This window comes from Lygodium microphyllum, chromosome 4, assembly GCF_053477565.2.
Source record: "Lygodium microphyllum isolate KBCC chromosome 4, Lygodium_microphyllum_v1.1.10, whole genome shotgun sequence".
NCBI classification, from domain to species: Eukaryota; Viridiplantae; Streptophyta; class Polypodiopsida; order Schizaeales; family Lygodiaceae; genus Lygodium; species Lygodium microphyllum.
In genome coordinates, this window is record NC_141138.1 from 103,951,912 (window position 1) to 104,024,000 (window position 72,089).

Sequence of the window (72,089 nt, forward strand, 5' to 3'; positions counted from 1 at the left end):
CCATCTATACTAAATACAAGGATGCTACCTATATTCACTTTACCTCTTTTAGGCTCAAAGTCCTAAATGGACTAGGACTTTTGTTCCTGATCAAAGATCATATCATAGGTACTCTAATGCAACTGCACTAAATAAATAAGTTGAAGACACCATTAGATCTAATCCTAATCTACCCTTGCATTCTAAACACCCCCACCCAATCCCAAAGGTTAGGTTGTGTTGATTAGTCACATTCTACAAGGAAATAAACCCCTCTCACTTCTAACCTATAGCTAAAACACATCTCATTGCTTAACTTCTATAAAGTTCATGGATGGTAGACAAAGAGAGCCCCCTCTTGCTGGGTGATTGGTCTCTTAGAAAATAAAATGCTTTTGATGTATTACAAAATTTTTTGAAAGGGGATCTATTTTAATTGTTGTTATTTGATATTCTTATTTGGTTTCCTAGGGCTCGAGTATTGCACTCTTTGCTTTTGATTTTTATGGACTTTTGTCCCTTTGGTTGCTCTCACCTTGTCGATTGACATTTTGTTCCACATATCTTATTGTGCTTGGTGGTTTCAGAGTTTTCCTTGGGATTTTGCTCCTAGCTCGGGCTTGGTACATTGTCTCAAGCTTTATGTTTGTGCCAAGTCTTCAAGCCTCCTTTGGTTGGAGATTTCTCATTGATGTTGCTCTTCTTTGTGGACTTCATGTTGGTCTTCTAGGTTTTCATCTTTGCATGGGGTTGAGCTTGCTAGCACTTGGAAAGTAGACATCACATACTCTTTTCCCTTAGGAACAATAGACATTATTGGAAGCATGAGATATACATAGATTTGGGGAGAGACAATGCCTTGGCTTAGTGACTTCTTGGGATACATTTGCTTTATGGACATTACAATGATGCTTTCTAGATGCCATGACTTTGGCAAACACAACATGTTTAGGGGGTTTCAAAATATGGATCTTGGGATTGATATTGGCTCTTTGCCTCATTAAAAATCATGATTTTGGGCTTGATACATGGTTTTTTGTTTACCAATGCATAGATGAGAGCATGACAAGGTATTTCCATATGTAGCAACCATGTCATGATAAGGTGTATGTGCTTGATAGACTTGATGCCTTTGTTTGAGATGACAATTGGCCCCAAAAAGAAATGCATTGAATGCTTTTACATGCATACATCCACATTAAGCTCCATACTCAAAATGAGTTCTTTAGTCTCGTTGACTGTGTTACAATGACGAGTTTATCTTGGAAAGAGACGAAGTTGTTAATATTTGACTTATAGAAAAATATAAGATTCTTAATCAAATCATAACCACAAGAATCCTAAGATTTGTGAGTTTTGAATATGGAGTTTTTGTTTCTATCTGAACAACTATCAATTGAGGGTGGATTATTGCTATTGTAGTCCTTCTCTATCCTTCAAATCTTGTGAGAAGATCCCCCAACTCAGGGAGCTAAACACTTGCTACAAGGGCATACCAAAATTTGTAATATTGATTATGTATTGTTGTATGACTTGCAACTTCACTATTGCACCATCTTTGGAAATTCAATCATTTGGTATGACTATCCATTTGCTCCTTAGGTTTTTAAGTGCCTATGTCAGAGCTTCAAAAAGAGCTATATGTATTGCTAAAAAATCATGTGTGTGAGGAGTTATGTATGATTTCTCAAATTTCACTATCAATTGGCTATGGTTTCCATTGATCTTGAACTAAATGGAAGGTATATTAGATAAACCTAACTAGATAAGTTTTGATTTGAGCACAAAAATATTGAGTATGATAGCAACCATGTGTGTTTCTCATATTGCTATGCATCTAGCAAGGAGTAAGAAGGTTTGGCATACTCCTCTTATCCACACCATTTTGGAAGGTACTTTGCTCCTCCAAGCAAGGATGTAAGGGACAATCTTCGTAAGATTCCTAACATCTATATCTTGCATCTTGATGATAATAGATCTTCCAATCCCAAGACCTTGCTCCATCTTTCCACATCTTTGTAGAAAATTTCACCATTTTCCCTAACCTTGCTTTTATCACAATTGTCAACTAGACTTATTGCTCTATTCTTCAACATTAATGCTATATAGACTCATGAGCCATGGTGAGGCTTCATTTTTGTGCTACACTTCTTCCCACATATTACATCTAACTACTTGACCATATCAATGGGTGCAGGCTCATCGCATGTAAAAACTCCCTCTTGCCCACTATCTGTATTTTAGGTTACCTCCCAGGCAATAGATCTAGTTTCACCACTCTACAATGTCTTCCTAGTAGCAATCATGTGTATCGTTTGGTCACCTCTTGCCTATGAGCCTTAGTTTAAGTTAGATAATGGCATTAGGATCTTTGTACCAACAAACACTTTAGGTGGAGATCTTTCCATGCATTTATCACTTGTCAACCTATTTCTCTCATGTCTAGATAGGCATTTATTTCCAAGGGTAAGGTGTATTTTATCGAGTAAGCAAGCATCATTGTGGGAGCTCACGCTCAACCGCCAAGACCCACAAACCGCTTATTGTTTCAAGCGTTCCAAGCGAGCTCTAATGGCTATCTCTCACCTAGCCGACGCGCCGTTGATCTTACGAGTGTAGTGAGCTTACCTTAATGCTTGATCGAGTTCCCTCCTCTCTCTTGCACTCCGGTAGCTCCACGATTCTTGATGCTAGCTCAAGCATCCTTAGGCCTCCTCCATCTCCAAGCTCCATTCTCCATAGCCGCGCGTGCGAGAGAAGAGAAGAGAAGAGAAGAAGAGAAGAGGAGATGGTGAAGAGCTTCACCCTCTTGATCCCTCACTCCCACACACACTCACTCCCTCACACTCTCACACTCCCTCTCTCAAGAGCACACACAAGCAAGAAGGAGAGAAGAAGAGAGGAAGAAGAAGAATCTTTTTGCCACACACCAAAGAATGAGCTTCTCATTCACTTTTCAACTTTATATACAAAGCCCTAAATTCTTTTTGGGCGGTCATCCCCTTTTCCCTTTTTTACATGGCCGGCCATAGCCTAGGCCCTTTTTCCAATTTCCCACCATTCTAATTTATCCTATTCCCAACTAATACGTACACTTTGCATAGAAGCGAGCCTGGCGCTCTTTTACAAGGATTCGAGGGCGCTCCCACATTTTAATGGTGCGCCCTTTTACTCTTTTGTTGTCTCGGGGCGACACCGAGGCTTTCTGAGGGTCGTGCTCGAACATTCAAAATTTTTAGGGTCTGGTTACCGGTCAAGGCGCCTTTTTCTGCTTTTATCCTGCGTCTTTTTTGCTATTTCCCTTTTTTTCCATTTTCCGCTCCTCTGTGCTGCGGGAAACATGGTAACATTGGGCAATCATCCCCTTTTCCATGTTTTACATGGCCGGGCGTAGCCTAGGCCCTTTTTCCCATTTCCCACCATTCTAATTTATCCTATTCCCAACTAATGCATATACTTTGCACATAAGCGAGCCTGGCGCTCTTTTACAAGGATTCAGGGACGCTCCCACATTTTAATGGTGCACCCTTTTACTCTTTTGTTGTCTCGAGGTGACACTGAGGCTTTCTGAGGGTCATGCCCGAACATTTAAATTTTTCAGGGTCTGGTTACCGATCAAGGCGCCTTTTTCTACTTTTATCCTACGCCTTTTTTGCTATTTTCCTTTTTTTCCATTTTTCGCTCCTCTGTGCTGCGAGAAACACGGTAACATTACCCCCCTCCTAGCCAAGTGCCAGTCCCATGGCACTGCGGTGGGACGTAGTGGCTAGTTAGGTCGGCTGCTAGGCGGAACAGGTAGGTGGATGACATTGCTTTCAAGGTGGTTGGGCGAATGGCCAGTGATGGAGTTTAAGGACGATGACCATGAGAGATTCCTGCGTGCTTTAGGCTTCATGAAGATACTCGACATCTTTCACACAGTTGTGGCGCCCTTTATGTAGTCGGTCGTCCCTCAAGTATCAGAAACACTTGAAGCAATAAGCAATCCCTTAGGAGGATGGTATTGGAGGGATTTATTCTAGAGAAGCCCCCCCAAACTTTGTCTGCATTGAAAATCTGTATCTTTGATTTGAAGATCTTTGTCTTTGAGTTGAAGGTCTTCAATACCGTGTTGAAGATCTTCAGGCTTGTGGAATCAATAAGCGATTCGTAGATCTTGAGGCGTTGGACATGCATCTTTGGAAGATGAGGTTCCAAGATCTATGCCAATGGCAGATCTATCTTGACTTGGTTCAATCATGGTAGCCATCAGCAGGCAGATGGCTGGACACCAGTACAGGGAAAAAGTTTTGGTCATTAAAGGATGCCGTGGATGATCCTCTTCAACAGAGTAGCCAGTTCTTGAGACTTGAACATAACCTGCAAGAAAAGTTGTGCACTCCCTAGGGGGTGTCTGCTTTGCCATGCAGTGCGTGGTGGCCATGGCAGTGGAACTGGGAGATGGGTCTAACCTTGGGTAAGCCCTTGGTAATGTCCCACACTTGAGGACCCAGTTCGTGTGTCGTTGGAAGTGCAGTGCAAGTCTTGGGGTGACAGGTCTGAAAGTCCTGCCCTTGATGTGCCCTAAGTGTGAAGTGGGGAAGGGGCTAGGGAGAACCCTAGGTGCAGTGATGGCAGTGCACGACGAGGCGAAGGGGAATTGCAAGCGGATCTTGCGAAGGGCTCACCGCTTATCTTTTCTTAATGGTAGATGCATCCCTTGGCTTTGCTATGCTTCGTTGTCATCTCTTCTTTCCAGTTCACCCTTTTTTGTTGTCTTGTGGCTTGCTTCTTCTTCATCCTCTTCTTCTTCTTCTTCTTCTTCTTCTTCTTCTTCTTTTTAAAAAATAATAAATATAAAGAGGCTTATACATGGATACATGTGATATAAGGGCATGATGGGAGTTTACTCCTCGTCATCTGAATGGCGGGTAGGGGATGGCGGAGGGCGAGGGGCCTTGTTAAGGAATCTACAACTCAACAAGTAGCCCTTGAGGTTGAGGCGGGTTTTAAGAGTGGTGGTGGAAAGGAAGGGATGGTTGCATTGGGTGAATTTGCTATCGCTCATATCTTCGAGCAGTGCAACACAAAAGGATGTCAAAAGAGAAGCGCACATCATGAGGCGAGTCATGGTGCTTCTATCTATGGCATTGGGGTCGAAGTAGAGGGGTGGGAGGTGGCGTTCTTGAGGTGCGGGCTCTTGGTGGACTAGGACCCTAATTAGTCTAAGATAATTACAAGTGGTTATGAAGGCAGGGTCAGGACAGGAGGTGAAATAGAGCTGTACAAATCAGGGAGAGTAAAGAGAAGGGCGTCCCTATGTGAGGTGCTATTAACGTTATAGATAATGGGAAAGTTGAACCTGCCGTGGATGGACGGATTAAAGTCGACCCCTACCCTTCGAGGATACGGCATGAAAGTGGGGTCGTTTCTCACAGAAGGGAGGGTGTTACAAAATACCATCCACGCGTCAAGGTTGACGTCAAAAATGCGTCTTCTCTAGGTGGGTTGGCAATTATAGCCTTCCACCGATCTAGGCACCTAGAGGACTTTATCCTGTCAAAATTCGCAGTCCTCGGCTCCCCAAGCAATTGGGTTGGCCTCTCACTCCGCTAGCCACTTGGCCTTGAGCCTTGCGCCCCTAGCGATGACATCATTTACAAGTTGAATGGGCATTACTCTGTTTAATGTAGCGGGAAACTCAAAGCTCAAGTCAAAGGGGTCGCGGTTACATTCCTACTGTTCCCAGATAATCAACTCGGCATGGAATTCAGCAGGGGGATCTTGAGGGCGCGGTAGGAGAGGGGCAGGCTGTCTTGGAACAGGTCTAACATTCAACTTTTTCCTTGCCTTCTCTACCATTTCTTTCATGCGGTTAGCCTGGGCTGCTTTCCTCTCAGCAGATGTGTCTGGGGGCTGCACTTCCTCTTGTTGTGGCTGAGGGGGTGGTGGGATGTATTCCTCCTCCTGAGATCCCAGATCAAACTCCGGTTCACCCCCTTCTGCTTGCACGTCTTCTTGTGCCTTCGCCTCTGTGAAGCCGAGTCTATTTCCTGCACCGTCATGCCTACCTATGCAAGATATCTTCTTTGCTCCTCCAGGCTCTGCGGCGGGTCTCCTAGCTGCAGTGGCACATGCAAGCCTGCTGTTAGGGCTCTGCGTGCAATGGCTAGCTTCTTCTGCAGAGCTGATCATTGGCTTCGTTTCCTTTCGGTTTGGTGGAGTGGAGCAGTGTATTGAGAAAGGTGTGCTGCTGGACTATCATGGAGAGTTGGGCCGCCTCTGCCTGATTCTCAGCCAACACCCTATCTCCTTCGGCTTTGGCCAGCCAGCGTGCCAAGTCCCGTATTCTCCCCTCATTGTGATCAGCCCATTCTTTTGCTCTTTTCTCCATATCTTCTAGGCTCTCCCCCTAATGGAGGGTCATACCCATGAGTTGTTGCTACTGGGCCTCGAGCTCGTGGTGCAGGCGGGACTGCTCCTGGCGTTCATTGGCGATCTGTGCATTGAGCTGGTCCAGCTTCACCTGCATCCTTCGCACCTGCTCTTCTCTTAACTGGTCCAGCTCTACAGCCTCCTGTCTGATCTTGTCAAGCTGGCTTTGTGCTTCCAGGTTGACTGCAAAGAGCTAATCATTCTTGCGCCGCAGGTGAGCATTGGTCTCCCTTTCCCCGTTGAGACGCTCCATCAAGATTTTTCTCCTTCCTTCCCAGACAGCGTCACGTTCCTTCAGGGCCTTTGATTCCTCTGCATCCTTATTGCTGGCTTTCTCCTTGAGCGCAGCGATCTTCCTTTGGTATTGTGTTATCTGCTTTGTTTTCTCCAGCCGGAGAGCGGCTCATGATTCTCGTTCTGTTGCCAGCTCCTCTACGGCTATTCTCCTTTCTTCCCTGGCCCTTTCTAGCTGCGAGAGCAGCTCCTTAACATATTAGTCGTATTGGCCTGCTGGAGATGGGGGATGGGACATGATGGTGGTGGGGACAGCGGCTTCTGTTTTCTGCCTCTTTAGCTCCGACTTTGACTCCAGATCAGCCGTGGTGGCCACGCCCACTTCTCTTGCCAACTCCCATTCCACAAGGAATTGTAGCCAAGTGAGCACGTTTCTCTCATTGACTTTTGGGGTGGGGCCTTGGGTGGCAGTGGCAGTGGGTGTTGTCATGATAGGAGTGGCTGGCATGGACGGTATGAAGAGGGGGGGAGTTGGCATCATCAGTTATTTTCCTTTTCCTTCTGCTAGGGGCGGGGGTGTGATCTCCAGCACACTGGTACTGGAACCAGGTGCCTCTATTTGGTGCGGGCTCTCTGTGTCTTCCTCGTCTCTTTTGTGCTGCTCCTCAATGGATCGACGGGTGGCCAGCACTATTTCTTCCTCTTCCTTCCTTCTCAGCTCCTCTTCAGTCTTCTTTTTTCTCTCCTCCTCATCCATGACTGCTGACTCCCTTCTAGCCCTCTCCAGATCTTCCTTTTCTTTCTTCTTGTGCTCCTCTTCCCTCTTTCCATGTAGGGCTTTGGTTCGTTGTTCTGCGTGCCTCTGTAGGCTACCTTGGGACTCTCCCTCTTCGTCTTCGTTTTCATCTGTTGACCTTCGCTGCTCTTCTGTGTGAGGTGGGGATTGTGACGGTGACTCGTCACTTCCTTCGTCGCCTCCCTTCTTGTCTTCTTCTTCTCGTCCTTGCCCTAGTGCTTCTTGGATGATGGCCGTAAGGACACCTCCAAACCCTATGGTTGCGGCTTTGGAGGATGATGCCTTGTGGGTTGATCAGGACGATGGGGATTCCCCTCCAATAGCTCTTCCTCCTGTTGCTAGGGCCTTAGCCGAAGCCTCTATGGTTCTCCTCACAAACCCATTAAGGTTCACCTCGTCTAGTGATTGTGCCGCAATGCTGTCGAGCAGAGGTACGTTGATTCGGCTCATTATGCTATTGTACCTCTAGCTTGAGAACAAGGCATACACCATTTTTGCCTGCAGCTGGATTTCTGGGTTTGGGATGTCTGCCAGGCTAATCCCATCATTGGTATGGACCTTCACCTTGTCCATTCCCAACATGGCGTAGATGTCCCTCTTCGGCTTTCTTTCCACCTTATTCGGTAGCTCTAGTGCCCTTTCCACCAACTCCAGAGTCAGCTCGATTTGCACTTGCATGGTGGCTTCATTCTCGCGCACCGTGATGGTGCCTCTGTTCCCCTTAAAGGTGCGCAAGAAGTCAGCGCACTGGGTGTAGTCCACCCTCCGGCCCACTGCGTCTAGGTACTTCTGCAGGTGGCACTGATCTATGATTTGGCGCACTGCCGGCTCTTCGATGGCCACGTCTTCAAGGTTGAAGATGTGGCGAAAATTCAACTGGTTGAAGGCTCTTGTCTCCACCGTGAGGCCGTACTTCGCTTGCTCCTCCTCCGAGAAGGGGAGCTTGCCTGCTTTGTCCTGGCTTGCCATGATTGTTACCTGCAAGTTCAGCCATTTCCACTCTTAGTGCTTTTTGACAAATAACTTGCTGAAAGAATGAAAGCGTAGCAGATTTTATTGATCATAGCCTTAACTTTTCTTTTCAGACCTTTACCATTACATCTTACCCTTGCATTTCAAATTTAATTGATGTTTCATACTTGGCTTACTTTTTAGATTCCACCTTATTATCCCTTCCCCCTTTGGAACGAGAAGAATCTGTCCATGGATTGGAGGTTGAGAGGCCAAGGGCATTCAGCATAAAGGGCGTCGGTCTATTTGTGCAGGAGCCATGCATAGAAGTTGGGGTTATACTCTAGCTGAGCTTCCCTGTCTAATTCGAATGGGCGGATACCGACATGCGTGATGTATGTCAAAACATCGGTTAGGAGATCGCCAAAATCGACCCGACTTGCAATGTGGAGCTCTTCCTCTGTTAAGAGGCGGTCAAGGTAGGGATGCCCCTTGATGTGCTCTTCCATGGGTTGGCCACAGAGAGTGGTTAATACTCGATACGAGGCTGGCGTGACATAGGTGGGGTTGTACTCTATTGTTTTGATTGTGCGGTGCTGCTCAGCATTGGTCATTATGCGGCACCCCTCGACTTCCCATTGCAGCCTAAGAGTGTACCAACGCTTCAAAAACGTGGAGTTCGTATCAGGAGCTTGGATAACTCAGTGATTTCCTGATCAGTGATAGCAGAAGTGGTTCGCTGATCGTAAGATGTGATGAGATGTTGTTTAATGGCTTGCTCTTTGGAGATCTCGTTGCTGAGCAACTCAGCGCAAAGTGAGAGGCTTTTGCAAATGCGAATTCAAAAGTCTCCCAAGAGCAAGGCATATTGCGCACTTCCGTTGCAAAGGGGCTTCTAATAGGCCCAAGTCCAAGCAGTCATAGCTGAGGGCGAGCGACACGAAGGTGGCATCGAGTCATTTAATGCAGTCCACCACATCATCAGCAGTGTCCTCGGCAAGGTCAGCACCCAATGCTAGAAATGATTTCCGTTCATAGGAGGGCATAAGGCCGACGGGCGATCGAGGTTTGCTAGAACTAGAGGCCTTGACAATACATAGTTGTGGTTGGGAGCTTTCTTGAGCCTGCAGTTGGGCTGTTTGGACTATGGGTAGATTAGTGTCAGCCACAACGTATGGGCTGCTGCAGTCAGCTTTGCCGTGGGGAGTCGGCTTGACTTGGTCGGGTGATGCTACCTGTGACAGTGGCTATTGCTTGGGCCGATAGGTTTGTGCGACTCTCTTGGGCTGAAGCGTAGATGAGCCAGATGGCTAGGGTTCTAAAGAGCGCTGCGGCCTATGGTTTTGAGGCATTGGGGGACGTGGATTGATCAATCTTGAGGGTGGTGTATGAATAGTGCCCTTGACCGTGGGGACCTTTGGGATCCACAGCTAGGTATTTCCCTCGTAGTAGCCTTGTGCATGCAAGATGGCTTTAGGGACCCATCTTTGCTTGATTACGCGGCGCTTTATGTGATTGTGTCTTGGCCTCCTAGGTTTAGAGTTCTGGGTCTTATGAGGATAGTCGCGTCGACTCCTAAGCGGTTGTTGCAGCTATTTAGGCACCCATTGGAAGCGAGGCTGTTGGGTCTTCACTTTGATCGTTGCGGGCTGCGGTTTATGGAAGTCGGGGAGTGGCAGCCGCGCACCACCCCCCTCCTTAGTCGTGCCTACGGATGTTTCTATCGGTGGCTTTGTGGACGGTGATAGTGTCGCACCGCCCTTGCTGAAAGCTGTGACAATGCGCACGTTGCCTATTGCTAGGTGGATGCACTGCGACTCATAATCAATATTGCAATGAATCTGCTTTTTGAAGGTTCGCCCCGGCAGTGACTCCATACTTGTATCTGTAGCGCTTGGCAACACGTAAAAAAGCATTGGAACAGTCTCAGACTCGATAGAAACGGCAACTCTGCACTTGCTAAGAAGTGCGTATGATTGAGCCCCATATGGGTTTAGCTTGGCAGTTGTGGGTTGAAGTAGTGGTTTGCCAAGTTGGATCCAATGATTATGGGTTAAGACATTGAAGTCTGCTCCCTCGTCGATCAAGGCGTTGAAAGCGCATGTTTGTTTGACAGTGACCGTGACACGGAGATAAGCGGGTTCCACGGCTTCCTCATCATCTTCGTTGATTTCAGTGATTGTAGCTGCTCGTATTTTGATTGGCGGTTCTAACATTGGTGGCTCATGCAAAGGATGAGTGGGAGGGAAGTACTTCTTGACATGACTACCATTAAAGAAGCCTATTCCTTCACCGTCTATGGTCTCAAGCTCGACATTGCCGGTTCGGCTGATTGCCCGAACCTTGAAGGGTCCGAGACCTCTGAATTTCATTTTTTGCTTATGCCCTTTGACTGAGTAAAGGAGCACTAAGTCACCCTGTTCGAATTCGCGCTGCTTGACATGCTTGTTGAACCAGCTTTTGCATCGAGCTTTCTCACAAATCAACGTGTGGGTGGCTAGAAGACGAGTTTCTGATAGGCGTTCCAGCCCGACCAGGCATTGCGTCCATGCCTCCTTCCCTTCCCATCGTTCTTGAAGTGCTGTTCTCAAGCTAGGAACGAAGAATTCTAATGGTAGAATTGCCTCAGTCCCATAGGTCAACCTAAAGGGGGTTTGGTCGACAACCGTTTTATAAGCTGTGCGGTAGGCCCACAAGGCTGCCATCAACTTGTTATCCCAGTCACTTCGTGAGGCTGAGACTACTTTAGTCAAGACGTTGATAAGAATCTTAGTTGATTCTGCCTAGCCATTAGCCTGAGGGTAGTATGGTGAGGATTTGCGATGGATGATGAGAAAGGTGGATAGGAGATGTGCTATCACTTCGTTGATGAAGTGTGTGCCTTGGTCGCTAACCAGTTCGATGGGGCAACCAAAGCGTGAGATCACTTGCTCCCATAAGAACTTGGCAGTCGTCCTAGCGTCGTTTTTTCATGTGGCTCTTGCCTTTGCCCATTTCGTGAGGTAATCCGTGGCCGCCACGATGTACTTGGCTTGTGAGTACTGCGCTGCAGGGCTGATGGGTCCTATGAAGTCAATTCCCCATTTTTCGAAGGGTTGGAGAGCAATAATTGGGATTAACTCCATTTGATCTTTACGAATCAGGACTTTTGTCCGTTGGCACTCGTTACAATGCTTGACGAATCGCTTGGCGTTGTGAAAAAGTGTGGGCCACCATAATTGAGACTGCAGCACCTTCTATGATGTCATGTCTCTGCTAAAGTGTCCTCCCGCAATGCCACTATGCACCTCCGAGAGCACATCGTGCATCTCAAGCTCACACACGCACCTACGCAGCAATCCGTCTTGCCCCAACCTATAGAGTTCAGATGGTAGGGCTAGATCTTCAGGATCAAGCGCCTAAGTCGGGCCTTTTCTATTGGTCGCTTAGGTAGTCCGTGCTCAAGCACTTGGACTATATCGTCTGCCCAATACGGTGTTAGATCAGCCTTAAATAAGTCTCTCTCGCTGGACAGGTGGAATAAGTGGGCGTCAGGTAACTCGTCAGCGATGCCTTGTCCAACGGCTTCTCCTGTGGGGTACGTGACATGTGATCAGCCATGTAATGCTGTTTTCCCTTTTGTACTACCATAGAGAAATCGAACTCTAGGAGCAGGAGGAGCCATCAAGCTATGCGCCCTGTAGCACAAGGTTTGTTTACTAAATAGAGCAGGGCTTGATGGTCCACAAAGAAGATGAAGGGTGTGGCCAATAGATAATGCCGAAATTTCTTCACAGCGAACACCATGGCTTGTCCCTCTCTTTCTGTTGTCGAGTAGTTTATCTCCATCTCAGTGAGTTGTCTGCTAGCAAAGCTCACTGGATAATCTAAGTTGTGCTCACCAGGTTGGCACAACACTGCGCCCACAGCAAACTTAGAAGCATCAATGTGCACGTGGAAGGTAATGGTCCAATCTGGGGCTCGTAGAATTGGTGCTATTGTTAGAGCCTTTTTCAATTCTTCGTATGCCCGTTGGCATGCCTTGGTCCACTCGAAGACAATCAGCAGCTTGTACAATGGTCTGGTGATCAGCACGTAGTTTAGTACAAACCGCCGATAGTATCCTGTATGGCCTAAGAAGCATTGAACTCCATTGTAATTAGTTGGGGGTGGAAGGTCCACACACCACGTGTCCTAAGATGCATCCGTGCTTTACCCAAAATTGACACTTCAAGGGGTTCAAGGAGAGATGATATAAGCGGCACCGTTCAAAGACTGCGCGGAGTTTGTCTAAGTGTTCGATCCACGTCAAATGAACACACAGGTCATCGACAAAGACCTCTAACCCCTTGCGAAGCATGTCCTTAAAGATGGTGCACATGAGGCATTGGAAAGTGGCAGGGGCATTGGTCAACCCAAAGGGCATGACTATGTATGCAAAGACGCCTCACTCAGTGGCAAAGGCGGTCTTGTGCTTGTCGGTCGGATGCACTTGCACCTGGTTGTACCCTGAGAAGCCATCCAAAAAACTGTAGGCTTCCTTACCTGCCACCCTTTCAAGCATGTGCTCGGTGTATGGCAATGGATAGTTGTCTCTCTTCATAGCAGCATTCACCTTCTTGTAATTGACGCACACTCGGATTTTTCCGTTCTTCTTCATCACAATGACTATGGGTGATACCCAGTCTGTATGCTCAATTTCGTAAATGAATCCCTCTTTCATCAGCTTCTCAATTTCCTCTTTGACAGCATGAGCGTGTTTTGGATTCATAGGGTATGGTCGCTGCTTGACCGGCATTGCGTCCGTCGTCATGGGTATGTTGTGAGTCACAACACTCGGATCTACCCCCCGTAGCTCTTCTAAGGACCAGGCAAACACGTCTATGTACTCCCGCAAGAGAGCGACAAGACTCATTTCTTCTTTACCAGTCAAGTCGTCGGCAATGAATACTGGTCGGGGTGTTTCCCCTTCCTGGGCTAGGTCTACTTCCTTGACCTTGGCTGGTCCTTCGATTGGTTCGCTCGTCTGACCTTGCTGTTTGGCACCTAATAGAACTACTACCCTATCCCATTTTTTGAATTTCGTGAAGCGTTTAGGGAGATCCTGTGGCTTTCGTTGTTCTTCTGATTGTGTATCCCTGGGTTGCTTTGCCTTTTCTTGCCTTAGCCATCTGCACCTCAGGTGGACGAGTAGGTCTCCCTTGGTGCGTCTGGTCATGGGCGGCCTAGGGATCTCTGGATCACTATCCGAAGTAACTTCCGATTCAGAGTCAAACCCTCCATCTTCGCTAGAAGAGGTGGTCTCCCCTGGTGGCCGCAGTTCAGATGGCGATTCGGTCCTAAGTATTGATGTCGTTCCTGGCTAGGCTAGGCCTGCTTGCTCAAGGTCTATGGCTCCTATGCATTCCAACCAAGCACGATCACATTCCCTGCGCATGACTCCTCGCTCTATTCTAAGGGCATGCCTTCCCTGCGGCTTGGCGTCTGCTCGTATCTGCTCAATTTCTCGTCCTTCTGTGTCGTATTCTATGGTATCTACTTCACCCTCGCTCTCATCACTGAAGGATTGACAGTCTTCGTATTCGTTGCTGGAATCTTTGCCATCCGACTGCTCGTCGTCTCCTAGGGCTTGGTATGCCTCGTGTTGTTGGTCAGGAACTAGTGCCCAGTTATACATGAGGTTTAACTTGTGCACCCTGGTCCATTGCCACTTGGAATCCTCTAAGAGATCCTGGAGTGGTTTGAAATTTGCAGCTGGGTTGCCAGCTAGCTGGTCCGTTAGGTATTCCAATACCCCCTGGAGTTCCCTTTTGTTGGATGGTACTAGGAAGGTGATGGGCTTAGGCTTTCCATGGAGGCTTGCTGCCATCATGCAGATTGGTGCAGAGAGTGCTTCATTAGACTTACCGATCGTTTTGATGGCTTGCTCGTACGCCTCCTGATCTGAGAATGGCAGGTCGATTGTAGCAAGAATGTGCATCCAATCCCGCTCATTCTCTGGGCATGGGATATACTTGGTCAAGGACCCATAGGGCTTCTTGACCTGAGTGTTCCCTTTCAGCATAGCAGAGATGGCGTCTAGGTCGACTGGTGAGGTCTTCCAAGTGTCCATCTCTATCCTTACTGCGTCCGTTCTATTGCCAAGGAAGATCAAGCCGTTACCCCAATCTTCGATGACTCTAGCATTGCGCATCCAGGGTCGGCCTAATAGGACATCGTAGTCCACTCCCTTCATGACTATAAAGTCGACAGAGAACTGGACACCTGCGATCTTCACTGGCCAATTCTTCAGTACCCCGAATGGCTTCACTCTCATGTCGTTTGCTAGCGTGACATTAAACCTAGCAGCCTCGACAGGTGGGTTTCCCCAAGTCTGAAGCACTGCGTGGCTAAGCACACTAACCCCTGCTCCCGTGTCTATGATTCCCTTTCTTGTTGTGTCACCCAGGGCTAGGACCGACAGGACCGCGTGCATCTCAGAGCCTTCCCAAAAGGCATTGACGTGCAAGGATTTAGGCACTGGGTGCAGCGTCAAACTTGGCAATTGCGTTTCTGCATCCTGGTCTCGAGGGTCTGCCGTGACCTGCTCTTGTGATCCTTCAACCCATTGCTTAAGGTCTTGCCATAGGGTAGGGTGCTACTTAAGCAGATTTCCCAGGCTAAGTGTTACAGGGGTGGTCACTAGCGTGGTCAGGAGGTCATTAGACACTCGTCCTCCCCCTAACCTAGACTGTCCGGGCCAATGGCCGCGGCTGATCTGCGACTCTGTTGCGTCTAGGCTTGGTCTTAGCGGCACTGCTTGTGGCACAGTTGCTCCTGTCGACTTAGGTTGCGACAGTGATATTGGCGTGCTTATGCTGGAGAGGTCATCGATCTCGTCCTCTATGATAGGCTCAGCGTCTTTGAGGTGCTGTTGGGCCTCCTTCACCCATTCCTTCACCTTTTCTATGGCCTCTAATTGTCGCTTCGGATGCGGGTACTCCCCTACCTTAGCGCTTTTCTTTTCGGCCGTCTTAGGGGCTGAAGTCTCTGCCTCTGCATGTCTGAAATCTTCTTTTCTGCAGGTAGGGTCGTAGCACTCTCGGTCTTTAGTGCGACCTTAGCTTCCGATCTCTTCTTTTTCTGCCTGCTGCTTTTCTTTCCTATCGAGGTTGCGTCAAGATTGCTAGGTCCTGGTAGAGAGATGACGGCCTGCTTCGTTTGGGCTCGGGTCATAACCCGCAATGGAATAGGTGTGGCCTCCCCATTGGGATTTTCGACACCAAACAACCCCAATGGGACGGATCACAAGTTGGCTGAGCTAGAGAACGGCTTTCGCTTTGGGCAGTCTATGAAAAGATGGGTGATTTCGCACTCTGTGCACCTTTGGTCAGCCTTGTCCCTATTTTGCTACTCTCTTTCAGGGCAGCGCGATGAGACATGACCGGGGTGTCCGCAAGTCCAACAAGTGACCAGATCCTGTGGCTGCCCTCCTAGGCCCCCACCTCGTCCTCGTCCTAATGCCATCACTGGCACGGGTCGATAATCCATGAGGACCGTGTTGCCCTCATCGTCGTGCGAAACGTAAGGGTATATGTAGGTCTCTTCATCAGTCGGCTCCTCCACGTAGTGTACGGGAGCATCGCTCGGTGGGTGGGTCACGTAAGGACCGGGCAGTCTAGGAATGCCTGTAGAATTTATGTCCATTCTAGGGGCGGCTGGTTTCATATCGTTAGGCACAGGAAGAGCCAATGGGGCTCCCCTTCCGAAGAATGGCTGTGGCCTGTTTGCTAGATAAGGCTAGCCATAGGGTTGCGAGTATGGAAGTCTTCTTGGTAATCTACAATGCGCGACATCATGGCCGAACCTACCGCAGTTAGCACAAGGTCTTGACCTAGGGTTTTGACACTCGACTGGCAACTGGTTTCCGCCACAGTACACGCATCGGACGTGTGGGCGCATTGGTTGTCTTAACATGTCTTGTAGCTTGGCTAATTCCATCTTGACCTCAACCAAGCCTTGGTCTGTCTTGGTGGCCTTCCCCTTATCTTGGGATGATGGGATTGACCACTCACTAGAGACTGACGTTCTCTCTGAGCTTCGCGAGTTGGTCTCTTCTAGATTTGAGCTCCTAGAGCTCCGCTCTTTCAGCTGGCCATTGACTCTGATGGCTTTCTCAAACACTCTAGCCACCATGTCCCGCTGCGGGCTTGAATTGCCTACCAATGCCTTATATAACTCCTCGTCTCAAATTCTGCTGATGAATATAGTCGAAACTGTTCTGTCGGTCAGTCGCTCGCCTAGAGGGATTCTCTTAAAGAGACTCCTCACATGGGTCACATAGTCGCAGATGTCCTCCTTCTCTTTCTGCTTGACGTTCATCAAGCGCACCAGTAGGTTATCGGAGTATCCGGGCTCGGCAAATCTCTTGACGATGAGGTCCTTGAGATTATTGAAGTTGGCTCGCTCTACGGCATCCAGGCTTGTATACCACATCCTACCCTTGTCGCCTAGGCAAAGCCCGAATGCTTGCAAACATTGAGTCTGGTCGTTGAGGCCATTCGCTTTGCAAACTTACTCAAACTGCTCAACAAAGCTGTATAGGTCGTCATGAGGTTGGTACTTATCGAGTTGCTTGGCAACCATGGGTGTTTTGGCTTGGCTCTTTGAGCCTTGGTTTGCCCCTAATCCTGCAAGCAGAGACGTTGATAGTGCGGTGGCACTCTGCTCTACTGCGGTGTTATCGAGTAGCCGTTTCATGAGGAGCTCGCTCAATGTCAAGTCTCCCTCTAGTGCTCTCTCATGGTCCATTTGGTTTCGGCCAGCCAAGTTCAGTACTCATTGCAACTCCAGGCTTTGCCTTTGGCTCCTAGCCTGCTGATCCCTATTATAATCAGCTATTTCCTGCAATGCCTTGCGGGCTAGCCTTCTCTCCTCCTCTAGGTCTGCAATGATTGCGTCTGCTGTCCTATCGCGATGCTCGTACCGGGCATGCGCGTCGTAACTGCTCACTGTTGAATAGCATCTGGGAACATGTTCAAATCAAGCTCCTCACTAGACCGATGGTCAGAGCTCTCTTCCATCATGGTTGAGTTCTTGTGCTCCACTACGCTATCGATCAGGGTGAATAGACTTGACAGATCCTCGTCGTTGGCGCTCCCTGCTTGGTCCTACCCTGCGCTTCAATTATTTGTCTATGTCTTGGGTTCTCTCCTATTGGTGGGTTCCTTGAGTGGTTTATCTGAGTGAGTTCCTTTGATTATTGAATACAAACCTCAATTTATGGTCATTCAGTGAGTGTGTTGTTTCTCGTGCACTTGTGCCCAATCAGGCTTTCAGCTTTCTTAAGTGTACTTCAAGTGCGGACATTCAATGTGAGTGCCGCAAGCAATTTCTCATCGTCTTACACACTCTTGCTTGTTTCGGGCCTGATAAGGTTCGTTGCTCAAGTCCCGGCCGCTCTAGCGGGTTCTAGGGTCTGCGTTGCTTCTTGCCGTTCACTAGAGGGTCGATCACGGGTCCTCCGATTGGATTTCCATTCTCAACACATTAGGTCGCTGGGGAGTGCTCCAGCACTGTCCCCCTGTCCCTTGGTCTTGACTCCTACTTCGAGAACTGCCTACAAGGCGTTCGCCATGTTGTCCTGGAGCGGGTTGCGCTTCCAGTCGATCGTGGGGGTCAATTTTTTATGTTTCCCCCTTCTTCTTCTTCTTTTTTGAACCTAAGGGTATGTCCGATTCTGAGAATCGGACGTCCGATTCTAGAAATCGGACCAGGTGGGTCTGAGTTTGAGTTGTCCGAGTCTCAGAATGGGACAGGGGTTAGGTGTCCGATTTTTGAAAATCGGACAAGTGGTCCGATCAGACCAGGCGTGTGGTCCGATTGCTGACGTGTTCTAATTCATGAGTCCGATTTCCTCGATCGGACGATCGGGCTTAAAGTCCGATCGGACGGGGTTGGTCCAAGTGTCCGAGTCAGAGTGGTCCGAGTGCCCAAATCGAACGGGTTGGTCCGATCGGATGATTGTTCGAGCATCCGATTATCAAAATCTGACGTTTGATTCTGAGAATCGGACACTAAATCGAGTGTCCGATTTCGTCGGCCCGAACGCACTTTCGAGCACAAATTTGTCCAAAATCTCAAGACATCGATGATTATAGACTACAAGACTCACCAGGAATGATGTTGGAGTGATGGGGGAGAGATCTGTATACCTAGGGATTGTCGATAGCAACGTCACTCCTTGCCCTGATCGATCAAATGGTTCGCCCAAGCTCTCTCTCTCTCTCTCTCTCTCTCTCTCTCTCTCTCTCTCTCTCTCTCTCTCTCTCAGTTGGTTGCAAATGAGGATTCCCTTGCCCTTCAAGAACTTATAACCCTGTTGGACATTCCCCGGATGTTACCGATCACTCTCCTTGCGATTCCTACACATTCAAATGCGCATTTCCTCCATTTTCTCCCTGTTTTCCCTAATTTTCTCCCTGTTTTACAGCAGCAAACCCTATGCCTCTCAGGTGTGATTTCCTACTATTGACCTACTCTAAACGCAACACAAATCGAAAGCAAAAAACTGAACTAATTTCTCCATGTTTTCCAATCATCAAACAACCAGAATATCCCAAAATTCTTACCTGTTTTGAAGATAAAAAACACCCACACTTCCTACCTATCTCAAGCTCCGTTTCGGAGATGAATACCCTACTTCGATGCTCGATATGAGGCGCGCAAGTGCTCAAACTTGAATCCGTTTGTCCTGGCAACGGAACCAAAATGTGGGAGCTCACGCTCAACCGCCAAGACCCACGGACCGCTTATTGTTTCAAGCGTTCCAAGCGAGCTCTAATGGCTATCTCTCACCTAGCCGACGCACCGTCGATCCTACGAGTGTAGTGAGCTTACCTTGATGCTTGATCGAGTTCCCTCCTCTCTCTTGAACTCCGGTAGCTCCACGATTCTTGATGCTAGCTCAAGCATCCTCAGGCCTCCTCCATCTCCAAGCTCCATCCTCCATAGCCGCGCGTGCGAGAGAAGAGAAGAGAAGAGAAGAGAAGAAGAGAAGAGGAGATTGTGAAGAGCTTCACCCTCTTGATCCCTCACTCCCACACACACTCACTCCCTCACACTCTCACACTCCCTCTCTCAAGAGCACACACAAGCAAGAAGGAGAGAAAAAGAGAGGAAGAAGAAGACTCTTTTTGCCACACACCAAAGAATGAGCTTCTCATTCACTTTTCAACTTTATATACAAAGCCCTAAATTCTTTTTGGGCGGTCATCCCCTTTTCCCTTTTTTACATGGTCGGCCGTAGCCTAGGCCCTTTTTCCCATTTTCCACCATTCTAATTTATCCTATTCCCAACTAATGCGTACACTTTGCACAGGAGCGAGCCTGGCACTCTTGTACAAGGATTCAAGGGCGCTCCCACATTTTAATGGTACGCCCTTTTACTCTTTTGTTGTCTCGGGGTGACACCGAGGCTTTTTGAGGGTCGTGCCCGAACATTTAAATTTTTCAGGGTCTGGTTACCAGTCAAGGCGCCTTTTTCTGCTTTTATCATGTGCCTTTTTTGCTATTTCCCTTTTTTTCCATTTTTCGCTCCTCTGTGCTGCAGGAAACACGGTAACAATCATGGAAGAGGAGCATCTCTCCATGTTAATCTAATTGGTGATATCATACAATTGTTGAACAACTGTGTTTCCAAGTAAGGCAACCCCTTTTTTGGCTATGATGATCAAATATAGCCTTCCAAAGGCTACATTTTGCTATCCTTGTTGGGGGTAAAGGCGCCTATGCCTACACCGATCGTGTATTCATTACACTTTACTACACTTATAGTATCCACATACCTATACACTGCAAGTGGCAGGCACCCATCACTGTTACTTCATTCTTTATTCTTTCAGTGACTAATGAATAATAGAAGGCTGATCACACGTTGTGATTGTTGAAGTTCCCACATCTTAAGTCTCTCTCTCTCTTGCTCCATCCTCCATAGCTTGCACCTCTCTTACTTTTTCTTGCTCGTGCTCCCACTCGGGCTTCTTCCTTCAACTAGTATCAAAGCCTTGATGAAGGAGCTTTCTCATCACTCAATTCAACTTGGATTCGAATATCTACAACTCTCCACTGCCATGGCTTCTTCCATTGAAGGTAAACATTGATGCTCCCCTTCTTACCAACCTTCTTGGACTTGGTTTAGGGCTTCATTGGGCTTCTTTAAGCACCTTAATGTACCCCTTGTGCCCCATCTATAGCAGCCATGGCATATAAGAAGCCCTACTGCACTAGCATGATTTGTGCCAACCCAAACCCTTTTCTTCATAGTAGTCATGGATATCATCTCGAGCTCATGTGGCCTCTTGGAAACTTTAGCAAGGCTTGGCATTACTCCCATTGGATTCTTGGATTTTGGCATTGATTTGGGCCTCTACACCTCTATCATTTGTTGCATTATACAATAGACTTGTTGTTATAGACTTGGAATAATGTATTCTCAGAGATTGTGGCTCCTGTATTGTTCATATTCATGCTCATTTGATGTTGATCTTTGGCACATGATTGGTAATGTTTTGAGATGCCTTGTGGGTTGCTTTGAGCTTCTATTACTTAGTATATGCAATCATTTTCATTGCTATCATAACAGGGTAGCAAGAATTTACACACGAAAAATATATGCCTATTGCTCTTTGATGCCATTTCGATACTTCATTGGATGTATTGATGTATGACGTTGATGCTATACCTGGACATGCTCTTTAGAGCTTTCGAGTTTCGAATTTGAGCTTAGTGTCATGTGTATTGGTTGTGGTTACATACTTTGGTTGCTACAATGATTGCTACATATGGGCTTGAAGATTTTTCAGGATTTTATGCTCCTAGCTATGTACTTGATGTATCTTGGATGCTTGGATGTCACGCACATGGTATATTGAGCTTGTCTTGCTCAGTTGGCATTTGGTTTTGTTCCAGTGCGAGTTACTTATGACACTTGGCTATTGACATTGAGATTTGGATTCATTATGTAACTGTTGAGCTTGAGCTTCTTTCATTGAGACAGTAGGACTCATTGAGTTATGTATGTCCTCTCTTGATGCATCTTGGATGTAGTTACTTGCTTAGTGGCCTGATTTGATTCATATTTTGGACCCGACACCTATTTCTGTTAGAGTGATGTCAATGATGTATATACCTTGCTTGGCTATGTATTGAGCTTTGTTACCCTTGCTCGGTCATTTGTGCATTTGGCAATTCATTTTTGTTACTCCTAAGACCTACTATATGCATGATATCTATGCCCATTGGATGTATCTATCTTGACACATTGAGGTGTGACAGATCTCGGTATTGGTTGCATATCCAATCACTGCTAGTTGCTCTTACATATCCTGTTTGTGCAAGATATAACAAGTAGTGTAAGCTTGGATTTTCTTGATTGACTATCCAGAATTGATCTTGGATTCATTGTTGCATTTATTACAATAGTATTGTAATTGCAAGTTTATGCATTCTTTATGAAATTAGATGCTTTGATTTGGCAATTCATTATTGGTAGTTGGTGGATAGCCCTAAAATTTGGTGTTTTCTTCTGTTTAAACCTTGTCTTGGCTATGATTTGGGGCTGATTTGCAATTATTTATAGTAGCCTATTTTCTTGTATTGTGCTTTCATTTGTTGACATGATGACTAGTCGATCAAATGACAATGCTATCTTTAACATTCACAAATTGGATGGCACTAATTACAACTACTAGAAGGCACAGATTGTTGAGAAACATGAATCTTGAGCAAGGTTAGCTATGGAGGTCAGAGAATCAGAGACAAGAAACATGATGGCTAAGACTCTTACTCAAGTGAACTAGGTTCCAAGATTAATTAACTTGGACTCATAAACACAATCTCGAGTAGACGAAGACATAGACTAAAAGTACAAAGTACAATAGCATTGCATTCAAATGATTGCCAAGTACACTCTTTTATAGTTGCAAGATGATCCCACTTTTCCTTCATTAGGCCTATGGGATACAAGGCAGCTCTTCTAGACTATTGCATGTTCCTTGCCTTACTGCTCCATACAAAGAGGCTATCATAGAAGTGTGATTGCATATTTCTCAACACCCCTCCTCAATCACAACCATAAAAAACACTGAGTATATAGAGGTTGTCATCATGAGTAGAATCTTGCTAAGTGTAGACATGGAAAAACCAACCATATAAAGCTAGAGGCTATCATAAGGCCCCACTAAATGTGCTGAGGTTGTAGTGCATAGGTTACATGAGGGTTACAAGGCTTATGATTGGAGCATTAATGCAAGTACATACAAGGCTTAAAAAAGTTGGTCTGAATAGTGGGAATAGAAGGACCGATGAGGCTTGTCCTTCTACTCTTCTTCTTCTTCTTCTTCTTCTTCTTTGTGATAGTTGCAAGGTAGGGCTTCTATGATCTTTTCCTGGCGTGACAAAATTTTTCAATGTGTCCAGTTCTTTTGCAGAACTCACAAAGAATATATTTCTTCCCTTTATACTTGTGTTGATATAGAGCAACTATTCTTCCTTTGAAGTGCTTGCGTCCTCTTTACCTTTGAGCTTATTCTCTTCTTCAAGGAGTGATACTTTGATATCTACTAGCTTTGGATTTGGCATAATAATTAGTGTGGTGGAGGCATTATCAAATTTTGGAGGAAGACTCTTGAGCAAAACTCCAATGCATATGTCTTCTTCCATTTGTAAGTTAATCCTTGTAAGTTGAGTTAGCTGACTTTCCATATAATTAAGGTGAGTTTCAAGGGATGTATTAGCCTTCATATCCAACCTGAAAAACTCAATCAACAATCCATGTCCAACCATTCCCAACAAGTAGCATGAGATGTACCACATGTGTCTACATGGTGGATATAACTATCATCAAGCTCAAGCTTTGGGCTTTGTCATCACTCTTTTGCCATACTACTACAAGAGCAACATCTCTGGGCTTCTTCTCCTGGTCATTGGTAATTGACCATAGACTTCTTCATAAGGATCAATTTGATCCTTGATTGCAATTTGTGGAAGCCAACTCCTTTAAAGCGGTTAGAGGGTGAATCCTTGCCCATTCTGGAGGTTTAAGAAATAACAAATAACTAGCAAGTGAGTTGAATTTGATGTGTCAAGAGAGACACAAGAAGTACTAGTGCCAAAAAACACTAAATGAGTATCAAAAGATACTATGCTTGTTGAGCTTGATATTGCACTTTGATGCTTGACCTTCGAATTGAATCCCCTCCTTGTTGATCGCTTGAGTATTACAGTAGATCAGAATGTCAATGACGTGTTTGAGTTGAGAGGAGTGAGAAAATGAAGAGATTTATGAGCTTGAGGTCAAATGGCTATGGCTTTCCCTTTATGGTTTTTCAACTCGACTGATCTTTTGCTCATAGTAGCATGTAGAGGTGACCATTTCTTGAAATTTCTAGTAGGGAGGTAGCTTAAGACATAAACTTTGAATGCCCTATTGTCACAGGCGATGTCGGAGTACATGTTGTTGGCAAGAGTTGTACAACCAATAGCATGCCAAAAATAGGTAGTGAAAAGAGAAACACACAATATTGAGTTGGTTGTAGCCTAATATTAGGCTATGACATGATAGAAAGTTATGTAAGGAGCAAAGGAGGAGATCTCTAGAGGGAAGTTTAGTAAGATATGCTTTATATGAAGAGATCTAGATGCTCTAAGTGAGCAGGGTGCTACTAGCTATGGAGGTCAAGAAGAGTAGAGTGAAGATGGAGTGAAGAGATGAAGACTTCTTTTGGAATTGAGCTATGCTGAGGTTGAGGGGAGTCGGAAAAGTAGTGTGCAAAGCTAAACCAAGCTCATTGTGGCTCTGATACCATGTTGAGAAATATGGATCTTGAGCAAGGTTAGCTATGGAGGTTGAAAATCATAGACAAGAAGCATGATGACTAAGACTCTTACTCAAGTGAACTCCAAGATTAATTAACTTGGACTCATAAACACAATCTTGAGTAGAAAGAGACATAGATTGAAAGTAAAAAGTACAATAGCATTCCATTCAAATGATTATCAAGTACACTCTTCTATGCCTATGGGATACAAGGCAGCTCTTCTAGTTTGTTGCATGTTCCTTGCCTTATTGCTCCATACAAAAAGGCTATCATAGGAGTGTGATTGCATATTTCTCAACACAGATATGGTAAGTTTTGGTGCAAATATTGCAAATTAAGCCATTGAGACACAAGGGTGTAAAGCCTAAAAACTTTGATGAGGAGGATTAGGCTGAATTGGATGAGTTATATAAATCTACAATCATTTTATCACTCTCTAAGCAGGTATTCTACAATGTCGTCTCTAAAGGGCAGACTGCATGGTAGTTATGGGAGAAGATCCATGATGTCTATAATAAGGAGAGTCGTGCCTCTTATATGTGTTGGCTGAAGCAACTCATGGACCTTTGTATGAAGGAGAGGGCTTCCATGTCCTCCCATTTAAATGAGTTTCATTCTATTTTCAATCACTTATCTTCATGTGGGGGATTAACTTTAAGGAAAATCTTTCATAATTGTTCTTACTAGTTACATTGTTTGAATCATGGGACACATTCTATGCTACTATGTGTGCAAAAATGGTTGCTAAAGGGTTGAAATTTTAGTGCGTAGAAGGTGCATTATTGAATGGAGAAGTTAATAGAAAGAATGTTGACGCTTCCCAAATAGTCAGAAGCAGTGTTGCTAAGAGCAATAATGACCACCATGGGAGAGACTCTTAGAAGTCTCATTATCAATCACGTGGATAGTCTCGCAGTAAGTTCCATGGCCATCAGTCCACATTGACTTGTCATTATTGTCGGAAGCCATGTTATATTCAGCCACAATGCCATAAAATGCATGATGACAAGCATAAGGAAAAGAAAAAGGGAAAATTGTAGGAAAAGAATGATGATCACAACATTGTCCTCAATAAGTCCAGTGTCAAGATTGAAGAGATTAATGTAGTGCAAACTAATTCGGATGATGATTACATACTTGTAGCTTCCTCTCTTGATATTTCATAGTTGACTAATGCCTTGTCTACACATACTTGTGTTGGTAGCTGATTAATTTAGGAGCTTCATTTCATGTTACCTCTCATCAAGAGGCACTCCTATCATAGCATGCTAGGATCTGTCTGATTGGGTAATGATTTGACATTAGATATTGTTGGTATTGGAGATGTACAACTGTATTTTGCCTCATGAAACATCTTTACTTTTCATTATGTATACTATGTTTGGGCTTTGAACAAAAGCCTACTCGATGTTGGATAGTTGGATTATGTAAATTGCTTTGTACCTTTTGGTGATTCCTAATGGAAGATTACTGTTAGGGCTCGGATTCTACCATATATTTGCTATTTTATACCTTAGTACTAGTACACATTTAGAACCATCATATGTAAAGTCACTTAAAATATCATATGAAGTTTTTACTTGGCATTCAGGTGCCTTCCTGACGTTCAAGAGATTGTATCTTGTGAGATCCTATGTGATGAGTAATGCAATCTTCTTCAAGATATCGCCAGATTTTGGTCGCTCATATCTATTACTGTGTATTTGTGTCTTGAATATTTACGATGTCTAATTCAAGTTATTTGATCAGGAGTGGTCGTGATGACAGAGAACTATGTGATAGTTTCTAGGACAGTAGTTCTACGTTGATGAATGTAATATGTAATTCGTGTTTGCATAGTGTTCCTGAAGAATAAATGTATCGAATGGCTGTAAATCATGTCAGAGAGTTTCTTGTAGTAACATAGTTGTTTTAGGCAGTTTGATGTTTCCTGTATTTTCTGTTATGGCCTTGGTAGGCCACAACAATTACCCATGGGAATCTTGTCCTTGCACAAGGTGCCAAGTTTAGCACTCTTTATCTCTTACTTGTATTTGGGTATATTGACCATGTTTTGGCCATGGGTGCAATACCACATGTACCGTTATGGCATCATCACCTTAGGCACATGTCATTAAAGGGATGAAAGTACTTATTTTTTTGCAATATCTTCCACCCCTTGACTATAAATGTTTTGATTCTTATGATCATTATCTTTATGGCAATCACACACATAGTTCGCATGCATAATAAGGCAAACATTATGTACATGGATGAGCCTCTAACTCTTATTCATTGTAATGTTTTTAGACCTATGCCCTATCAATTGTTAGGTGGTGCGAAGTATTTTATTGCTTTCATTGATGACTACTCACATAAGGTCTGGGCATATCTTGTAAACCAGAAATCAAAAGTATTGGCTATGTTTTAGTGTTGACTTGCTCTTGTTGAGAACCAGTCTAGGTATAGGCTAAAATGCCTACGTCCTGACAATGGGGGTGAGTATGTATCTAAAGCCTTTGAGTAGTTTTGTGATGAAAAGGGCATTAAATGTCAGTTGACTATCCCATACACCCCATCCCACAATAGTATATTTGAATGCATAAACATGATGATTTAGGAGAGAATTCGTAGAATGCTTAGCTAGGTAGGCTTACCATAATATTTTTGGGTTGAGGTAGTTACCAATGCTGTACATTTGATTAATAGATCCCCATGCATTGCTATTGACTATTAGGTTGCAGAGGAGGTATGGTTTGGAAAACCTCCAATATATACTCGTTTGCATGTCTTTGGTTGCGAGGCTTTTGTTGGGGGTAAAGGCGCCTCCGCCGTGCCACCCCGTGTATTACTACACTGACAGTCCGCCACTGCACACTGCAGGTGGCGGGCGCCTATCATGTCACTTTATTCTTTATTCTTTTAGCGACAGTTTGAATAAAGGAAGGCCCGGTCACACATTGTGACCGTTGGAGTTCCCATTTCTTGTCTCTCTCTTTCTTGCTCTTGCTCTCCCGCCATAGCTCGCGTGCAAGCTTCGATCCTTCTCACCTTTCAACTGGTATCAGAGCTTGGCATTCTCTTGCTCGAGCTCGACTTGGTGCTTCCCGACCTTCGCATCGACTCGCTTCACGCATTGGGTCTCCATCCCGGTAGCCATAGCCGACCTCTCGAGCTCCCGACTCTCCCCGGCTTCCCGAGCTCCATCCCGGCCTTCTTGAGCTTCATCAGGGCCTTGCCCTTGAGGTATTGCTTCAGCATTTACAGGCATTTGAGTGTATTCTCAGTTTGAAACAGGGCAGGAACAAAGGGCATCCACTCTTCTTGAGCTCCATAGCTCATATCTTCCCTCCCCTTTGCATTGGGCCTTCATGGCTTGGTATGTGCCTACCTTGGGCCATCATTGAGCCCCCCCACACTCAACATTCAGCCACGTTGATCAGCAGCCATTTTCCAGCAACTCACGCTGATTTCAGCGCACCTATTCAACCCTCCCCTCCTCACGTGTTGAAGCTGCAGCCACTTGATCTTCATCAAGCCCTTGTGTGTGGCCTATTGGGGCTTATTTTGGAGCCCCCCAACCATCATAACTCCACGTGATTGGCAGCAGCACTCCATGCCTCAACATGCTGAATATGGCGCCCATTTTCAGACTTTGACCTCCACGTTTTACAGCTGAATGCTTTGTTGCTCATGGAACACTCATCATTGGCCTATTTGGAGGGCATTTGAGCCATTTTTTGGATGTCATTTTGATGCTTTGGCTTGACATTGAGGTTGGAGCTGATCATTCTCAGTTTTGAAACTGTCATTCACTGCATAACAGTGCTGGAAACAGGGCAGCACCCCTGACACTGACATTTGTTGCTTATGCCTCATTCCATTGGAGCTATTTGATGCCCGTATGTGGTCTATTTCCTACCCGGATGTATTGGGGATGTATGCATTTGGTTTCACCATGATTTTGGCTTGAATTTGGGGCTGAAATCTACTGTTTAGAACAGTAAATACATGCTGGAATAACAGTGGGCTGAAGGTACTTTACATGCTTTGGCACTTACCTACCGATACCGGATGTATGCTTTGAGCTTTGGCATGATGTCTCTGACATTTGGGGACGACTTGGAGCATATGTATGAGATTATGGGATGCTTTTGAGCTTCGCATTAGCTCCGTCTTCACTGGCATTTGGACCGACTTGGCATGCTCGTGGACCGCCTATGCCTCATGTCTCTGCTTGACAGTTAGGCTTTTGCATTACATGCTTTGGTTCGTGACATATGCTATTTGGTTCGTGTATGCCATACCGACATTTGGAGCTTGGATTTGGATGTATTTGAGCATTCCCGGCTTACTTGATCACTGATCTTGGTTGCTATTTGGATGTTATTGAGTTGACCGAGAGCTTATTTGGGCTTATGTATTGCTTCATGGTTAATACGACCGGTGCTTCATGTATGTCATGCTCTCTTGGATGCGCTTGATGCATTGACAGGGTCACTTATCATTGGTGCTTTTGGGTTGTTTGAGCTTCTGAGCTCGCGTTGTACGCCTTTTGTGCCAGTGGGAGCATTTTACATGCTTGCTTCAGTTGCATGCTATTGGAGCACTTACATGTATTTGGAGCAGTTTATGTCTTGAGCAGCTACATACGCATTGAGACTTTGGGATCATACTCCGATCTTTATGGATATGCATTGATGTACTCTTGGTTCACAGGATGCTTATGAGCTGAGTCTCATATTTGGATCTTTCTCTTTGTGCAGACACCTATTTGTGTCAGGTTTTGGTAGTTACATGAACACTTTGCCTAGAGTGTCTGGGGGTGTGTCTTTCACTGGCAGATGTTATTTTGACATGCTTCGGTGTTGAGCTCATGTTCTTTTCATGCCGGCTTTGGACCTAGCATTGTTTAGTTGACATTGGATCCTATTTGGGACAGTCTGCTCTCTAGACTGCATACTTGCAATTTATTACAGCAAGCAGTTATTAGTGGACTGAGCAGTATTTTTATGCTGAAATATCCTGATTTGGTGTACCGCACCTAGTACTAAGTGGGCAGCATCTTTTGGCACACTTTTCTCGCCATTTGGAGCTCATTTCAGTGGATTTTGGGCATTTTCTGCAGTAAAACAGCCAGCAGTTTTACATTGTTTGTGCACTTTCAGCCTGCATTATGGCATCCTCTTCGACTGATAATGCCATATTTAACATCACAAAGTTGGATGGTACCAACTACTCTTATTGGAAGAGTCAAATTTGGCAGGTCTTGGTGCAGAAATCTCAGATTAAGCCACTTCGGTTGAGTGGGGAGCAGCCTGAAACTATGGACAATGACGACTGGCTTGAACTTGATGAGCTATGCAAGTCCACGATTGTATTGTCTCTCACTGAACAGGTACATTATAATGTATTTGAGGAAGCACAGAGTGCATGGGATCTATGGAATAAGATCAAGAATCTTTATGATAAGAAAAGTCCGGCGAGTCAGATGTACTAGTTGAAGCAGCTTATGGATCTGCGCATGAAGGATAATGCGACTATGTCTACTCACTTGAGCTAGTTCCATGCTATACTGAAGAACCTGACTTCGCATGATATCACCTTTGGAGAGGAAGCAACTCCTCTTTTCTTACTTGGGACTCTGAATGAGTCATGGGATGTATTCCGCACTGCCCTATGTGCCTCTAGTGCTACTCTGAAACTGAATGATGTTGAGAGTGCTCTTCTGCAGGAAGAGGTTAATCGCAAAAACTTGGATGCCTCTCGTGTTTCACATGCTTTGACAGTTAGAGGCAGGAATGACAGGAATGATCGTGGTAATAACCGTGGCCGTGACTCGCAGAAGGGTCGGTCTAAATCTCGTGGAAAGTCGCGTAGTAAGTCGCGTGGGTGCAACGCTAATGTCACTTGTTTTCCTTTGGATTGATACTGTGAAGAAGCCTTTAATACCCTAAAACAGTGCCTTATCCAAGCACCTATCTTGCAGCCTCCTGACTAGACGAAGGAGTTCCATGTGCATACAGATGCATCAGTTGAAGGGATAGGTGCTATCCTATGTCAAAAGGCCCCCTCTAAATTAGATCAACCAATTTATTATGCAAGCCGGAAGGTCACTGATAGGGGAACAGAACTACACAGTGAACAGAACTTGAGTGCTTGGCAATGGTGTTTGCACTGGAGAAGTTTCGACATTATCTACTGTCAACGGATTTCAAGTTCTATGTGGATCATGAAGCCCTATCCTTCCTGATGAACAGAGCACATGTTAAAAGGCGACTGATGAGATGGTTACTCCTATTCCAAGAGTTCGATTTTGAAGTGTTCACTAAGCCTAGCCGTTCCCATGTTCTAGTCGATCATCTGTCAGGGATCCCTCAAACAGAAGAAGATTGACATGATGATCCAGACCTTCCTTATGCTTCTTTGTTTCTAGTTGAAATAGTTACTCCCTGGTATGCATACATAGACAACCAATAGTATCCTCCTGGCATCTCAAGTCATGAGAAGAAGAAGCTTTTGTTAGAATAAGCTCCCTACACTTTGCTAGGTGGTGCATTGTACAAGAGAGACAAATATGAAGTGTTGCGAATATGTGTTGCAGGGGATGAAATCGACATAGTATTGAAAGCATGCCATGACGAACCATGTAGTGGACACTTCGTAGGAGAAGTGATAGCCAGAAAGGCTCTGTTGGTGGGATACTGGTGGTGTTTTCGCATGCAGGACATGAAGGCTATTGGCTATCCATTACCTTCTTATGTGAAGGTTTCACATGTCGATTGTCTACAAGTGTGCATTCTCACACTTCTAGTACATACAATTACTTGCACAATAGACACTCCCCGTAGGAAATATGAAAGTCATGCAAGTACAAAGTAGGAGGACAATCTATCAATTACCATCCTTTATCCTTGAAAGACTCCTTTGCACCAACATGAGTGTTGTGGGATTGACACAATCTAGTAAGGGGGCTAATGTATCCAAGTAACGTAACAATAAAGGGTCAAAGATCAAAATTTGAAGTAAAAAGAAGTCAAAAAATTCAAATATAAGATGAAAGGACGAGATATAAGTGTCTAGGAAGATAAAAAAGAATTTGGAAGTCAAATCTAAGATGAAAGGATGAGACATAAGTGTCTAGGAAGATCAAACCAAAAAACTAGAAAAAATGGACATTTTTAGAAAATAGTAGATGCCAAAAGTAGCAATAGCTAAAAATAGCATGATGAGATTGAGAAGTCACAATGACAAATGACTAGCTACTACACACACACACACACACACACGTTTAACTATCATGTTGAATAGGCATATACATCTATCTAACTAGTATGATTGAACTAACAAAGATACATCATGAGTTTTGTGGAATGTGTGATCTTTTAAAATGGAAATAGAGGATCAATTGGCCCTTATAAAAGTATGGCTTATTGACTTCTTGAGATTGTTGGGGTTTCACATAACATTACATTGCATGCGAAGTGCATCGATTGCCCTTTTTAATGTGTTCTAGTGGATGAGTGGCGATATGCGCCCTCATGAGCTTCACAAGCCTGAAAACTGTGCAAGGCCTTGTGAAACTTTGGGAGAGGGCCCTTGGGAGCCAATAGAGTCCAAAAGGTATCCCAGCCCCATTCCCAGCCACAGTTTGATATGAGGCATGAAAGGTATGATCCAGGGCAGGAAGGCTACAGAAGTTTCTGATATTTAGAAGGGCTTCGACGTGGCTACAACTGAACAATGCAAACACGCCACCGGTGACGATCCATCTGGGTTCGTTGAGCATTCTACCGACCTTGCCCTTCCTGTCCTTGTCCCCACGAACAAGCCCCAGCATCATCCGCAACAGCCATGGCTGCCTTGGCTTCGCTCTCCTCCGCCTTGCCCACTTCCAGATGCCCTCCTCCGTCCTGCACCTCCCATTCCGCCCTTCCATCGTCTGCACCGTTCCCCGTTTCCAGCAGCGGCAGCGGCGGCGGCGGCAGCAGCGCTGCGTCCGTCCGCTTCTCGCTGTACGGCATCAACCACCACCACAGCACCAGGCCTCTCAGACTGCAGCGTGCCTCGGCCGTCACCAGCGACGATGAGTGGGGTGAAGAGCCCGCAGGACGGCCTGAGCCCTTGGACGACAGTGTGAAAACGGACCCCTCTGTGGCCACCACCACTGCCACAGCTGAGGATGCAGACAGCGATGTTGCAGAACTGAAGAAGGCATTGGTGGATAGCCTCATTGATACAGATCGTGGTCTCAAGGCAAGCAGCGAGGTTAGGGCCGACATTGTCGAGCTAATCACACAGTTGGAGGCCAAAAATCCTACCCCGGCACCAATGGAAGCTCTTCCTCTGCTCAATGGCAAATGGGTTCTTGCGTGAGTCTTCTTGACCCAGCCATTTTTGTTACTCGCCCTGATCTCTGTCACGTTGTCTATTGACCTGTTATTTTGTTGCAGCTACACCTCATTTTCAGAGCTTTTCCCCCTATTAGCAGCTGGCACATTACCTCTAGTGAAAGTTGGAGAGATTTCACAATACATAGATTCAAATGCTCTTACGGTGGAGAATTCAGTGACTTTCACTGGCCCCCTTGCGACTACCTCCTTCAGCACAAGTGCCTCTTTTGAAGTTAGGAGCCCAAAGAGAGTTCAGGTGAGTGGTAGAATGATATAGTTCTTTCAAACACATCATGCTTAGGCCAGGTTTTGTAAGCTTGAACTTGATTGTTCCAGGAAAGTAAGCTTGACTGCTTGTTGGTTTTTGTTGGCATCAAATGCATGGAAGGAACTGTTGACTTGAAATCTTACTGGATGGTGGCTGATAGGATCAGACTGTCTTTCTAGCTCAATGTTGTAGCTATTTGAGAACATCTATGAACAGTTTTAAGTAGTAGTTTTAATAAATAGGTAGATGTCCCACATAGCATTTGGATAATGATAGAACTCGAATGCAAATCACCCAGAAACATGACCATTGAGTGGGATAAGCTGCCTCTTGAAAAAAGTCTTGCTGAAGGAGGATTGATGGGCAGTATCTGAAGGAAGTATTGCCAACCTGCCAAGATCACCGAGCATTTGATCTTCTGATGGGAAAATTATGGGCCTTGTTGTTGCTCGAGATAAGCCCAAAGCACTTGTCACTTGTGCTTGCAAGTGAAGTGTGTGCTAAAGGTTGTGAATGTGTCCCATTTAGTGTCTTGCTGTGTATGGATAACTTAGAAGGAACCTTTTGTGTGGGATTGTGCTAGAGTTTTAAAAGTGGATGCAGTGATGGAAGTGTGGAAAATTGTTGCGATAGATCGTTGAACACAGACGACAAAGGAAAGAGAAAGAGAAACACGTCGAGGGAAAAGAACATTGCACAAAAGACTCAAAAGCAAAGAGATACTTGGGAAATGTAATCCATATATCAAGATATGAGACAATACAGAACCAATGTGAGTCAACGACTTTGAAGGCATTGACACTTGTTCCTCTCCCTCCCCTAGAACCTATTAGATGATGAATGATAGATGATGCATGATGATAATTGTGGTGGAGGAGTGCTTGAATAAATAGGCAAAAATAATGCCATGAATGATGTTAGGTCGGCTAGCATTTAATGCTGGCCAGCCAGCAATAAATGCTAAAATATTCACAATAAAATGCTAGATAAAATGCCTAAATAAGCTAGGAAATATCTTGGTGCTCTAGCCCACTCACATGCACAGACTCAACCATGAATTGACATATTTGCAAACACTCTCTACGATCATGGGTGATTTGACACAATATAATATGCAATGATAATGTGCCATCATAGTACATACAACAAGGATCATGAGAGTAGAACCATGGATACCGAACTAGTGGGTGTACAGGGCACCACCAAGGTGCCTTGGAGAGAACCAAATGTTGACGCCGATGGTATTTATTCTTGAAAATAGGGAAGAATCAAGGTAGCTCTCAATATTTGTCTTGAGTGTCTCGCTGTAGTATATAAGACCATCTTGCCAAAAATGCCTTTGAACATATTTGATATTGGATTTCTCGCCTTTGGTCAGACTGCTAAAGTGTTCCCTCATGTGAGCTTAGACTAGGAGCCAAGTCCACTCTCTGTCAAAGGACCAACTAATCATGAACCTAGATGTCAATCCTAGCTCTAGGATTTGAACTTACTAGACTTCGGTTGATGTGTCAAAGGGAAACCCCTCTTGGGAACCTGTATATCTATATAGATCAGGCTCTACGACCCCATCTCGCGAACTTCTCACACTCTCTCTCTAGCAATGGAGAGTTGCGAGGGATGACCGCATCTGTACTACCAACTTGGAGGGGAGGCCCTTGCAGCCATTACATGTTCCGTGAAGGTGGAGCCCAAACCTAGACTTGGAGATGAGGAAGATTTGTCAAGAGAGTTGTCACTCTTCGTCACTATCCGCTATTGCTTTTGCCATAAAGCTGGTAATGTCTTGCAATCCTTTTGGACGTGTCCCTTCTTGCCACAATGATAGCAAGAGACTTCTTCTTCCATCTTAGTTCAATTCTCTCTGAGCTTGGAACATCATTAGGAGGAGAAGCAATTGGAGCCATGAGGATTGAGATATAGAGAAGATGAAGAATGACAAGATATGTATACCAAAAATATAGAATCACAAGGATTGCATGAGCTCTTTATAGTCTTGAAACAGCCCCAAAAAACAGGAAACGTAAATGGCAATTTGTAAAACGCTAAGGAAACAAACTGAAAATGATCAAAAGAGGGTTGTACAGTCTGCAAACCAGTCACACAGCAATTAGAATAGGTCCAAATAGTAGATGAAATGTCAAAACTCATACTTGAAACAGTGTAAAACAACAGCAGGAACAATGATCCTGCAATGGGATACCATGTCAGAAGTGGATGTGGTGATGGAAGCATGGAAAACTGTTGTAATAGACTGTTGAGCTTGAAAGACAAAGGAAAAAGAAAGAGAAGCATTGCAATAGAAAAGTGCACAAAGAACTCAGAAGAGATACTTGGGAAATGGAATCCATATTCCAAGATATGAGATAGTGTAGAACCAATGTGAGTCACTGGCTGTGAAGGCACTGGCACTTGCTTCTCTCCCCCCACCAAAACCTGTTAGATGATGAATGCTAGATAATGCACGATAATAACTATGGTGGAGGAGTGCCTGAATAAATAGGCAAAAATATTGCCATAAGTGATGTTAGATTGGCCAGCATTTAATATTGGTTGGTCAGCAATAAATACCAAAATAGCCATCATGAAATGTCTAAATAGTCTTGGAAACAACATGTGCCCTGGCCCATTGACAAGCTCAGACTTAGCCATGAATTGACATATCTTCTAATAGAGAATTGGAAGATTCAAGCTAAACATGTATTGAAAAGCTTTAAAAATCAAAATATTGGATTTGGGAGTTGAAGATAAAGAAACATCTGTTAATGGTTGGGTAGATGTGATGGCAGGCAGCCAAGCCTTGCGTAGGCCAAATGTATAATGAGTAGTACTAAACGTAAAAATAAAAGGGGTAGGACCAATTTCAGCATGTGTAGCCTAAAATTATGAATTGTGGCCATAGTATAAACAAAAGTGGACTCTTGTAGTTTTTGAGGAGTGGCCCAAATACAAAGTAGACTGTTATGGGCCATGCTTTAGAATTTGGCTCCATTTACAAGAGGGCAGCCTAAAGTTATGAATGTGGGGGACGAACCAAAGTGGACACCTCTAGTGTTTGAGGAGTGGCTGAAATTGAAGGTAAATGGACTCTTCTTATGTTTTATACCTTCCAAAACAAGAAACTCCTTGTAACTTCCAAAATAAGAAATTCCTTGTGTGGAATATGGAGTAAAAACTCATGATGTGTGGAGAGAGTACTAACTTGATGTAGTTGCCATGTGGACAATCATAGGGGGAAAAAAAGGCAATCATGTAGTGCCCATCAAGATGCGGGTCATTAGAGGAGCTGATTGTTGGTGATAGAGGTTTTTACCAAGATGATAGATATGATTGTTTGATTTTGATTTTCTAATTAGATTCCCTCATTTGATGGTGAGATCTTTTAGGATGCAAGCAAAGTGAACTCTTTGTTGGAAAGGTCAATGACCTTTGTTGTAGATACACACTTGCAATTGAACATATAATTCCACGAGCCCTATCTATGTTGACCAAGGTTTTGTTTGAACCATGGTAAATTTCACTTCCACCATATGCTTGTTAGGGAGTAGATTGAAGCATACTTGCTATCCACTAGCCATTTGACTTATGTGAGTAGCTTCAATTAACATGAAGCTTTTCTCTTCTTCTTTGGTGTTAGCTCTGTTTGAACCACAACTAGTCTATTTCACCTCTTGATTACTATATTTGTTTTGCTTTGGAAATGCAATAAATTGAAATTAAACATATTGTATGTGTGACATTAGTAAAGCGATTTTTTTTAAAAAATAATTTGGTAGGACAAATGCTCAAAAGTCTCCTATGCAAGGACATGTTGTGGGTGTTGCCTCTCATCCCTTTTGCTTTTTACCATTTTCTTGATTGTGCAACCATCCTACCCATTGTTGTCATTGGCTACCCTTCAGTTGTCATTTCGGCCATGGTCATTGCCTTGTTGTCTATTACCTTTCTCTAAAGATTGCATCATAGATGACTTACCTTGTTGTTGGTGACAATGGTATGTAGCAAGTGACATCTCCATCTGTTGGGTGACACATATTGTTGCTATTGTGGCATTGTTTCTTGGCTTGTTTTGTTTTAGTGACAATGTTGCTACACCCTGCTCTTTATAAAAAAACCCTAGGATAGCTCCATGATGTTGTCCATTCTCGGTAGCTAATGTTAGACTCACTATGGTTGGTTGTGTGTGTAGTCACTCTCATGCGACATTGATGGCCTATTGTCTTTGACATTCCTTTTGAATGCTTTCAGCTCAGGAATCATCATATTCGTCCTATTCATCCTTGGCATTGAATGATAATGATTGCTGTGTTTGGGATCCATCTTGTGTATGACACACTCTTGGAGTTGTTCCCGAAGTCTCCAATAGACCTCCCCGCTCATCTTTGCTCTAGTCCTCTAGACACATGCTTGAGACTCCATTGTATCATGCCATAGCACTTCCCTCTTTTGCCTTGGCACTTCCTTACACTTACTATGGATCTTTCAATTGTTTAGGATTGTCTGTCTCACAGACACACACATGCGCACGTGCTCACACACGCGCGCGCGCACACACACACACACACACACACACAACCACCATATATAAAGCAAACTATTTAGGGGAAATGTCCATCAATATTATAAGACTCTTTAAGATTGGTTCTTTTCAATTGTGTAAGATTGTTTCTTTGTTGCATTGTTTGTCAATGAAATAAAGGCAACCATGAAAGCCAATGGATATTGACTTAAGCATATTGAAGAGCTTCAAGTTTACTGATCTTGTCACTTAGTTGGACAAAGAACATGTTATTGATTATCTAGAGAAAGGAATTAGTTAAATTATTGGTAGTCCACGTTATAGGCAAACAACACTTTAGAAGGCATGTGATACCTTGGTTGTGAGGCATTGTGGTAAAGTTTCTATTCTTGAGAAGCCACCATGAGATTACTTCTGGCCTTTAGATGAAGTAAGATGACCACTAGTATGTGATAGGATGCTAGATATGTTGAGCTTCAAAATGGTAGCTAGCTAGCTACAACCGCTACAAATTCTAGCCTTGCTTCAAGGCGAGATCTTGATGGATTTGAGATTGGCCTTTCAAAGAAAGATTTCAAAATGATGCCATCTTAGTAATGGTGGATTGCTTTGGTATGCTGGTGAGGTTTAATTCTATGCAAGTCCCATGTGGATGTGGTGGAGGTTGCGCACATATTTGTGAATGAGAGTTGCAGGGAGCATTGCCCTCATTTTAGTGGGGGTAGATGTTGATGTGGCACTAGGACCGATGTGGCAGTTTGCATTAGGCAACATCGCGATTGGGTACCACATGACATACAATTACATGGCAGCCATTGCATGTCTAGTTGGCAAGCATGATAGGTAGATTGTTGCTAGTACCTTGCATTCCTTGTGAAGATGCCCCTTCTTACCACAGTGATAACACTATGCCGTCTTTTGCTTGTCACACCTCTTGGAAGCTTTCGTACCACCATATCAAGATGACGGTAGTCTCCCTTATAAATCAAGGTTTGTACACAATTAGCATAGAGGACATATGCTCAAGGAAAATAGGTGTTGCCGATGCTTGGGTTTGTAAGGCATTGACAACACCATCGAACTTGGAAGGAAGCATGCAGAGTGCAGTCCCCACAATATGTGCATCTAGAAGCGCGGATTGCATGTGATGAACTTGGTTCTATATCTGTGCTACTTGAATGTATGACAAAGATGGTCTTGTATTTTTGTCATCCAAACAAGGAACGGTTGAACCATATCAGTCAGCTCATGCTGAATAGCTTGCAATTGGCCATAGAGGGTCACAACTCGCATTGTCAACATGGCTTCATACATAAGTTGCAACTTCTTCTACACTTTTGAATCCAACCTATAGAAAGTAATCGTTGAAATAACATCTTTGGAGATGCATTGGGAAAGAGCCAAGCAGGCATAAGCATCATTTGTCTCCCAAGTATTACTTCCTCATAGTCTTCTCGATTTGATTTTTTTGAAATAGGGGATGGCATCCGAGGACACAAGATGGTTGTTGATATAATAGACCATAGGCGTGTTTGCACAAATCAAGCTTTCATCAATACTTTAGGTGAGATAGTTAGATCCCTTAGCCTTATTGCTATAGAGCGACGTGGAGATGCCATTTGAGAGAAGATGTAGAGAAGTAAAGAAATAAGTTGCAACTTCTCCTACACTTTTGAATCCAATCTACAGAAGGTAATCATTGAAATAACATCTTTGGAGATCCCTTAGCCTTATTGCCAATAGAGCGACATGGGGATGCCATTTGAGAGAAGATGTAGAGAAGTAAAGAAATAAGTTGCAACCTCTCCTACACTTTTGAATCCAATCTATAGAAGGTAATCATTGAAATAACATTTTTGGAGATGCATCGAAGAAGAGCCTAGCAGGCATAAGCATCATTTGTCTCCCAAGCAAGTATGGCTTCCTCATATTTTTCTCGATTTGATTTTTTCGCTTTCATCAACGCTTTAGGTGAGATAGTCAGATCCCTTAGGCTTATTGCCAGTAGAGCAACATGGAGATGCCATTTGAGAGAAATTGTGGAGAAGTAAAGAATGAGGTGTTAGGAAATGGCTGGGCAACCAAAGAGACAGTAGGGTTTGCAGGGAGAAACACAGTGTGTGTATGGCAAACACTTAGGGGGGAAAAGAAGAGAAACTAGATGAATGAATGAAATAATGAAGTGAATGTGATACAAGGGTGCCATAGCACGAAGGATGCCCTGGAGTAGAGGGAGATTGTCGAAGGAGCCTTTGATTCTGTAAATGCAGGCTTGAAGACTAGTGCAAGTTGCTAGAGAGTGATGTTGGAGGTGGAGTTAGAAGCTGAAAACACAAATGTAGCAGCCTTTGATGCTGATGTTTGGTGGAGGAGGAGGTCTCTAGCAGCAAAGTAGATCTTAGATGCAACAAATGCAAATGGGTGAAGGCTCTTAATTGCCAAACACAGGGTGCAAGGTTGGTAATTTGTCGCTAGGTGATGAAGGAGCTGACTAGACAGCCAAACACAAATTGATGAGGCCTCCTAGAGGAGCTGCTGTCGCTAGATGTTAGAAGCAAATGCTAGGAGAAGTGTTGTTACCCACTGTGGAGGGATGGCGCCAACTGGGGAGGAAGCCACTACTACCATAAAGGTAGATCTGGGAAGGAGATGATTGACGCTTGGCAGTATAATAGATGGAGATGGTGGAAGGAGAGGAGAGAGGTCTCATGAAAAGAAGTGAGTGTGGTGAGAGATGCTGAAAATGGGGAATGTGTGTGTGTGTGTAGGCATGATTTGCCTCAAGTCTCGCCCACTAAAGTCTCTTGAGCAGGGCTCCGACTCTTCCGAAGGCCCTAGAAAGTCTTTTTTGGGGGCAGAAATTGAAACCAAAAATGGGAGTGAAGAAGGGAAGTTGTATAGAATGATGTGGTTTCTCAACGCTCCCTCTTAGACCCAAAAAGGAGTACAAACGAGGAGAGAGGGAGAAGAAGATCCACCTTGCAATTTGAGAATGCCACCTAAAAGGAGACTTCGAAGATAGCTAGGAGACTAGATGAGTAGTAGAACCTGAAACACAACCTCGAGTGAGAAGCCACTAGCTTTGTTACACCATGTTGGAAGGAATACAAAGGCCTAGTTACAAAGTTGCGGCTGAAAATCCAAGGGCCTTGATTGAAGATATATCCTCTAAAGATTGGGTAGGAGTAGAGGAAAGGATTGCCTAAAAGAAAGCCACTTCTTGAAAGTAAAGGATGGTGGGTGAGGAACTTCGAGAATAGTAGGATCCCTGTCTGAAATTGGAGGTGTAGGAGCCCCCTCTGAAGCAGAAGAAAAAGGAGATGCCCCCTCTAAGGGCAAAGGAAAAAGATCCCCCTCTAGAGCCCCCTTTGAGAGAGAGAGGGACCCCAACTCATGGATTATGCACTCCAAGGTGTCTGATGACAAAGGAAGAACCATCGGTCGTGCCGAAGAAGGTATTTGGGGCTTGGTAGAAGCAAAAGCTGAAGAGTACCTAGAGGTGTCTTCTTGAACCTAAGGAAAAGAGAGGGGGGTAGGAGGAGGCTTAGAGTGAGCTAAGGGTGGGGAACAATTGGGGGCTTTCAATGGATGGATAGTGGAGGAGAGTTGGGTTGTGGAAGCCATTGGACTTGAAAATAGGTAGGGGAAACCGGTGCACAATGAAGTGGTCTCCAAGAGGACTTATTGCCTTGTGAGGTTTGAAAGCCTTCGGCTGCTCGTGAGGACTTAGCCCACAAAGCTGAGGTAGCACAAGGAGTGCCTAGTGGAAGATGCATACACTCCGGTGGGGTAGGGAGCAAAGGTTGATGTTGACAAGTGTCGACGGTTCTTGTTGCAGTAGGAGCACCAAGGAGATGGGCAATCTGGCAAGGGAGATGCCATGATACTGTAGTGCCAACTTGTAAAAGGGAGGTGGGAGGGAGAAGGATATTTCCTAGTGACGCAACAGAAACGGTAAGGAAATCAAATGTGGATGTGGAACTTGCAACTTGTCTTTGCCTTCACTGATGCAGAGGATCTTCACTGCTCAATGAGCGCCTATGGCTCTAATACCATGTCAAGAAATGATTGAGCAACCATAGAGAGAGACTAGGGTTGGTAGGGAGAAACATAGCATGTGTACGACAAACACCCGAGAGGAGACAAGAAAAGAAACTTAGATGAATGAATGAAATAATGAAGTGAATTTGATACAAGGGTGTCGTAGCACGAAGGATGCCCTTGAGGAGTGGGAGACTGCCAATGGAGCCTTTGAGTTTGCAAACATAGGCCTGAAGATTGATGCTAGCTGTTGGAGAGTGACGTTGGAGGTGGAGGAGGAGTTAGAAGCTAAAAACCCAAATGTAGCAGCCTCTAATGTTGATGTGTGGTGGAGGAGGTCACCAGTAGTGAAGGAAATCCCAGATGCAGCAAACGCAAATGGGTGAAGCCTCTTGACTACCAAACACAGGGTGCGGGGGCTGGTAGTGTGTTGCCAGGTGATGGAGGAGCTGGCCAAAGAGCCAAACACAAACTGATAAAGCTACCTAGAGGAGGAGGAGGAGCTGTCACCAGTTGTCAGAAGCCAATGTTAGGAGAAGTGCTGTCACCCACTGTGGAGGGATGTTGCCAACTGAGGAAGCCACTACTACCATAAACACAGATCTGGGAAGGAGACGATTGACATGTGGCAGCACAGCAGATGGAGATGGTGGAAGGAGAGGTCTCATGCAAAGGAGTGTGTGGTGAGAGATGCTGAAAATGGGGGATGTACCGTGTGTGTATATATATATATATATATAGGCACAACCTGTCTCGAGTCTTGCCCACTGAAGTCTCTTGAGCCATGCTCCTACTCTCTCGGAATGCCCTAGAAAGCCTTTTTTGGACTGGAAGCTGACACCAAAAATGGGAATGAAGAAAGGAAACTGTACGGAATGATGTGGTACTTGCCCTATTTCCTCCCTCCACAGCCAGTTATTCCATTGTCTCAATCATCCTCTCTTTGCTTGCATCATCGTCATCTTCCTGCCTCAGTCCGGTGCTTGCACCGAAGCATCATTGCAGTGTGCAGGGTCTGATTGTGAGCAGTCTTTTATCAGTTTCAGATCAGTGTGCATTCTTATCTTCATCTTCTGTCTGCTTTTCTCTCCATGTTGTGTTCCTACTTCCATTGCGTACTCTCACACATAGCCCCTGAGCTGGGCCAACCATAACTTTTGGCAGGCAGACTATGTTGTTGGCTCTGGTATGTGTTTTGTGTACTTGTGTGGCTTGTGTCATGTTATGCTCACAGGTTGGATCTGTGTGGGCATTTCAATTCACTTGAATATCCAGCACTCTAGCTTCACGGGCTTTTGATACCTAAGTTCACTAACCATTCAGTTGGTGCTAGAAAATTGCTAGTTGCTGCAACCTCAGATGAGCTGCCTGCAATTTGGCCTTTGTTTGTATTATCAGAGGCAACTTCTGAGACCTCACTGGGTATGTGCATGTTTTCTTCCAGTTTGTATGTCTCTTTCCACCTGTAGGGAATCGAGTTGGGAGGGATAATAGTGATGAAGTCTAAGGGCGAGTGTTAAGGATGATTTGGACCAAGCAACTGATCAGTAGCGTAGAGCATTGCTCTAACTTCAAACCCTTAAACTAACTACTATCAATCAGATCTGCCAAAAACGAAGTACAATAGTGTGGATCATTTGAAAATATTGGTTACATAATACAGAAGTTGTAGATACTTAAGAGTCAGAGCAGTTTGTGAACTTTGCAATTTCATGCTTATGCAGTTCAATGGATATGCATTCTATAACTCATTCTGTTTTGCTGTTGGATTGTAGATCAAGTTTGAGGAAGGAGTTATTGGGACACCGCAGCTGACAGATTCAGTTGAAATTCCGGAGAACATGGAGTTCTTGGGTCAAAAAATTGATCTTACACCTGTCCAGGGACTTCTGCGGTCACTGCAGGACACAGCTTCTCAAGTAGCTCGTCGAATCTCTGGTCAACCTCCCATTAAGTTTCCCATCCGCACAGACAAGGCCCAGTCCTGGCTTCTCACCACCTACCTTGATCAGGACCTTAGAATCTCCCGTGGAGATGGGGGAAGTATCTTTGTGCTTATCAAGGAGGGAAGTCCCCTGTTAAACGAGGACTGATTGAAGCTGAAGTTGTGCAGATTGCTACTGCTTATTTGGTTATCTTCCATTCTGTACTATAAAGTGATTTAGTTTATCCATCCTTGCTATCACAGATATATTATGTAGCTATTTGAAATTATTTTTGAAAGGATTTGTTTGTGGGTAGCAAGGCAAGTGGTTATATCATGACTGTTTTTGCATGTGCTCCTCTTACTCTGCTGCATGTGCTTTGTTTCTTATATTTGGCCTTGTGAATATTCAAGTGTATGTTCTCACTCAAAAACCATTTAAGTAGCCATAATATTCTGATGCCGAATATTGCTATTGTCATGTAAAAGTTCTGGGAAACAGAGCAAGACTTCTGCACTCTTATGTATCCCCATTTTCATACTTCTAGCATCTAATGCCCAAGTCAGGTCATGGCCACCATGTAGCCCTTATATTCAACCAGAGTTATTAAGATCAACAAAGGTTTTATCTTCAAATGCTTACGTGGCACTGTTCCTCTGGTTAAGTGGTAGATGTTAATATTCTTTCAGATATGCCCTTTAATGCATTTTTAAGTTTTAAAAAAACAAAAGAAATCAACCTTGTTTCATGTTAGTAACCACTTCGGAGGATGGTTATCAAATGTTCCTGTATGTAGTGTGATGAACACCTCTTCATCAAGATGATGGTAGTCCAATACAGAAGGATATACTTGACAGCAATCTCTTCAAGAAAGAAAGTCTTCTTGCTGGACAAATTACTGGTGATCATGAGGAAGATATGGAGAAGGGAGGGGAAAAAAATCATTGCAAATATTTTAGAAAATATTAATTAGCAAAAGGGATGTTGTTGTGGAAAACTTGAGATCTTAAACAACAAATGCCAATGGCTGATAGCAGGGGAAAACAAACGCAGAGAAATGATGCATGAGAAACAGTTATTATTTGTTATTTTGATAGCCCTCATATCTATAAGGAAATCATTTCCAAGCCTGTGACAGGACAAGATACATAAAGCTCTTAATTGTAAAAATTCTTTGTTCCATTTATATATACAACACCACACTTATCCACTTGGCATATTTATCCTTAATACTTTTATTGCATTGAATGAAAGGTAATAAACTTGAGGCTTTCAATTCAGAGTTTTGTGCACGTGCCCATGCATGTGTACAGAGTTACACTCTGCTCCCTCGGGAGTGCCTTAATGGGCACATTCAAAGGTTGGCAACATTCACTGACTTAGATATTTATGTTGCAAGTGACAGCCTTGTCAGATGGGGTGTGGGTTTGTGGAAGGTTAGAATGTTGGGTACCCACAATTGAGCAGCTTCATATTGCAGTACACCTGAGATGAAAATCCATGATTACAGGAAATGTCAAAATGTGTTTCATTTTACATAAACCCATCACTATGGGATCCTAAAGTTACTTTTCTTGGACATGGAAAGCTTCATCATTGAGAGCATCATTCTTGATTATTTCTTGCCCAATTTTGAAAGTGTACTCTTAACATCTTGCATCACCAGGTTGGATCTACATTAGAATAGTCCATTTTCATGGCTTAGTTAGATGCGCAAGTGGCTTGAGCCTCTTGGTCAAGTTTTGAGAGTGAACTTTTCCATTGACAAATCAAAACTTATGGCTATTAATAGAGTGGCCCTGATCAAGGTCAAGTTTTAGGTGGTTTAGTGATAAATCTTCAAAGTATCACAAAATTCTATAGAAATCCTGATTGTCTAATTTAATCCCCTCAAAAGTAAGAGCCAAGATGTTGAGTTTTTTAAAGCATTACAAGTTAGGTTGATCAAGTTACCATAGTTATGAGTTTGCTCCAATTTGTTTGAAGATCTTGGTGTGTGGATATCATCCCAGTTATTTGATTTTTTCCTCCTCAAAATTGAAAAATGACAAGTAAATTTTTATAGCATTGCTAGTTGGGCTGCTCAATGCATCATAGTTTCCTATGAGTCTGCCCAAATTAATTGGAAGGTCTTGGTGTGTGGAGATTGTTGACATGGTAGTGATGGAGGTAGGTAGTAGGGAATTTTGTACAAATGCTATCTATATATCAATATAGTGAGCTAGTCTACATTATGAGAGTTGCAATTGGTTGACAAAGTAGTTCAATATAAGAAAAAAGTTTCATGTGCTTGAGAAAGGGAAACAAAGAATGGGAAATGAAGCCTAATCAAGTGAGAGAAGCGCTCAATAAGAAGTGACTTATGAAACTAATAAGCAAACATGTTAGATTAAAAACAAGAAACAAACTAACAACTTTATTGATGGAGTTAGCATGCCTTCATGGTCAGCTTTTAGATGGATATGGTGCTCCTATCTAGGAGACGTGTGAGTGATTGAACCCTAGATGCAAGTGTACCCAACACATTTTCATGGTCCTAGTTGCGGTGCCCATTTGACTTGAGAGCCAACCCCATGATTACCTATGCCAACAAGTTTACAAGTTGGAGAATATGATCTTGAAAGATTCACTATCTAAAGGCCACACATGCTTCTCTAAGGAAGAGGAAAAGTTGGCAATGAGTGGCTACGACTAATAGGAAAATTAAAGATGAAGTTACAACAGTGTAGAGGAGTTATGGAAGGAAATTGAAACAAAGGTCTATAAGCAAGGTATGAAAATAATTGTTCTTTTTCATAGTAATGAAGCTACATCATAAATAAAGTTTGCATCCATGCATATCTAAGAGGCCTACCCCACAAGTGGCATGAAAAAGAGGAATATGTAATAAGGACTATGTAACATGTTAAGAATCATACAAGCTAGAGGCCAAAATAAGACTATAATTGAAAAAGCAAGAGTTGGATTACATGGCATCATGGCATACCACCATGCAAGTGATGAATTTGAACTATTAAAATACTCAAAATAACTCCAGGGAATAAAGTGTGGAGCACATATATCTTACTCTAGCACAACACAAAAGGTCACTGGTTGAAATCACCAAGATGAAGGCAACTAGGAAATAGGGCAAATGCGTAGTTATTTACGGTGGCAAATCTTACATACAAGAGTTCAAAAAGCCTAATTATTAAGTTACTTTAAGGTCATGATGTATTTACTAACTTTCACAACTCAAGCATTTAGGTTTTCTTTTATTTGTGCTAGTGGCACCTCAAAGTGGATTGTAACAAAGAACTTGATGTGTGTTGCTTTCTCCTACGTGTATTTTGAGGCATCTTAGATGCACCCGTGTGTGTGCACACATATGGTACATTTATTAGGGCTCAACAAGGTTGGGGTTCATCACCACAGTTATAATCTCTTGCATCTTCTTTAGCACTTCCATCCTTGTTCCACCATTGCTAATATAACAACTCTAAAATTATCAATAGTTTCCCTTCTACAAAGCACTCACTATTGCAACAACTAATTCTACCAACTTCCATATGATCCAAGATAATAATAATGATCACCATTGGTTGTATAAGCACATGTACAACCACTACTGCTATGGCATTTAATCATATTAGTCCTTGGGCAAATCCCTCATTATAAGTGGTGTATAAGGGATATGTTTTTGTTAGAAGTATTGATGGGATCCTTCAAAAATCAACTATCCTTCACTAGTAAGGTGGATGCCAACACTCTTAACTAAGTTTTTTACCAACTTTGATAGTTCCTTTTCAAGCTCTAGTAGGCTCTCACTCTCACTTGCAAGGTATGCATCTTCTTGCTCCTTTCGTGTCCCTTTATCTTGGAAGTGTTTAGGTATTTTTACAAATTTGTATGAGTTGTTGGTATAGTATGTGTATGTGAAGAAAGTCAATGTAATGTATTTGATTATCTTTGGAATGCTCATTGAGTTTTGCATTATGCTAGGGAAAAAGACAAACCTAGGGAGGATCTTATTGTAAATTTGCATTGTTGTATTGTACTTAGAGTGTTGCTTTTTCTATTGTGATCCATACTCACCTAGTCAAAGAGAATTTGCAATGTTTTCTTTGGCTAGTTGGAGTGCAAGAGGAGCTTGGGGCTTCTAGATAAGGAAAACACTATGGTCCATATTAGCTTGATTATTTGGATGCGTGCGCACGCACGTGCACACACACACGCACACACGCACGCGCGCGCGTACACACACACACACACACACACACACACACACACACACACACACACACACACACACACACACACACACACACACACACACACACACACACACACACACACACACACACACACACACACACACACACACACACACACACACACACACACACACACACACACACACACACACACACACACACACACACACACACACACACACACACACACACACACACACACACACACACACACACACACACACACACACACACACACACACACACACACACACACACACACACATAAATAATGTCATGAGAGCTTTTTTGACCTTTCAAGAATGGACATTCTCTTGTAGAGATTGCAAATTCTAGTCACTCAATCCCTTATGACCTCATTCTTCTTTGGCTCTCATTCATGAACTTGAATATGAGAGTATCTATATAGCCAACTTCCAAGAGTCTCGAGATGAATGTTTTTTGTTACATGCATGCAAGTGTACATTTGTAGACACATGCATTTATTAATTGTTAGTAGAAGCATATGATGAATAAACATATGTGCACACATGTAAGGATGTATGAAAATATATTACTTACTTTTGGATATTAAGTTCCAATATTCATTTTGTGATTGTGAATGTGATTCGTTCTCATATAGATAAGTATCACTCTCATATAATTTACACCCAATAGTTTTACACTTCTCAATAATGTGTTAGCTAGTGTCCTAACCAACCAATGATAACCCTATAGCTTGAGGCTTATATATTTATTGATTTTAGTTTACGTAAGTATTTTGTATTTAGTGTTTAGTATGTGTGTCACAAAGAGAGAGAGAGAGAGAGAGAGAGAGAGAGAGAGAGAGAGAGAGAGAGAGAGAGAGAGAGAGAGAGAGAGAGAGAGAGAGAGAGAGAGAGAGAGAGAGAGAGAGAGAGAGAGAGAGAGAGAGAGAGAGAGAGAGAGAGAGAGAGAGAGAGAGAGAGAGAGAGATTCTTCATTGCATAAACATTGCTTGAAACCCTAGAATAGATACCTCAATGCATCAATTTATTTACTTGTAAGAACCAAAATAAAAGTCACGCCATCCTTGCATATGCTTCCAAATGTTGGAAGGCTCTAAATTGTAAGGTGGGATCAAGTTCTCTTACCAAGATATTACAACATGGAGAGAAAGTACGAGAAAAATGAAAGATGTGACAAAATAAGTTGAGGATAATATGAAGAATGAAAAAGGTAACATGCAAATACTAAAAGTGGGAGTTGGAAAATATCCCATGCCTCCACTCTTATAAAATATGCAAAGCTCTCTTTTGAGTACATTGTAAAATCTCGAGGGCATCCATGAAGGCGTACAAGCATTATTAATGGAAAATAGAGTAAGTGGAAGGGTGGAATTCCTAAAACTCAAATCCTAGGTATTTAAAGTTCAAATGGAGTAGAGAATATGCATTCTTGTATGTGCAATTCTCAAGCATCCATTCTCTCTTCTCTCCATACCTTGAGCTTGAAAGGAGTGTTTTTGAGTGCATAAGTCATGAGAGAGCTTCCCTCCCTCTTTCTTAAGATCTCTTTACTCCTCTTTCCGAGCATTACTCACTTCTGGAATATTGAGGTGTGAATCAAAGGAGTTGAATTGAGGGAGCACCATTAAAATGTGTAAAAATTGGACCAAAGCCTCTACTTTTCACCCTAGACTACAATGATGGAGGGGAGTGCTATAATGAGTCTTCTTCTCTTCTCAAGTTTTCTTCCATCTTGTATCCATGAAGATGAGAGAGTAGAAAGATAGAGAAGGATATAAGTATTCTGTGTGTGAGATACCTCTTGAAGGAATAGGTTGATCCTAAATTGAGCAATGTCTCTTGAAAGAATAGGTCTATCAAGTCCCATTTGTTGTGCTTGTGTTAGAGATTACAACATCTTGTTCCATTTCTAAGATTGAAGGAACAAGCTTATTCTTGGGAGCTAAAACCCTCATCATCTTGGTTGAATAGGGGACATCAGTATTTAGATTGCAGTGAGCATAGTGCACTCGAAATCCACTAGGTCTAGTCTAGGATTGGGAGATAGAATGATAGATTAGGAGGATATTAATCCAAAAAAAAGAATAAATTGGAAAACTTGATTAGTTTAGATTCATTTGAATGCATTTTTCTTTGTTTTTGTCAATAATATGTAGTGCTTGCATCATTCGATGTGTAGAAAATGAAGAATGGCTTGTTTTTTATGTTTTGATGCTAGAAATTTGCTATTTGCAATGAAGTTGAGGTGAAAAATATGGGAAAATCATGCAAAAAACTTGACCTCTTGATTTTGGTTCCAAAAAACTCCTACCCCTTGATTTCTTGGATTCATCACGGAGGTCATCCTACACTACATAGATTAGGGGCTCAAAAACCTTCATGGTCATGATCCTTAATTTCATTTGGAGTGAATCTTCATTATGAATCATAGCTTATTTTTCGTCCTATGATTGACCTTGTATTAATGCAAGTGCACTACATTTAGCAAAAAAATTTATATCTAGAATATGTTTGGAAACTTTGATCTATGTGTGGATATTAAAAGCAATGCTAATCATCACCTTGGGCTTAAAAATATGATTTTAATTCAAGCTAAAGAGTTTGGAAACATCTCTTGAAACAAAAGTAGATTGTCCCACCTGTACTTGGCAGCTTGGATTCATCTCAAGGGCCATTCTACAAGTGAGAAAAGCATTGGTGAGCTTGAAAACCCTTAAGACATGTAGTCAAATCTCTAGTTTAGTGTGAAAAATTGTCATCCCAAGGAAGGGATTTGCCTAGGTTTTGAGTGTTTTCATAGCCCCAAATGCTAGTGCAAGAAACACTTGTATACAGTTGGGTAGCATTGTGTGGACCAATTCTAGTATTGATTTTGACTATAAAACTTGAGTTGAAAATGGGCCACCTTGAGCTAATCATCTTGGGGTTTGCTACTTTGGAGGATCAAACTACTTTAAGGCCTTAAAAACTTTGAGTATCAACTTCTAAAAGCACATCAAAATCCTTGCGATCATGCTCCATTTTCTTAAGAACTTGGAATTCAGGCGAATAAAAAAAGGGAATTTCAATCGTAGTGCACCACTATGATGGACATGTAAGTACCTAGAAGAAGATTTAATTCATTTATCAAAAATCACCTTAAGGCATAAACATTAAGAGTTTCATATTGAGATAATCCATTTTGACTTGTTACTTAACAAAAATTTCCCTAGTCTCAATCAAAATTTATCCACAATGCATCTTTAGAACCTAAACAACCACAATCTTAGTGAGAACACCAAAATTGAATCTAGCAGCTAGAAACTCACCTCAAGTTGAAAACCCTAATTTTTAACTTGAGATTGTGAGGGAATGCTGAGCAAGAGGAAAGTCTAGCTAGACTTGACCCATAATGCCTCACAAAGTTTAGACAAGCTTGAACATCAAAATAGAACAAATTTTGTAAAGGTCCATATTTTCTTAAAGCTAGAAAAGAAACCTTGAGAGAGAAACCTTGCTTTTAAATAAAGGTCATCTGTACTTGCAAAGACTAGGAAATTTGGAACCTTAACTAAGCCTACACCCATTCAAGCCTATACTTCACAATGTGCTTCATCTACTCAAGCATACTTGGTATTTTTTTGTGGGTTTTAACATTAAAAATACTTTTTCAAAGAATAAATATTGTACTTCATACCTTAGTTTGACAAGAATTGACATCTTTGATAGCTTTTGAACTCCCAAACTTAACAACTCAAGGCACACTCAATAAATCTCAAAGACTAGGCCATATAACATTGCATTAGAGCATAGTAGGCCGCACATAATTAGAAACAATCATGTATGACCAACTTAAAACATGTAAGTTGGGAGGGGGGGGGGACATAAAGAGCCTCAAGGTTAATCATAAAAGACCCAATTTAGGTCCAGCACATGAACTTGCAAAGTTGGTATAGGATCAATTCACATGAACCATCCAAACCTCCTAGTCAAAATCTAATCGAAACTATCCTAGACCCTTCTCAAGAGAAATCCTCATTGAGAACCTTGTATGTCAAATAAAATCTTGTATAGATATGGTTAACCCTAACGTGACCTAGTTGTCATGAACCTATTAGATCTAGACATTTCCAAGAGGACCGAGGACTACTTAAGACTTCTCTTATGGCATGGCAAATATAAATATAGAGGCTAATATCATAGCTAAATTGAGACATGGGTTGAAATTTGTTAGGAATTGGCAGAAAAATGGGTATCAAAAGAACAAAACATCTAAATGTACCTTGGTGAGCTCAACAAGCAAAATGATGAGTTAGAGGGAATCTGAAGATTATTGTCTAATCATAGTATAGCTAACACTTCAAAAAATGATGTCTTAGAACTTAGATAAGGACAAGTCTTAAATAATCAGTTTGCAATAGATGTTAGTGCTAGGTTAGCTTTGAATTTGCTTAACATCTTAGGATTAGGGTCTTCTACCAATGAGCAGGCCAAATTTCCCTCATTATAGTTTCATAGAACAATTTAAGCAAGTACATGAAGCCAATAGTCTCCTAGCTACAAAAAGGTAGGCTCAAGCTTTTAGCCTTTGCCTAAGTAAAAAAGGGAAAATTTGATTTATAAGTTTTGGATTCTACTGCGAAGGTAGAAAATTGTACACTTCAGGATCTCTTTTGATCAAGAGATTCTTAGAAGTAGGTGATGTGACACAACCTCACAGTTTAACTTATGAGTAGAAAGTAAGGAGAACATGAGTTGAACCGAGATTGCATGTCTAAGATTTGGATTTGGTTGAATGAATACTAGCTGAAACCGCCAAAGAACATTTTGAGCAGTTTCATCACCAAAATTTGAAATGAGAGACTCTATGAGGCCATGAATGGAAATTCTAGCCTAGATTGTAGTGATTTGAATAAAGTCTTTAAACAAGGTCATATATGTTGATGACTTGTATAAACATAGAAAGGTATAAGCAAGGCATGACATTCGTCTAGCGCAAGCTAGTTAATAGAAGAGTCAAAAGGAAGTTTGTCATCTTGTAAGAGATGGATGCTCTTAAGCAACAAATCTAAGAGGTGCTGAGAATAGTGGAAAGCCTAAAACCTAGAAATACGTATAGGTCATACACTAAGGAAAACTTGGACTCAACTTTGGGACATGTAAGAAATTCCACCTTAATATAAAGAGAGGTGATTCAAAAAGCAAGTTTTAAAAAAGCTATTTTCAAAATTGATTTCTTCAAAAGGCAAAAAATTTGCACCAAATTTTTAAGTTGCCAATTACCCTTAATTAAGAGTTAAAAGGTTAGAACTTGAATAGATTGTGGCTGGTAATTGAAGTTTCATGCCTCATACTCGAAATTTATTTGGATTAATGGTTCAATATATTTTCATCAAAATTTGAGCCAAAATATTGTTGTGCAAAGGCTTGAGTTGTGTTTGATGTATTATGTCTAGAAAAATTTTGATTTGACGTAATCTCATTTCTTGGAAGCAACTTCACAAATCACACAAAAGCTTGAGAAGTTGGATGGTTGGGGGCCAAATCATAATCAAAGAAGTATAGGAGAGATACATACATATTAGCCATCACGTAAGAAAAATAAGCTCTATCTCATGTCTTTTGTGACCAAAGAAATGTGCAAATCATAAGGACATAGGAATATAGATTTGTGGACTAGTAAGAAATTGTATCCAAAAGATCCTCTACATAATTGTATGCCTCCATTTATGGATAACATCCTTGATTAGTTTAGTTGGAGATGGGTATAATGTCCTCTTAAGATATGTAACATTTAGATGTAATTAGAAATGTGAATAAGTTAGAAAGCAATTTGCCAGAGAGAGAATGTCTACTTGAGGCTAACATTAGAGCAATGCAAACACAACCCATTGTAGAATATGGTGATTATTTTGGAGCTTCGAAAACAATGGGATCAAGTAAGATTCTAAGTAACCATTTTAATGGTTTCCAAATGGTGTAGAAAACTTATGAATATTCAAGATATGGGGTTGGTACATGCAATGAAATAATATCTTTGTTCATTATTTCTCTATTTGAAAAAGTTATGTTGTAGTATTTTATAATAACTAAATATTTTGATTTTGAATACAAAAATATCCTATATCTCAATGAAGAAGTGTACCTCAAGGCATCAATTGCACACATCAAAATTCTTTTAAATAAGGAAGCTATCAAAGAAATCCTAAAGGATCATAAGTATTAGAAGCTTACAAAATAAGAGATTGATGCCTTCATGAAAGAGAACCAACTCAACCCAAGAGATATGCAAGCATTATTGTATGAGACATATATATCCAGAAAAAGATACATAACTATTTAAAAATATCTTTAATCAAAGATAAAGGAATCTAGGATAAGTGGATTAATATTTTCAAATCCAACATCACTCAAAAGAGTAAAAAAAAAAACTAAATAAAGAAGTTTTATTGACCTTGGGAGCTCCATATTACATCAAATATACATATTGTGGAGCCAAAGGAGAGTAATCTATAATAAATATAGTAATGTATTTTTTGCAACTTAGGGGCCTTACAATCTTACTCTACTTAGTTATTTAAGGTAACTCCAAATGAATCCGATCATGTCCTCAAATTTGTGTTGAAGCTTGATGAATGCCAAACTATGAAGGAGAGAAAGCTAGAATGGTTCACCATAATCTTTAAGACAAGGTCACATTATTCCAATAATTTCAATGGAAAATCCAAAATGGTTGTGTCCATTTTGAAAATAATAGGATTTTTTTTGTAACATACTCGCCTATCAGCTACCCAAGCATGTTTTAGCGGTCCATCGAGAAACGAATCCAAGCGTCACCGCCCGGCACTCCCATGCAATGTTCCAGGGTTTGTCGCCTAGGGTTTCTCGAGTCCACCTTGCAACGGAACGTTCACGACCGAACCCACTAGGATCGACCTGAAATCTAGGTTTCTAGGGTCAAGGTCTCCTCATAGCATTCTAGAATCGGGTTTTAGACATCCTACTTTACGCAGAGATACCCAATCCGAAGCAGATCCATACTGCACTTGGTTCAAAGAGAATGGGAAACGAGAGGGATGTGTCGCTCAACCTCTCTGCCCGTAGGGCATAGTCCCATTCCAGTCCCCTAAAACGGCATGAATCGGGGTTCTAACCCAACAATTCCTAAGGGTCGGACGTTGATAAAACCTTGTGAGAAGCCTCCTAGTTCTCTGGGACCACCCTGACCTGTCGTGGTTCCGCCCACCCGCTTCCCTTGATAGCTTTAGTTTTCTAATTAGGTCCTATCACATTTATGTGTGTTATTCAAAATCAGCTTCTTTAATTAGGCCTTTTAGCGAATAGGGTTCATTCGCGTAATTTATGCCACAAACATAAATACAAAGCAAGCAATCCTTTGACAAACAAGTTCAAACAAATTCATTAACTAATCTTCACGTTAATCTTTGTCTCCTGCCCATATAGGAGAAATTATGTATCTCTTCTATCCAACAAAAGTACACGGTCCAAATCACATTGCACCATAATTTCCATCCTTAATCTAGAATAGGATCTTCCAATGTCCTAGACGTTGGGCTCACGGCAGTCTTCAACTCTGTTCCAGACGGGCAAGGGGTGTCCAGAGCTCCACCTGACCCCAAGCAGCCTAGGAGTGAAACACAATTTCCGTGGATGGCCTTTTCACCACTCGACCTTCGGTTCGTGAATCGAGTAGTGCCCTCTCAAGCTAATCCGCGGTGCGATCTTGGAGATGATCCACCCGTGAAAAATATCCTTCCTTAATTAATTCATTTAGGAATCAAGCACGAACAAAGGCATTCAATCCTAATATCATTGTCCAAGAAAACATTCTTTTATTCCCATGGCAACTTGTCATCACACACCCTTGCCATGCATTTACAATCGAGCACAAGCACTTGGAATAATCATCCAAATCACATTCCAACAATCAGTTTAATGCAAAGCATTTAGGATTTTATTTGATCAATCAACAAAAACAAAGGTATCCTTTTCCAAACATTGCAAGAATAGACACGATAACCTTCCCGTCACGTATTTTCTCTCCCCCTTGGGATTAGGAGTGGTTCCACGTAAAAGTTAACATACCCTTATTTCAACTAAGGCATATGTTAAGGTTTCAAACATTGTGCAAGACATAAGTTCTATTAATTGATCGATAACCTGACCTTTTTCCCAACAAGTTTAGAAGTATTGGTCTGTACTTGATCCCAGGGTTTCCTAATCCTTTGAGTTATTTCCTTGCCTTTGAGACCTGGAGATGTTGTTTGCATCTAGCCCAACCCTTAATAGGATTGATAAACATAGTCACTATTGGAATCTCAATGCATCATAGTTTTAATCCTAATGATTATTGTTTGTACTAGCTACACATAACTTCAAGAACTCAATGAACTAATAGCTCGTGATATTAGCAAGACTTTAATGCAATGTCAATTTGTGTACCATCAATGCATGTTTCATATAATCTTTCCCATGCATACATTGTCTATGTACATGACCCTTAAGTAAGCTTTATGTTCTTTATGCCACGTATGACTTCGTTGCGTAGCACTGGTATGCAAAGTATTTGAGTACATGGGTTTGCGCGAACCTCAATGTGCCATATGCATAAATCCATGCAAGGTCATCTATGGTTGTGGAAAGAGTTAACCTATGATCCCAAATGAATTTGTTAACTATCAAAAAATAAATTCAAGCTACTTGTTGAAATAAATTCATGTGCATGCCTATGCCTCAATGAATAGCAGAGATGGCAATTAGTACCTGGATATTCATATATGAATTATCCATAGCCAACATTGTATTCATATTCGCAAAAACGCCCTAGCCGCTGGCTCCGTTGTTGGATGCAGGATTACCATTGACGCGTGTCTCCCTCCATTTGGGGGCTATACTTTCGGCTTATGAATCTCTCTCTCCCTCTCTATCTCTTATCGGAGAGATAGTGTGTTGAGGTGACTCGTCTCGATTGCGATGAGGGTTAAACTCGTAGGGAGATGAGGGTTAAACTCACGAGGAAAGGGGAAAAACAACGCGTGTGGTCTCCCTCTAAGGAGGGGAAGAGAAGGAGATTCTTCAGAGTGTCTCTCTCTCTCTCTCTCTCCCTCTTCTTCTTCTTCTCTCTCTTCTCACCTCTCTCTCTCTTTTTCCTCTTCTTCTTCTTCTTACCTCTCTTCCTTCTTCCTCCTCTTCTCCTTCTTACCTCTCTTTCTTTTTCCTCTTATTCTTCTTACCTCAGGCCGGTAGTAAGGGGGGTCTCTCTCTCTATCTGATGGTAGCAAAAGGTGGGGAAAGGAGTAAGGTGGTCCCTTCCCTTCGCTTAGGGAGGGGGGTATTATTTAGGGGAGAAAGAGATAGTGGGGGGGAGGGGGGGGAGTGAGGTGGCACACGTGTGCTCCTCCCCCCATCGAATCTGTCGACTTCCTCTCCACTTATCATCATCGCGATTGTCGGCCACTCCTTCTCCCACGATAGCATCCTCATTTTCCTCTTCTTTCCCCGTCATTGCCTCCTTCCTCCTCGTACTCGTCACCACCCTCCTTCCCCTCGTGGTCATCTTCTCTCCCTGCCACATCCACTTCTTCCCCCTTGCCACCTATTGGTGACAGCACGAGAAGGGGAGATTTAAAAAATTTTAAACTAATTTTATTTGAAATTTGGGGGGGGGTTCTTGAGAAATGTTACATCCTCTCCTGCTTAGAGAACTCGAGATGTCCTTATCTCAGAAGAAATTGGGAAAGACAAGCATTAATGGGGCTTAAGGAATGTGGGTTAGGACCCACCATGCGTTCATTGCACTACTCTGATCACTCATAAGCATGTGGTCTTTTGAAACAACAACTTATTGTATTAGATCTATCCAAGTCTGGATTACAAGTGAAGAGTTTATTATAGTTACATGTCATGGATATCCTCTAGGTTTTTCATAAGTATCTAGTATATTTTGGATTATTGGAGCTTGTACAATTTCATTCCTTGTAAGTTCAAGTTCTCTTTGAGTCCTGTTGGGATAATTGGCATAGGTATGTCCAATGTTATGGCACTCAAAGAAACGACTTAAGAGAAATTCATTGTAAGTTATTATTGTCATTCTTGCTAAAGTACCTCTGATCACTTGCAAGTTCTAAGCTCAAAATAGATACAACTTATATTACTTGGGTTAACTTTAGTTACAAGAGTAAGGTTTATTCCAATAAAAGTTGTATTACATGTCGACAGGATCCCCTAGGATTTCTAATCATCCTGAGGAGGTGTAGTGGGTGCTAAGTCTTCGTCTTCTTCTGATTCCTCTATATATTTGAAGACTGCACTGTTGTAGCTCCGTGTCCTTGGAGGTTCCATATCAGGGTAGTCTACTTGGACGTGCCCTAGCTCATTGCAGTGAAAACATCGATGGTTGGGACATCTCCTATGGATGTGCCATATCTCTCCGCACAAGTTCTTGGATAAGAGATGCTCATTGCCCAATTTAAGTTCTTGGATGATTGGTTTTTCTCGAAGTAATGCATCTTGCAAGTCTATTGGACGCATTGCCTCAAGACGGTGGTTCAGAGGAGAGTTCTGGCCATGACAAAACTTGGATACTTGTTGCGCAATATCCACAGGTGGTGTGTATTTTAGTAGGGTTACAAACTCTGAGTAGTAAGCTTCCAAGGTTAATTCCAGCTGCTTGAGCTTGAAGAATTCATTCATCCTCAAGGTTAATTTCAACTTAGCCCAAGTGACAACGGCTTCAGAAACACCTTGATCTTTGCACCATTTCTTCCACCATATCGAAGACTGTCCAACTAGTTTCAGTTTGGCTATCATTGCTCGATTAGTAGCAGCAGTTCCCAAAGCAGTCCATTGACTCAATCCATATCTTCGCCTCTGCTGCAATGTCTATCCCTTCTTCATCAAACTCGGGTGCCTTAATTTGCTTGAGAAGGAACTTCATCTTTTGCATGTCAATATTCGTAGGTGCAGAAGGTGCTTGACAATCAAGCCATACCATGTAGGTTATTCTGTTTAAGATATGTCTATGAACCATATTTAATCAATCCCATATCATTATGAAGTTTCGCTTTGACACTAACTATAACATGCCCACCCAAGCACGTTTTAGCGGTCCATTCGAGAAACGAATCTAAGCGTCGTTGCCCAGCACTCCCACATGGAATGTTTCGGGGTTTGTTGCCTAGGGTTTCCTAAGTCTGCGGTCAAACCCACTAGGATCGACCTGAAATCTAGGTTTCTATGGTCAAGTCTCCTGATAGCATTGTAGCATCGGGTTTTGGACATCCTACTTTATGCAGACATTCCCAATCCGAAGTAGATCCATACCGCACTTGGTTCAAAGAGAATGGGAAATGAGAGGGATGCGCTACTCAACCTCTCTGCTCGTAGGGCATAGTCCCATCCCGGTCCACTAAAATAGCACTAATTGGGGTTCTAACCCAACAATTCCTAAGGGTCGGTAAAACCTTGTGAGAAGCCTCCCAGTTCTCTGGGACTGCCCTATCATAGGACAGACCCGTCGGGGTTTTGCCCACCCGCTTTCCTTCATAGATTTAGTTTTCTAATTAGATCCTATCACATTTATGTGTGACATTCAAAATCAGCTTCCTTAATTAGGCCTTTTAGGGAACATGGTTCTTTCACATAATTTATGTCACAGAAACGAATACAGAGCAATCAATCCTTTAACAAACAAGTTCAAACAAATTCCTTAACTTATCTTCACGTTAATCTTTGTCTCCTGCCCATACAAGAGAAATTATGTATCCCTTCTGTCCAATAGAAGAACCCGGGTCCAAATCACATGGCACCATAATTTCCATCCTTAATCTAGAATAGGATCTTCCAACGCCCTAGACGTTGGGCTCACGGAAGTCTTCAACTCCACTCTGGACGGGCAAGGGGTGTCCAAAGCTCCACGTGACTCCAAGTGGCCTAAGAGTGAAACACAATTTCCATGGATGGCCTTTTCACCACTCAATCTTCGGCCCGTGAATCAAGCAGTGCCCTCTCGGGGTAATTCACGGTGCGATCTTGGAGATGATCCACACGTGCAAAATATCCTTCCTTAATTAATTCATTTAGGAATCAAGCATGAACAAGACATTCAACCCTAATATCATTGTCTAAGAAAATATTCCTTTATTCCCATGGCAACTTGTCATCATAAACCCCTGCCATTCATTTACCATCAAGCACAAGCACTTGGAATAATCATCCAGATCACATTCCAACAATCAATGTAATGCAAAGCATTTAGGACGTTATTTGATCAATCAACAAAAACAATGGTATCCTTTTCCAAACATTGCAAGAATAGATGTGATAACCTTCCCATCCGTGTATTTGCTCTCCCCCTTGGGATCAGGAGCGGCTCCATGTAAAATTCACTTAACACACCCTTCTTTCAACTAAGGGATATGTTAAGGTTTCAAACATTGTACAAGACATAAGTTCTATTAATTGATCGATAACCCAATCTTTTTCCCAACAAGTTTAGAAGTATTGGTCTGTACTTGATCCCAAGGTTTTCTAAACCTTTGAATTCTTCCCTTGCCTTTGAGGCATGGAGATGTTGTTTGCATCTAGCCCAACTCTCAATAGGATTGATAAACATAGTCGCTATTAGAATCTCAAGGCATCGTAGTTTTAATCCTAATGATTATTGTTTGTACTAGCTATGCATAACTTCAAGAACCTAATGAACTAATAGCTTGTGATATTAGCAAGACTTTAATGCAAGATCAATTTGTGTACCATCAATGCATGATTTATATAATCTTTCCCATGCATGCACTGTCTATGTGCATGACCCTTAAGTAACCTTTATGTTCTTTATGCCATGTATGACTTCGTTGCGTAGCACTGGGATGCAAAGTATTTAAGTACATGGGTTTGTGCGAACCTCAATGCACCATATGTATAAATCTATGCAAGGTCATCTATGGTTGTGGAAAGAGTTAGCGTATGATCCCCTATGAGTTTGTTAACTATCGAAAAATAAATTCAGGCTACTTGTTGAAATGAATTCATGTGCATATCTATGCCTCAATGAATAGCAGAGATGGCAATTAGTACCTAGATATGCGGATATGAATTATCCATACTTGACGTTGTATTCATATTTGCAGAAATGCCCTGGCCAATGGCTCCGTTGTTGGATGCGGGATTACTGTCGACGCGTGTCTCCCTCCATTTGGGGGCCATACTTTCGGCTTATGAATCTCTCTCTCCCTCTCTGTCTCTTGTCCGAGAGATAGTGTGCCAAGGTGACACTTCTCGATTGCGACAAGGGTTAAACTCAAGGGGAAAAACACGCGTGTGGTCACCTTCTAAGGAAGGAAAGAGAAGGAGATTCTTCAGAGAGTTTGTTTCTCTCTCTCTCTCCTCTTCTTCTCTCTTCTCACCTCTCTCTTTTCTTCCTCTTCTTCTTCTTACTTCTCTTCCTTCTTCCTCCTCTTCTCCTTCCTCTTACCTCTCTTCGTTTTTCCTTCACTTAAGGGGGGGAAAGGAGTAAGCGGTCCCTTCCCTTCACTTAAGGGGGGGTTTTTTATAAGGGAGGGGGGGTATTATTTAGGGGAGAAAGAGATAGTGGGGGTTGGGGGGGGGGAGGGGAGGTGGCACACGTGTACCCCTCCCCCCATCGAATCCGTCGACTTCCTCTCCACTCATCATCATCGCGATCGTTGGCTGGTGGGTGGTTGGGTGGTGGGTGGTTTCTTGTGGAATGTTACATGTTTAAGGTTTTCTTGTGCTGATAGTTTTGTTGTGTCAAACAATACATGTTCATAATATCTATGCATTACATTACATGTTTGATAATTGTGCAATCTTACCTTGCATTTTCCATATAAGACAAATATACCCAAATCATAAGTAAGCAAAGGAACGGGAACCCATTTATATATTAAATGGGCAACACAAAGAAACTTGATAATATGAATTAGTTTTATGTTCTTGATAGGCATCTAAAATATCAAAATTTTAGGCCAATTTTGTGGAGAAGCCATACCTACACGATATAATCACTCCTCTTTTGCAAAGGAACATGGTAGTTGGTTGGTTTGATCAACTCAAGGAATGGAGAAAACACATTATCAAGATCGTTTTGGCTACTTTAGCTATACAATAGACAACACAGGATCAAAGAAAGTTGATAGTTCAGAAGAATTACACCAATGGATCTACAAAAGGCTTATCCATAGAGCCAACATGAAGCAATATGAAGAACATCTGAAATTAACAAGTAATGCAACATTTAAAGAGATAAAAAAGAAAAGAATATTGGTAAGAATCTAATGCAATAATTAAAATTCTCTATGGTGACAAATGTGACAAAGATAAGGAAAGGCTCGGATACCCATAACCAATAATCTCTCACAAATCCTTACATAATAAAATACTTGTTAATTTTTGTAGAAATACTTACACAATGAAATGCTTATTAATTTATGTAGAAATCCTTACATAATGAGACATTTGTCAAATTTTTAAGAATTCATTACATAATAAGGTAGTTCTCAGTGAAATACTTGTCAATTTATGTAGAAGTCCTTACATAATGAAATACATGTCAATTTTTGTAGAAATCATTACATAATCCAATGGTTGTCAATTTTTGGAAAAGAACTTAATTTTTGAAAAAAAATTGAGTGCTGCTACAATATGAGAGTCTTTCACTCCTCTTTTGTGGCCTCTTTAAAGATGGCCCAACTTCATCCTCTACTTGTAATCTTTGTTGCTTTACTACTAGAATTGTTCTAGATCAAACAAGTTGACTTTTTCCATATTCTCTAAGGGAATTTGGATCCTTGGCCCCACATATTAACCCATATGATACATATGCTAAATGATAGCGATTGTGTATTGAAAACTTGTAGAGCTTCTTGTTTCTCCACATTATCTTCTTTGCATTCCATCTAATAAGATACCCTCCAAGATATCTTAATAGGGTCTATTCAATAGTAAAAGAGAAAACTCTAAATTTTTTCTTGAGAATTTGTAATGATATATAACAAACTTCAGAAGGTGAGATTTTTGGTATATTGCCCCAAGGCAAAGTCCTTGACCAACCTCTCTTCTAATTGCTAGCTACATGACCAATAAAACAATAATCATATTCTAGAAGTCCAAACATAGCAATAATTATAGCAAAATTCTTATTAAAATCCATAAAACCTTCTCATTTTCATAGAAAACAAGCAACTCCTCACTCCATATTTGAACACTTGATTGGCCAATCTCTAAAGACTTAGGATTCCAAATCTTTTGTGATTTTCCCAATTTAGATACATTCAAATTCCTATATGTTTCTTAAAACTCTTCCTCTGTAGGAATGGTGATCTTGTATTGAAGTGTATAATTATAAATCGTAGTCTATGTTTATGCAATAGAGTAAAATTTAGTCACATTTAAATCCATCAATGGATACTTATCTAAGTCCTGAACAAAAAATTCAACATCTTCTTCAAGATTCTATGTGATAATGGCTAGGCAATCGTTCTCCCTGATATTATAAAGGGCTTGTTTGAATATTAATCAAGAGAAAATGTTACCTTTTTCCAATTGGAAAGGTAGCATGTAGAGTTTTTGGAATACCATCATCTTCCTCCTCTGTTGCTAAAGCCGATCGACCACACCCATCTTTGTGTTCCCCCTTCTCAAAGTATCAATATCTATTTGAGCACTTTTCTCCCTCTCATTGGCCAAATCTAATGGTAGGGAAACCTCTTCAATAGATTGATGCACATCTTATGCATCCTCTTTTAGTTCTTTCCCTTCATCTCCCATTAAAACATATAGAAAGTAGAAGGGCCCATGAAAATATTCCATGAGATGGCATTTCTAATTGTGCAGAAGGCAATGGAATTCTGGCTTCTTCATGTCTATTCGAACCCTCAAAACTACCTGGTTAAGCTTCCTCTTAAGGGGCCTTTCAATGAAGACACCATTCATGTGTACATATTGAGCAACCTCTATATTCATTTCTCTACCAAATGTGCCCTCCTCAAATGTAGCCTCATTCTCCTCAAGGAATTTTTGTGAAGAATTAATCCACTCCTCCATTGAGGAAATCAGTGAAAACAGCTAGGACATGTGTGGACAAAGATGTTGTTGTTTCACACCAAAGGATATCTAACAACATGTCTTTTGGAGTGCCTTCACTATTCTTAGGCTATTGGCCCTCCATTCCATGCACCTCCCTAGAATCCATCTACAAATAAGCATAGATAATGTATCATTCTCTATACTGATACTTCATGGAAGAGAAGGTTGGGGTGGTCATATGGCTCTTAACTTTGCTATATTGGTTTAGGATAAGACTTGTGAGAAGGAACACTGTAATGTAATATGGGGTTTGGGCTCTGAGACTAGGGCCAACACAAGGCAATAGGGGCCCTCAAGATTGTTCATGCCCCTACACGCACCCCCCCCCCCCCCCCCCTTTTTTATGTTGTGCCTAGCCAAGGCCCCCCATCACCTTGTCTTGGCCCCATGCCAATACATGTGAGCAAGATCCTAGTGTTGGCACAATACAAGGGAGGCCCTCAAGATTGCTTGGGGTGCCCTCCTTGGATTGTGTCGGCTTCTGGCTCTTATTGAGTTATGCTAGCCTAGGGCTAGAAAAATGTGAGGGGGGACCTCCAAGACCATTGATAGGTTCCCCTTTCATTGTGCGCTGAGGGCCAACACCACATGAGGGGGCAACTTGAAAGCCCCTACTCGCCTTGTGTTGACCCAAGGCTAACACAATGTGAGAAAGGGGGTCCTAAGATGGTCAACGAACCCTGTCACATTGTGTTGGCCCAAGGTCTTTATAATGCAAGGGGGGTCCTAAGACTAACATAACACAAGGGGACACTTGTGAGATCACTCCCCCCCTACCCCACAACAAAAAAAAAGAGCCTTGCTTTGGCATAGGGCTAGTACAATGTGAGGGAGGGCAAACAAGACAGTTTGTAGGCCTCCCTCACATTATGCTTGTCCCCCCACCCCCGTAGCCAAAAAAAAGGGCCTTGCATTGGCATAGGGCTAACACAATGTGAGGGAGGGAAACCAAGTCTGTTGTAGGTATCCCTCACATTGTGCTCATTTGACACCCCCATAAGTCTTTCTTTAGAGCTAAAAAATCAAAACTGTATTTAACTTGACAAATTTTGGCTATGGTGAGTTTTATCAATGATTTTGAGGGGCCTCGATCATGTTGTGATGGACCTAGTCCCTAAGACTATCAGAAGCCTCCTAATCACATTGTGTCAAATTGACTTCGTTTTCTCATATCTCAATGCACACATTACCAAAACACACAATAGGAGAGTGAGGAGATCAAGCACATCAACCACTCAACAATTGATAAAATCAAGGAACATAATCACAAGCATACATGAGAGAGAATGAGAGAGAGAGAGAGAGAGAGTGTGTGTGTGTGTGCAAAAAAGAAAGTGTGGAATGATATAGCATTTATCGACTTAGTACCTGCACACGTAGCATGCACATGTATAACAAATGTTCACACATGTTAAGGATCGTGGTTCAGATGATGTGGTATAGACTATTGTTTGCACATGCATTTGCACATGCAACCATAATATATAGCTAGAATAAAAAAGTCAACCTTTCATTTCTCATTGCAAGATTAGCAATCAAGCAACATTAGTGTGGTTAACCTTCATCTTCTCTGATTTTCTTGCATTATTACAAAATGGTGAGTCATTGAGACATAAAGCAAGCACAACGAGATAGGAGGGTTTTCAGACTCAATGAACACCCTCCTCTTGCATTGTGCTAGCCTAATCTTTTTTTTCCCCTTTGTCCCATTGAAGAGATATCTCACAATGTGCTGGTCTTAGATGTGCACAATGTGAGAAGGAGCTAAAGAAACTATGTTATTGTAGAGGACTCCTTCTCATGCTATGGTCCAGGACCCCCTAAATCTTTGGGGGCCTCACTTTGTGTCATATTGGTCATGGGGTAACACGATGAAAATAGGGTCCTCAAGTGTTTCATTGGCACCATATCACATAGTGTGGCTCTAGGACCCACAAAATGTGAATGGAGACCTTGCAAGATTTGAGGGCCCCTAATCATGTTGTGCAATTCCAAGTACCTCAAATCTCTCAAAGCTCCCTATTTGTATAGTGCATGTCTAGCATTATATGAAATAAGGGGACAGAAAGGGGTAAGGGGAGAGGGGCTCTTAAATTTCATTGGCACCATATCATGTAACATGAATAGGGGCACCCGCAAGCTTTGAGGACCCTTTAATCATCACATTTTGTTGGTGCATGATCGGCACGATGCGAAAATGGGCCCCTATTTGCATTGTGCTAATCCATGACTAGCAAAACACAAAGGCTAGATGCAAGAGTCTTGTTGGTGCGATATTGTGATTTATAGGTCTAGGACCCCATGCTAATAGGGTTGCCTATAAGATTCAAGAGCCCCTAATAGTGTTATGCGGCACAACATGAAGAGAGGACCTCAAGAGATTAGATGACCCCTATTTTCATTGTGCGATTCCTGAAACCACACAATGTGAAGATGGGACCCTAAGAGATTCGAGGCCTCTCTTTGCATTGTGCTAGTCTAGGAACCACATAATGCAACTAGGGAGCTCGAAAACATGAATAGAGATTTGAGAGGCGTGTTGTGTGGGTCTTGAACTTGCATAACATCAATATAGGGGTGCTTGAATCTCTCAAGGGTTCCTTGTCACATTTTAAGGTCCTAAACTTGCACAATGTGATTAGGGGTCCCATAAAGTTTTGGGGACCGCCATTCTTGTTGTATAGTTAGTCCTAGACAACACAACACAAGTAGGATCCCTTAAGAGTTTTGGGGCCCCTTATCACATTGTGTAGGTCCAAGAGATAAGCATAAGATGATTAGGGATCCCTTAGGTTTTGGGTCTCCTAATCATGTTGTGATGGCCCTAACTCTTGGATCCTATTTATTTTATTTTTTACCCATTTTTATTTTCCTAATATTTATGTAGTTATCTATTTATTTCTATAGATGGCTTGCACAAAGCAAATGGCTAGAATGTCCTTGTTGCAAGATCCATATGTAGGGTGTAAGGGCTCCTTGTTTATGAAGAGTATGCCATTATTGTAGGCCACTACTTGATAGAGACAACACTACAATAGCATAGTAGTGTGGTAAAAGGGTTGAAGAGTCTCACTAGCGGTGTCTTGAGGCTTTTCGTCATGGGATGAAACCCTCCAACTATGGCACATTTCAAGGTCCTATATGTTTGTGGATGAAGAGGCCAGATGATCCAGTATGTAGGATGGATGCATTATTAGATGATAAAAGTGTTAATGCATTAGTAAATGCTTGGGTTTTGATCTCTGCTCTACATAAAAGCATACTTCTTGGAGTCTACAAAGGCACAAAGCCATTTAACACCTTTGCTTTGACTTGAGGAACTTAGCCTTACGTATGAGCTCATCCCTAATCAATTGTTCCAAGGAGTGAGAAAAGTAGGCGAGCCTAAAGACCATGGAAGCTGGATAGAAGCATCCAAGAGTGAAGCCACGTTGAGTGTACTTCTTAGAGATGCCATTCTGTTGGCGGGCGGTGATTACGGCCACCTTGACTTGCGATACAACACCAATGTACTATTGCATCCACCTTTTGGTTATGACAAGTTGTGGTATGAGTCTTGGCAATGCTTGATCTCTTCTACATGCATAAAGCCATCATGCTAATCCACCTTCTCTTCAGCTGATCCCAAAAATCCCCTTCAATTATAGAGGTCCTACCTTCGCTTGCTTTCCCAAATCTCATTCAGTGGAGTCTATTTATATATGATATGCGTAGCTTATATTATGATACAAAGTCTGATCTATTGAAGCATGAAGATCCTAAACTATTTTCCCCCTTGAATATCCATGGAGGTATCAACACCTCATGTAGTTGTATGCTAATTCTTTCTTGGCAATTTGGTGGTGCAATTTTGTTCAAGTGTTGCTAAGTTGGCAACCAATCTATCTCCTCCCCTCAAACTTTGACGGCCAACTTACCCCATATGTTTGTATTATAAGAAGCTAGTAGCTTATGACTCTTTAAATCGATGGATAGTTGACCCTTCTAATGAAACTTTATTGCGGCCTTTGCTTCTTACCTTGAGTGCCATAGTATATGAATGAAAACCATGTGCATCCATCTAATGATAGTGACATTCACTGGAGTTTTGTATCAAGTTCTTGAGCTTAACCTGGAGCTTTATGAGAGGAAAGGATGGAAAACACCAAATTTATTTGCCATGATAAGTTCCATGCGAGCTGAGTTATATGAGTGATCAAGAGTCACTATTCTTTTGAAAGCATCCGTCTCATGGGAGATGAGGGATCTTGGCCTAGCTCATCATCACTGAAGAGGTAGGACAATAAGAAATTTTCGAATATGATAGTCTGAGATCTCCATAGAATTTAGAAGCTTGTCATGTCAGAGTCACAAGTGGAACAAATTATCAAAATCTCTGGGCATGACAATTTGAAGAGAAAATCTTTGATGATCTCTTAAAGTGTGAGAATTACTGGAAGAGGTCCATATGATATCTATGGCCCAATGATCATAGATTTCTCAAACCAATCTTTGAAAGGTGTCCAAGCTTTGACAAGTTCAATTGCTAGACTTGGAAAAATGATTATTGTTTCAAGTGCTTCATTCAATTTGCCAATGACTACCTCTCATATATTAGCCTATACATCCTCCAAACTCATTGATCTATCAGTTCTTCTTCCAAACCACACAAAAGCAAGAATGAACAAATCGAAAGAGGGTATAGTGAACTCACTGCCTTACCTTCTTCTCGACACCGTGAAGCAAAGACTTGATGGTAGTGGCTCCATGATATGTGCAGTGGCAGTCGATCTACTTCATCTACTCTAGAGCTCCCAATCCAATCTACAAGCACTTAATCCACAAGAGGAAATGCAAAGAAAAGGAAAGATAGCCTGATCCCTCCTCCAATCTACCTCTCACCCAAGAAGGAAAGAAGAGAAGAGCACGTGAAAGAAAGGAGCTTGATCTCTCAAGTCTCTCACACTCTCACTCTTACTCTCTTTCACTCTCAAGATGGAGCATAAGCAGATAGACTACAAGTAACAAGAAGAAGCATGCTCTTAAGTTTGCACACTATGAGAAGGAGCTTATCTATTCACTTTAGAGTTTTTATACTTTGGAGTTTGGGCTTCTGCTTAACTTGGGGTATTCGCCTCTCCTATTTGGCTCTTAGCTAGTCTTTCCTAGCATATGCATACATATTAGATTATACTGACTGTTAAAAAAGTGAATAAAAGTTAGTGCCCATGCCCTTGCCAAGCTATGTGTCTTTCTACTACCTGGCCGAATATTTTCATGGGTACTACACTTAGCTTTCAAAATAATATTATAATTAATTGTATGATTGTGGGATTTAATAAAAAATTAAATGCCTTACGCCCTTCACTTGATTTGCACTTCTCTTTACTTTTTCTACTTTTGTGTATCTTTGCTGATTTGCTTTGCTCTATTGGTACTGCCTTCCATCCTATGGCAAACATTATCCCATTACTAAATGCTAGTCCCACGGCACTCTTTGTCAAAGGTATCATGCTTTAGATTGGAACAAAGACGAAGAATTTCAGGGAGAGTTGGGGGATCGTTATGAGAAGAGTGGTGGTTGTTGTTGGAGCTTGATTTGGGTGTTGAAGTCATTAGAAGGTCTTTGTGGCAATTGGAGTTGTTTTGCACTTTGGATGCCAAGCAAAGAGTGGCAATGTGGATTGAATGCACATCATGGAATTAAGATCTCCTAGTGGGAGGATATTTGGAATCAATTGGACAAGTTGAAGTTGAGCACCATAAAGGATGTTGGCTTAAGGTAGAAGTTGCAAGCCACTACATTCGCTTGTACCTGCAAGGGCCTTGTGTTCTCTCCCCAGGGGAGTGCTAGTTGGATTGCGTCCACAAGATGTATGTATGGATTGGGAGATGGATTGAACTCAAGACAAAAGCTTGAGTGTTGTCCCACACTTGAGGATCCAATCCATGCATAGGTTATAGTAGTGCGATTGTTACGTGAGGGTACCTACTTACCTAGGCTATTATATAGTTAGAAGACATCATGATGGCTTTAGTTTGTCGATCGTTAATGAATTAGGGCACTTATTGTTGATGGGTAGGTGATGGAAAGTATTATTGTTGCTATTGAGAGATAGAAGAGACAATGGGGCATCATGAGAGAAAAACCTCAAAGTATTATGCAAATAATGGAGATCACATTCATGGACATGATGAGAGAGGTTCCTTCTAATGAATAGAGATTACAATGCTTAGTAGGAGTGCAGCACTGAGTAATGATGCCTAGATGACTTATCCATTGTCGTTCTTCGTATATTGTTGTCATAGTTGTGAGAGATTGAAAAATATTGGAAGAATTTGTGCAAGTGACTCACAAAAATAGGTCTAACCATAGGGACTCAAGGTTCCCTATGTGTCTTTCCCTTGATGTGACTTGATTTACATGGATGACTAGGAAGTGTGGCAAGGCAGTTAGGGATGGAGTGAGTGAACCATGGTCAGTAGTAGCCATACCTAACTTAAGGACCCCTAGGTATGGTGTTATATTGGTGTGTGTATATTTTCTCTCTTTTTTTAAAAAATACAATACAATACAGAATGATGTTCTAGCCTTTATGAGAAGAATACAATAAGATTAAGAGACTTAGGAGGCTCTTAAGGAGGGATAACATGACTGGTGTTGAAGAAGTGAGGATGGAGTGAATCATGACAGAATGTTATTGAAATTATGTCATGGTTGATGAAGGAGATTTTGCCATTGATAGGATCTTGTTTTCTTGTTGATATTGTGCCTTATTCTTGGAAAGAGAGAATAGCTGAGAGAATGCCAATGGAGACAGACTTGTATATGGAGCATGATCTTGCAGATGTGGTCTTTAAGGTCTCTCCCAGTGATATGTTTCAGGTAGGCCTACATTGATTTTCTATTGGTGCTTTTGGTAATTCTTCCAATGGATTGTAGTCCTTAGTGGCTTTGAATATTTGATCTGCCCACATGATCACTTGACTATCTTGCATTCACTTGATTAAAAAATGAGAGTACATGCAGTTAATGTGCTTCAAATTCCATTGATAGGAATCTATTAGAACAGTGCCACTTACAGTAGTCTAGTTGTGTTGACATTGATTGTGGTTATATCTACTTGACAATCATTGCTTGTAGGGTTTGTAGGCTTTTTATTAAAATGATTTAAAAATATATAAAAATAAAACTTTGTTTGATTTATACATAGTCAATTTATGTACATGTTTATAACTATGAATACATGTCACTCCAAGATGTTAGAAGCCAATTATAGAATTGGAACTATATTCTACTATAGTGCAACTATTGAGGAGTTGTGGGAACTTTAGTAGGAAGAATAAGTATTGTGCAATATCAAATAGTACCATTCCTTGTTCTATTCTGCTAGCAACATGCAATTCCTCTTCTGTTAGAATTTTGTCACAGGGGATAGTCTCGGATGGGTCTCGCTAAGGCCATGCCAATAACAATAGCTAGTACATGAAATGAAGTAGGGGCTACATAGGTTGAGTTTCTTTGAGACAACCATATAGCTCTTTGCTCCTCTAAGATAGTCATTAGTTGGCCTTCAAGTTCATCAATTGAAGCTCAATTATTAAACCACCATGTTGTTATCAAGGTGATCTTGAATACCTATGCTAACAAAGCAATTCATTGAATGTGACTTTTAAGAGGTTCTCCTTGGCTTCTTCATTTGAGATGTGTCATAGAAGATTGCCTAGTAACTCATCTAGTTCTCGACAACATGTTCTTGTTCCTTCCATGTTAGTGGTGGACATGCTAGGTGTTCCTCATGTTCTTTAGGTAATGTGCCCATGTTAGTGTGGATGTAGATGTGTGTGAGTAACTTCATCCTAGTATCCAATTCTATGAGACACTCAATCATGTTTCTATTTTCTAAGTGTGCTTGCTCTACTGCAATTTCTTCTAGGGTTCTGATTATGGCTTTGGGATTTAGCATGGTTGGGCGTTTAGGATGAGTTGGTATCATTGAAGGAGTGTACGATTACTTGTGCTTTCAGGATTCCTTTGTTTATCCTAAGCGTTTGTGGCCACCATGTCTTGTTCCTTATTGGATGTGATAGGTGTAATCATATAACTAATGGTTGTGGCTATTCTTCTTTCCACACTTGATTGGACATCATGCACCTTGTTATCCATGGTTTGAGTTCTATCTACAATAGTTGGAAGTGCATATTGCTTGAATGCTTGGAACTTTCAGAAGCTTTCACAAGTTTACTGCTTTTGGGATAATGGGGAATGGGGATATGGATTGCAAGCAGGTCTATTGACTTCTTGCTCAATTTTATAGAATCCCTTTTTATGGCTTCTGCAATTGCTTGCTACTCTTGTTGTTTCTTTAGCTTCCTTTTCTTTCTCTTGGACAATGAAGGTGCAGACTTATGGGGTTCTATGCCTTCACCT

At 42.3% G+C, this 72,089-nt stretch overlaps 1 protein-coding gene across 1 annotated transcript; it reads left to right on the forward strand.

The window, feature by feature from the left end:
• Positions 1 to 31,787: 31,787 nt before the first annotated feature.
• Positions 31,788 to 43,685, forward strand: LOC148037418 (putative plastid-lipid-associated protein 2, chloroplastic). Its single transcript, XM_087676336.1, has 3 exons — positions 31,788 to 32,561; positions 32,643 to 32,838; positions 43,186 to 43,685. Exons 1-3 carry the CDS (start codon positions 32,044 to 32,046, stop codon positions 43,501 to 43,503), a joined length of 1,032 nt encoding a protein of 343 aa, XP_087532462.1. The 5' UTR covers positions 31,788 to 32,043; the 3' UTR covers positions 43,504 to 43,685.
• The last annotated feature ends 28,404 nt before the right edge of the window (positions 43,686 to 72,089 follow it).

What these genes read in the sequence shown, in the direction of transcription:
- LOC148037418 (XM_087676336.1), top strand. Translation starts at nt 32,044, where the DNA reads ATGGCTGCCTTGGCTTCGCTCTCCTCCGCCTTGCCCACTTCCAGATGC. An exon ending in AATGGCAAATGGGTTCTTGC is followed by an intron (nt 32,562 to 32,642) that starts GTGAGTCTTCTT and finishes ATTTTGTTGCAG; the next exon opens with CTACACCTCATTTTCAGAGC. An exon ending in GGAGCCCAAAGAGAGTTCAG is followed by an intron (nt 32,839 to 43,185) that starts GTGAGTGGTAGA and finishes GTTGGATTGTAG; the next exon opens with ATCAAGTTTGAGGAAGGAGT.